General features: G+C 40.1%; 3 protein-coding genes across 3 annotated transcripts; 2 read left to right on the top strand and 1 right to left on the bottom strand.

Annotated features, from left to right (window-relative positions):
• The first annotated feature begins 29516 nt into the window (after positions 1-29516).
• Positions 29517-32338, top strand: hey1 (hes-related family bHLH transcription factor with YRPW motif 1). Its single transcript, XM_029443952.1, has 5 exons — positions 29517-29707; positions 29849-29924; positions 30042-30125; positions 30285-30366; positions 30662-32338. Exons 1-5 carry the CDS (start codon positions 29622-29624, stop codon positions 31315-31317), a joined length of 984 nt encoding a protein of 327 aa, XP_029299812.1. The 5' UTR covers positions 29517-29621; the 3' UTR covers positions 31318-32338.
• Positions 32339-33898: 1560 nt separating this feature from the next.
• On the bottom strand, positions 33899-43624 carry stmn2b (stathmin 2b). Its single transcript, XM_029443972.1, has 5 exons — positions 43460-43624; positions 37453-37548; positions 37165-37337; positions 36362-36553; positions 33899-35718 (listed from the first exon to the last, which is right to left on the bottom strand). The coding sequence occupies exons 1-5, from the start codon at positions 43476-43478 to the stop codon at positions 35659-35661; spliced, it is 540 nt and encodes a 179-aa protein (XP_029299832.1). The 5' UTR covers positions 43479-43624; the 3' UTR covers positions 33899-35658.
• Positions 43625-45451: 1827 nt separating this feature from the next.
• Positions 45452-60684, top strand: LOC115016227 (Y+L amino acid transporter 2). Its single transcript, XM_029443929.1, is given in 13 exon segments — positions 45452-45773; positions 49727-50102; positions 50317-50492; positions 51149-51291; positions 52582-52707; positions 53100-53244; positions 53563-53686; positions 54565-54668; positions 54794-54866; positions 54868-54891; positions 54993-55142; positions 56079-56262; positions 57975-60684. Coding segments are annotated over 12 exon segments (1473 nt in total). The 5' UTR covers positions 45452-45773; positions 49727-49973; the 3' UTR covers positions 58070-60684.
• Positions 60685-61218: the final 534 nt, after the last annotated feature.

The following is a 61218-nucleotide window of genomic DNA, read 5'->3' as shown; positions in this document are numbered from 1 at the left end:
CTAACCCTCCCCACTCCCCCCCTTATAATCAGAGTGACAGTGTGTGTTGATTTGCTACCATTTAACCACCTGCTACGACCCCCAAGTCTCTCACACACACACACAACACACACACACACACACTCACACACACACACACTTTCACCCCAACGACCCTACACACCCTACGTGTACAAAAACACACATCATAGATGGATCATTTATTGTCCTCTGTTAGAGGAAATGTGTTTCCACAGCCTGTACACTAATAAGAACATCAATCTTCAACATCATGTACTGGAAGTGTACACCCTTTCTTTCAGATGCACAGTCTTTCACAAACAAACGGACAGACACAAAAACAACCACACACACAATTGGCACTTTTTCTTATCATGGCCGTTTCATCCCCTCCCTTTTATTATCACACAGCCCGAGGCTTGGCAGCATCCAGTCTGGCTTCCATGCAGCACTTCCTATCCCCCGATGAACATTTACCATTCAGCTCATCGTTATCAATTACCATCTTCACCATTATTACCACGACTCCTCCACTTCAAAGACTTCATCAAAGCTGATTTATCAGGGAGAACTTTCACATGGGATACAGATTTTATTTTGATGTTTTCACGTACAGAAAAACAACAAAGATAACTGTTTTAACTTTGGCATTCGTTCTCATTCCAAAATGAGTTATCTGCTGTTTGAAACATGTGACGCCCTCATTTTATCCAGAGATTACTTATTTGAGAAGAAAGAGACTTGAAAGTCCTCTGAGTTTGAATTTAAAAAGTCCCATTATATTAAGTTTATAGTGCTGTTGTGTTTAGTCCTGGGAATTAATCCAACTGAAATGTGACCATTGAGCAAAGAGGATTAAAAACGGTCACAAATGTTGGCACTGAATGTCCAGTCAGTTTTTACTCATTCTTAGATTCCACAGCTCTTTACTGTAAATTATAATAATTTACCTGCTGAACAAAACAACCTTTCAGAACCTTTGGTTTCTTTTGTTGTTTTGTAGTAATAAAAGTATAACAAAATAATGTTAACAAAGCCCTAATTCTGCCAATCATTTCTTCTAAACAAACACAAGTTATGTTTATATTCAGTGTGTCTCACCAACATGCATTGTCTGTATCCTCGAGCTTTAACACACGTGTTGAATGCATTTCCCTCTGAAAACATTTGCAAAATCGTATTTCTTTCCCCGTTAATTTTTACACCATCAATTAAATGTTTGTCATTTGTTACACAGTTAAGCTTACTGTAAAAGTTAAACTCACGTATTCATCCCAATTAGAGGCACTGTTACTGCACTATTTATTCATGCTCAGTGGCATTATGAAACAGTGGTCTGCGCGTGTGTGTGTGCGTGTGTGTGTGCGTGTGTGTGCTTGTGTCTGACAGGGTGTGTGTGATGTTTAGGGAGGGTGGGTAATTATGTCAATTATACTGCTGTCCTAGCAAGGTTACACACACACACACACACACACACACACACACACACACACACACACACACACACACACACACACACACACATACACACACACACACACACACACACACACACACTCAACCATTTGGGCTTGTCTGTGCTCTCCATTTGTTAGCTGTGAAATATTAATCACAGTCAGCTGCCAACCTGACAAGAAAAGGACATAGAGCACACACACGCACACACGTAAACCTGCATCGCACAGACATGTACACGTTCGCATGCATTTCAGTAACAGGTTCTTCACCAAACACACACACGGTCACACACACGCACACACACACCCTCTATTCCTTATCAGTCTCAGCTCCTCTCGCCTGGGCATCTGTGAGTCCCTGGGTCCCAGCTGTCTGAGGGATTATAACAATCGAAGGATGATTCTTGAGGGCAGTGTGCTCATTGACCCATTATAACCAGCCTGATGAGAGTAAAGATACATATTTCTTCACTGTAGCCGAACACCACTGCTCCTTGTCATATCTTAAATATATTGAAGGAAGGGGTCAATAGACCTCATGTTCCAATATCTTCCTAAATTTGTTCCTAAATTTGTTCTTTAGAAAGATCCTGAGAAAAGTCTACGATGAATTGCATTGTCCTCGTAAATTGAAAAAGACATGCCAGTTGATCATAATAAGCAAGTAAACCATCTGCCAATCACTATACAATGGCATGAGACTACAGGGCCGTGTGCACACGCAGAAATCTAAAAGAAAAGTTGGGAGAATTCAGTCATGAATGCCCAAACGAAAGTGTAAACAGGCCTTCTCTCTAATAGCCAGCAGGGGGCGACTCCCTATTTGTATAGACGTCTATGAGGAAATTACCCTACTTCTTACTCGATTCATTACCTCAGTAAACATTGTAAAAAATAGATTATGGTCTCAATCGATAGTTTCAAGTCTTTCTTCAATAAAGCATAGACGATGAAGCAGCGCATGTATTAGGGCGTAGCTACCTTGGGATTGACGGTGTTTTTGGGATTGGATGTTTTCCAGATTTTTGTTTTAGAACTTTACAATCTTTTTACAATGTGTTTTCAGTTTGTGTAAGTTATTTGTAATATTTTGGTTTGATCATATGAATTGAATATTGCTACTTGTCGTCATTTGCTGTGGAGCAGATTGTGGAGACTAGCTCCTGATTAATAATTGAGAGCAGCTTGGTGAACTTCCCCTCTGGGCCAATTAGGGCGTGACGACACCCTTTCTTTGGGGCTTAAGGAAATGTACATTCAATACATTTTGATCCTTCCTCAACTTCATGCAAACCTCATTTCAGCCGATATTGTCAGCCAGAAACTCTTTTGAGACTTCGTTGCTGTCTCGTTTTTATTTCTAATTGAGGGTGATTTTGTGCATTCCTAAACCTAGCTGGAGTAAATATAAAAGAACACCCGCAGGATTTATTTTGTCATTTTGTTTATTGGTTTATTTTTATCAAAACATTTTCATACATTTCCCTATTATTGAAGATGCGCTTGTTTATTATTAAAGAGGCATGCATTATAATCGAAGAGGTATTATTTTCTTTAATATTAAGGAGGCATGTCTTCACTGTGAAGGCACTTGTCTTGCATGTGGTTGGGAACTGGGTCTCAGGCTTATTCCCAATCATCTGAAATCTGGGAAATCAGAAAACTGAAGATACCCCGTGCACAGCAGCGCTTCTTTTCTCTCCAGTAATGCTACGTGAAGTTCGCTCTTTCTTGTTTTTAATGTAATTTCTTAATAAATTGGTATCTATATCAGTATCTTGGTGTGTGCTAGACTTTAGATTTCTTTATCAAGCTTGACACTTCTGCAAGTTGGCTTTAAATAGTGCTGACATCGACTAAAATCTGCAGCTGACTGGAAAGTTGGAAAAGCGCATTTGTCACTGCGCTGTGTTTGGGAAAATGCTTTGAAGTAATGTTCACAATTTGTAGTTAATAGCTAAAACATAAAACACACTGCTGTGGTCCCTTGAAGTGGTTTGGAGCTACCAAAGGTGACCCGCTCTTCTCCACCCAAAAAAGATACTAAAAGTATGTGAAGCTAACGGCTGAGGGCTGTGGCATATATTGTACCTACACATGCCCCCTTTCTCAGCGTGTGACATGGGAACAACCAGGGCTGTTTTAAATCATGGGCCTAACCACTGGCTGTTCAGCCGGGGGGGGTTCCTGGATACTTAGCATTCCTACAGTGACTGAGGACTGTGAGAACCAAAAGACACGGGCAGAAATATTTTTAGGTCTTAGAAGGCTGGAAGAACTGATGTGGTGTGTGTGTGTGTGTGTGTGTCTGGATGCATACAAATGTCCAACCCTGTCTAAACTGCATACTCAATTATGTTTCGAGGGAAATGTATTTTCTCCCGGTATTCAGGCCGCAGTTTTAAACACGTGGTTAAAGTTGTATTTGAAAGAAAACAGACGCAACACAACTGAGGGTTAGCAAAGCATCATGGTTTGGCTTAAAATAAATACGTTCGTTATGTCATTTAAGTTATGGACGTAAATTAAAAAAATTCAACTTTTAACTTAACGACACAAACAAAATATGTTTCCCTGGAAACATAATTCACAATGCAGTTTAGTTGTATGGGAATGTTTGGGGACACCAGACTGGAGTGAGTGTGTGTGATTTTTTGCGTGGTACTATGGCTACGTGTTGTCTGTACTTCTTCAAAAGTATTCACTGTGCATGTACATGTGTGCCGATGTGTGTTTGTGTGTTTGTTGCTACACCTGTCGTCAAACGTTCCATTCTCATATGACACACACAAAGTTTACATTGATACCAGTGGTAGATTTAACAAACAAAATACTTTCTGAAACAATGGGTCCTTGATGTCAGACAATGGTTGACAAAACCAGGTTTACCATTGCTAGCTGGCGACTGTTGACTTTGACAGCTGAAATGACATCAAGCTAACGTTTTGAACGTTTCTAGCCTTGTTTAAAAACAAAAATCCTCTAAAAGGGTCATAAATATGTAACCTCACGCGCCAGATGGTTTGTTTACACAGAACCATCTGAGAAGCCGTCATTGCAAACTGTAAAAGGCAGGCTCTTTCAAAAACAACTTTGAAAAATGTTTTGGCAGTGGAGAGGCAGACTGGGAATAGGGGGATAGAGTGGATGACATGAAACACAGGTCCCAAGGCTGGAATTAAACCCAGAACATTGTGGTCATTCTACTGTACTCGAAGGCACTCCATACATTATATTGTTCCAAAAGACTGAGGCTAGAAGGCCTGGAGATAAAAAATACAAATATTTGTTTCCTTACCCTGTTCAGCTGCTTAGCTGATACAGTTACTTTGAACATTAAAAGAAAAAGGCTTATAGGGTGACAATGTCCTTACACTTTTTGCTTTTGTGCTTTTGGAAAGGAGAAAGAAGGCACCACACTCTTACTTACGGTTACAGACCTAGTTACGGTCAGGGTTTAGAGCAAGATCAATTAGACTAATGAGTGGAGTCTTTTCCCCTTTTTGTCTCTTTGTGTTATTCAACACCAACTCATTATTACAGCAGAAGTCAGGACAATGATCTTATGAAGTGTGTGTGTTTGTGTCCACTTTTCCCATTTACGTTCATTTACGACATTCCTCGCTGAACGCTGTGGGTGTCTTCCCATTGATGTCCAATCATCATTTAACCATTACTGAGGGGGTTAACTGGCTCACTGGGGTCCTGACAGCTGAGTGCGCCCACTTTCCCATGCTGTCAGAGGTTAAAGGTCACTGTTCAGCTACTGCCGCAGTTGTTACGACCCCTCGCACACAAGGCCTCTCCTGTGTGGCTGTGCGCATTGCTGGTTGCATGCGACTGAAACAGGAGAGGCAACGAGGGGCCTTGTGTGTGTTTCAGTGAGTGTGAATGTAACACAACGATGAGTCACTCAAACCCTTGCAAAGATGGGAACATGTATGTGTGTGTGCGAGGCAGCTGGTAGCCTCAGTAACCATGAGCATGGCCTTGTGAGGGTCCATGAGGCCTCCTGTTTGTTTAAATTGAATGTCATACAAGTGTGTATGTATGCCTGTGTGTGTGTGTGTGTCTGTACCCTCCCCACCTTCCCTGGAGCTCTTTGAACTGTTGGCATTCGGTATTCAAAGCTTCCTGCTTTTCTTCCAGATGAAAATACACCGCCCTTCATTTGTTTTTCTTACCAGCCTTGTTTAGGTGACCACATCTCCACTCCTGGGGTGGAAAAAAAATATTTCTCACCCCAAATTTCAAAAACACAAGTCAAACTCAGACTTGACACGGCACACTTGAACTCTTTTCACTTCTCCTCCTGTTCCGTTGGGGAAGACTTTGAAAACAATTTGTTGGGGGCGGATAATCAATGCAGGTGCAGGTGAGGTTTGGTTATTGGCACTGTGTTTCCTGCCAGGTGGACGGCAGTATGATGGTGCTGTATGAGATGAGTTTTAAGCTCTCCTGTGTACTTTGTTAAGCTCTTTTGGCACCCAGGAAAGCAGTGTGTGTGGAGCTTTTTGATGTTTCCACTCCACCCAAAGGACAAACCTTCACGTTGACTCCACAGTGGCTGCAAGTAGGAGCTTGAATCATTTTTCTTTGGAGCTGCCAGTGTGTTAAAACTCAAGTGATTATGGGATGTAACACTGCGGGCTGCATTCGTATTATTTAACTAAATATTCTTTATTACCCTAGGATAAAAGACCCTTTGATAAAACATTAAATAAAAGCATATTGGTGTGAATGGTTAAATGGCTGCTTTATCACGTTATCAAAAGACTTTTCTGGGACAGGTGGCTTTTGGCAGTAGAGCCACACCGCACGTCAAACTGGACATGTGCAAAACGGGTTGATTGTTAACGTGTGCATGGGGAGGCAGCTTCAGGAAGTCTTTCAGGTTTCAATGCTTCAGTGTTAAACTGCGTGGTAATCCTCACAGTGTTAAACTCTGATCCAGCTGGGTTTAGTGTGCTAAAGCTGAGCAGCGGCGCAGGTGCCGGCAGATAAGACCTGGGATTCACACAGATAATGAAAACGTAGGAGCGGTGGGAGTAAAAGAACAGACTGGTCTTGGCGACTTGAGAAAAAGTAATATTATGTGAATATCTTTGTATTAGCTCACTTGGAGAGTCACACTCGTGTTTGTCAAACTACTAAAAATATGTCACTTGTATATGTACATTAAATAATAAAAGCTATTTATCAAGAAGTCAAAAACACAGGATGAGCACACAACCTCTGACACATGTTTTGGAGCGATTGTAAAATATTTATTTCAGTTGCTTGAACACATGTTGCTGCTCAAAACATACATTTGATTAAATATGTGATTACTTGAGAGTTTCTCTTCTCGTTCTCGTCCAATAGGTTTTACTTAACGTCCCTTAAATCATCTATAAAAATCACAAAGGTCACTGACATAACTGTAACACATCACACAATCATTGCAAAGAATTCCAGGAGGATATGATCTTGACTTTAAAAAGGACTTTTATATATATATATAGGATGTTATAATAAAAGCCTTCATTTATTCTGTGTAATTAAAAATATGAATGTAAATCCACGAAGCTCTGGAAGACAGGAGAGGATAGAGAAGGAAGAAAAGGAAAAGCGATAATGGCGGATAAACAAAAAGGGCAATCTGAGAGGACAAAGACAGAGGATAGAAACTCCAGGGCATCTTTCCCATCCCTTTGAGAGGGAAGTGTATTGTAGACAGTAATCCCATGTTATGACAGTAACATAGTCCATCTCTCCCTCCTTCCCACAGGTTGGAGGGATGAGTCAGACAGCGGGGAAAACAAAGCAGCAAGCAGGAACCTGCAAGGATTACACTCTCATCATGTGGAAACTAGACACCGCAACCGGAGCTACTGCAGCCTGCTCAGTGACACGATCCACTGTACTACTGTCAGACTGGTTGTGTGTGTGTGTGTGTGTGTGTGTGTGTGTGTGTGTGACAGTGAGAGAGAGAGAGAGAGAGAGAGAGAGTGAGAGAGAGAGAGAGAGAGAGAGAGAGAGAGAGAGAGAGAGAGAGAGTGAGAGAGAGAGAGAGAGAGAGAGAGAGAGAGAGTGAGAGAGAGAGAGAGAGAGAGAGAGAGAGAGAGAGTGAGAGAGAGAGAGAGAGAGAGAGAGAGAGAGAGAGAGAACTGCCAGTTGTCTGTGTGTTTTCTCTATATAAAAATGCTTAAAATCAAGACACCAAAGGCAAAAGCCATATTTGTCAGCAAACAGCAGTAGTGATACATCCTTCGTTGTCCAAGACCATTAAAAAACACATCAGTGTACTACGCTGTTGCACTGAGTGAGAGTCAATCCAACGTACCCCTTTAAACTGACATACATTCTCATGAGAGCAACAAATCTGTATTAATCCACAGCTGAAAATAGTCCCCAACAAATGCACCTTTTACTCATGCTGGAGTAATGTTCGCTAATGACTGCAGTGCTCACCTGTTTTAGGTCGTTTTTGTAATGAGAATATATATTTTAGACCTGTTTTTCAGTAGGAATCAATGAGCTTAGTTGGTTTTGGCCTTTTCAAGGACATTGTGGCAACCCTATTATTTAAACCTTACAGTATTACAAATGTAAAGTACTTTGTGGTTGATTTTCCAACATCGTAGAGCACTGTGGTAAAAAAAGGCTTTCTACTAAAAACCAAACCAAAATCATTTTTAATGTGTGTGTATCCATTATTGACATTTTTTATTATTAAATATTAACGCTTTACATTTTTCAAATGAATTTATATTGTTGTGAAGCATATGTTGTGCTCACAGATCATGCAGCACTATCTACTTGTCATGGTCGAACCAGACACCCCAGCTCGCTCACTTTGCTCTGCATCGACCAATCGGCTCGCCACTCCCTGACTACGAGTGGGACCCAGATTCCCCTCAAACAAAACCCGCCTGTTTGCTATCCTGGCTCCAAAATGGTGGAATGACCTCCCCATTGATGTCAGGACAGCAGACAGTCTTCACACCTCAAACTCACCTGTTTCGACTGCACCTCGGCGAATGAAAAAAACAAAAACAAAAAAAACAAACTGTTTTTTATATGTTGCACTTACATTGGTTTGGCTTATTTGAAGCTAATGTACTTGCAATATTCTTGCTGTTCGGAGTTGTATCTTCATGATTGTTTGCACTTTTTGCTTTGGACAAAAGCGTCAGCTAAATGAACTGTAATGTAATAAAGTATACGTTTCTGTGACTATTTGAACAAAACATTTTATGAACATATTGTTATATGGCTTAACTTTTTATAAAGAAAAATAAATATTACTGCGATTCCATCTCACAAAATGCTCATATTTTTGGAATATGAATGATGGATGAAGTACTGCAGTGGAAAGTGCTGCGATGTGTGTGAATACCTCATATGAGTAAAAGAGATAATTGATTTTTCTCTCTTAAACTCTGGGATGCATGAGCCTCGTCACTGGAAACATTGCAAAAATAAAATACTAAAAACACAACTAAAACATTACATTTTCTTCAACTTCCCTGTGAGAAGCTAAATCTGAAAGGCTGAAATAAGCGGGCTCCCAAAAATAGCTGAATAAACTATGAGACAGCAGCGCTGCAGGGTTTGCCGACCCACATGGCTTTAAAGGAGCGGGGCTTTCCAGGGTGGTTTGCAAAGTGCACATACACATACACATACACACACTCGCACACACACACACACACACACACACACACACACACACACACACACACACACACACACACATTCTCCATGGTGCATTAGGGTCACGCTTGTCTTATGTAAAACACAGCTACCCACAGAGAACTTCAGGGCCTGGGGCCAACCTGCTCTGATGTTCACATGTGCTGAAGTACAATGTTGTGTGTGTGTGTTTTCAGAAGTTTTTATAACAGCTTGGTGTGCAGTGTGAGTGATAATGTTTTTTTGTTTTGGTGTAATGTGCTTGACCATTAAAAGAGCTGTGGCGACAGTAATTAGACGGTGACGGTTTGTCGAGGTTCCCACATCACCTCAGTCCGAAACTCTCCTAATACCTTCCTGGAGTCCTCTGCAGTTTGGACTGTGTGTGTGTGTGTGTGTGTGTGTGTGTGTGTGTGTGTGTGTGTGTGTGTGTGTGTGTGTGTGTGTGTGTGTGTGTGTGTGTGTGTGTGTTGGCGAGAGTCTACATGCACTCCTCTGTCCCCCTGTCTCCTCCTCTCAGCCAGCGAGTCTGGGACCCGAAGGAAAAGGCCAATTATAAAAAAAAAACCTCTCTCCATCTTTGTTCTGCGGGCATAAACCACTTCTTTGCTTTTTTGTTTTCATTCTGTCCCCTTCTTTGGCTTTCTGACATTCCTCATCCATTCCCACCGTCCCTTAACCCCCCCACCCCCCCCCCCCTCACTCCACCCCGTTACTCACGCTCACGCACACATGCAAGCTTCAATCTTTTGGCTCATGCCAACTTATTCTAACTTCGCAAGCGACAGTCCCCAAAGTCTTAAAATAGCCGCCATGTTTCCTGGTCCTTCATCAGCCCCATGTCTTATCATATTTGAAAGAAAAGCTGGGTGGAGCGGCTTGTTAGACTGTCTATTGCCATGGTAACAGCTTTAACCCAGGGATAATTTCACATTGTTGTTTTTCTTGAAACATTTCTATTACATCCATATTTCTCAAGTGACCACTTTTTAGTACCACTGCTGTAACGTTCATAAGGCAGTCACAGTATAAACTGTGATTCTTATAACATTTTCTTAGATGGCAGATTTAAGATTATTAAAAGTAACATTTAGGGCCATCAAGAAAATGAAGTTTTAATAATTACCTTTCTTGATCTTTAGCAGGACTTTTTCTTTACCTAATTTCCCAGCTGCCAAACATTTAGAAAAAATAAATGCTGTCCAGAAATACATTTATATTTCCCAACCTGGTCGCAAAATTGAGCCGCAATCAGTGTATTTTCTTGCAGGGCAAAGTTTCCAAATTCATCTTTGGCGTCAAGCTACTTTGAGGGAGTCCAAAATGGAGGCTAGCTATGGTAGCTCATCAGCTAATGTTCTATCTACTTTTATTGTTTGAGTTTGAACTGCTCCACAAAAACAGGTATGGTTTAGTTTGTTGGTGTTACAAACATGTCTTTTGAACAAACTGCATAAACCTTTTGTCCCATCAGCAACCAAGCTAATGTGCTAAGTTTGCTAGCTTAGACAACTTTTATCCTCCTTCAACAAAGTTATTAAAATAAATGTTTTACAATCCTGACAACAAAGTGACAGAATGGGGAGTTAACGGCTCAGTAGAAAGAAGGCGCAATTGTGACTCAGTTCTAGCATGTCCTCAGCTAGTTGGCATGCTGGCTGCAATTGTTCACCAATTAGTGAAGACACATGGATGAATTTCGCTGTGCCACTTTCTAGTGCGATCAGACCTCAATGCTGAGACCCAAAAGAGAAAAATAGACTTTGTCCTTCCAGCTGCTCGCTTACACAGATTTCACAAAACTTCACTGTACGTGTCTTAATCGTACACGGGGCAGTCTGTGGATCTCACACACACACACACACACACACACACACACACACACACACACACACACACACACACACACACTCACAGAGCTCGAATCGCTGCTCAGTGTCCAGCTCTGGGCGGTGTTCCCATCCCCATGGCCTTTCCCAGCACAGACAATGCTTTGTGTCCCACAAAGGAAGCTCTCATCCAGGCTCTGGGGCCCTGTTTGGCCCTCGGCAGCCCCCCCCCCCCCCCCAGATCCCAGAAAGGCCCCCTGAGCCGCACCACCACAACCTGCTGAGGTGCCAAGAGGAACATCTGTGTGCCTCGGGAGAAGACCTTACTGAAGTTCTCACACTGAATGTTGCTTATATTCCTCTGAGTGTGTGTCAGTGTTCATGTGAGCACAAGCTCCCGGGTCCTGGGAGTCTCCCAGTCCAGATAATAAATAGTGTGAGAGGAAAGGCAGAGTGTGTTGCCAGACCTTCCCAGTCAATGAACCACGTGTCCCAGCAGCCAGGCTTCTAACCATACACTCTGAAACAGGGTCACACTAACAAGAACAGAAAGAGGAGAGGAGAAGTGGAGGGAAGAGAAATGAGAGGCTTGAGGAATGGACAGATGGATGGGTGGGTGGATGGAAAAAATGCCTATAATGACCATTGTCTTGTTTTGTAGATGCATTTCTATAGTGTTCAGTGTCAAGTTCACTAACTAACACATTGCACAGACCTCATGCTTGTCCAATAATAACATTATCCTTTTCCAATAATGATATCCCTTCATTATTATCAGTTCTCGATCATCTCCTGCATGTGACTCGACTCTTTCCTCTGAAAGGAAACATTCCTCTTCCATCTGCATATTATACTGTATATCTATTTTTGATGTTTTTTTGCCGCTCAGTTATATATTCTTTAAGATGCACCACTCATGCTTGTCCAAATTCTTTTTATAATTAGCACATTTCAACACAACTTTCAAAACATATTCCTACATTTAGCACATTATGTAGATGACACAATATAAAGGTATAAGCGCACACATAAAGACACACAAAACCAAGTCATCGTCTGACAATGATCTCCAGCTTTTTTCACTTCAACACATTGTACTTCAATATATACTTTTTCTCTGAAACAAAGCTTTATTGAACATACATTCACTTTACCTGCAGACATTAGGGAGGCAAGCTCGCTCAATACCTTCAAAATTAAGTTAAAACACATCTCTTTACTTTAGCCTTTTAATAGTGATATTTTATATTTCTTTACTTTAGCCTTTTAATAGTGATATTTTATATCTCTTTACTTTAGCCTTTTAATGGTGATATTTTATATCTCTTTGCTTTAGCCTTTTAATGGTGATATTTTATATCTCTTTAGTTTAGCCTTTTAATGGTGATATTTTATATCTTTTTATCTTAGCCTTTTAATGGTGATATTTTATATCTCTTTGCTTTAGCCTTTTAATGGTGATATTTTATATCTTTTTATCTTAGCCTTTTAATGGTGATATTTTATATCTCTTTACTTTAGCCTTTTAATGGTGATATTTTATATATCTTTACTTTAGCCTTTTAATGGTGATATTTTATATCTCTTTACTTTAGCCTTTTAATGGTGATATTTTATATATCTTTACTTAAGCCTTTTAATGGTGATATTTTATATCTCTTTACTTTAGCCTTTTAATGGTGATATTTTATATCTTTTTATCTTAGCCTTTTAATGGTGCCACTTTAAACTAATTTAAATGATTTCATTAATATTTGCTGTACCTGGTTTAACATTGAATGTGTAAAGGTTACCGAGATACATTTCAGAGTGTGTATTTTTGAAAAACCTGAGATCAAATAGACTGTTTTACCACGGGAAAAAGAGGAAGTTTCTCTGATAAATGTGTATTGGAGAAAAACTAGCTTTAACTGAAGGGAGTAAACCAGTTGAATGGCCACAGGGCGCATTGTTGATCTCATGCTTTCAAAATATGGCTCTGATAGTTTAAAACATTTACAAGAATGGTGTGATGAATGTGATTTCCCGGCAGTAGGGTCGTTAAGTACTACACAGAAACTAGGCATGATTTCCAATGTTATTTTATACTATTTTAATTCTGCTATTTTATCTGCTATTTTAATTCTGCTATTTTATATTATTTTATCTGCTATTTTATCTGCTATTTTCATAATGGTACTTCAGACTCATTTACATCAACACTGTAATTATTGTACTGTAAATGCTCTTATTTTGTCTAATCTTGTACTAATTGTTGTGTTTTTGCTGTGAAGCACTTTGGGCTGCAATTCTTGTATGAAAGATGCTATACAAATAAAGCTTATTATTATTATTATTATTATTATTATTATTATTATTATTATAAATACGGATATACTCAACCCTGTCACAACCCTGTTAAATATGTCATTCTTAGTTCTTTGTTTAGGTCTTAACAGGTGTGTGGTAAATATTGGCTGATGTGTATTTAATCTCAAATTAGATTTTAATTGTACTCTAGGATACTTTATAAACTCTTGAGCTACACCTTTGAAAGCCAAGTTATTTCACCAGATTCAATTACATCAAAACAAAATCACAGATTAACGGAAAATCAACAAATCAGACACCTGGGTAAATCTAACATTTAGGATTACAAACATAAATACAACGCTGGTGAAACTATGCCTCAGTGTGTAAGAAATGTTTCTGCTGTTAAGATACTTTCCCATTCTTGTAATGATGTCTGTCCTTTGTTCTGTGAGTGTATTAGTTGCATTCATTTGGGACAGACTGTTGGGAGCCCTTTGCAGCTGGATCCCCCAGCAAGGTCCACACCCTAACAGACACACACCCTAACACACACACACACAGACACACATACACACAGACACACAGACACACAGACACACACACACACACACAAACTATCTAGCACAGGAAGTGACATCATGCACTACTGGCCAAAATACAGGAAGCATGACGACAAGCGGGACACATCAGTCCTGTGTAATCCACCAGCTGCTGCCACACCCATGAGCACACACACACGTGCACATTTAGAGGAATTACTGTAAATCAGTGACAAAATTGATCTTTATCAAAGTCCACTTTGTTAAAATAACAGTTATAAATCAAACATAATTCCTTTCAATGGTCCAAATGGTAATTTATGGTCAAATGTCAGTATGAGTACAAGATTGTTAGTTTTATATCATCTGCAATGTGGGAGAGTGTGCACATAATTGTGTGAGCAATTAAAAGATTCACTTTATTCTTTAAAACATAAAAAATAAGGTTTTGCATTAGTTCTCAAGTGAGCTCATAAATCCAGACTGGGGCCTCTGGAGTCTGCATAGCCTCGAGGTTTTATGTCTGTCACAAGAAATAAATGCATGTTAGGCTGAAATTGATTAGATTAGTTTTGTCTGTAAATGTCTGATTTTGCACTTTTCTCAAATCTTTTCTCTAATTTATTTTCCACCGTATACGCTGTTGCAAGATACGTTTAAATAAAGGTAATGTCTAGGAGACAGGGTTGATTATGTATAACACCAAGAAATGATCATGGTTTCTTGTTGTTATGTTTATGGCTCCGTGCGGCCCACGTTCACTCAACGTTCCCACTGGATCAGATTGCCACCAAATCACACACACACACACAAAAACTCCTTCTTTCCGACTCTCTTATTTGCCGTCTTAATCACACACATGCGATCGTTATGTTTTGGCATGAGTGTCTCTCTCTTTGTCTCTCTCTGCTAACCTTTAATTTTGCTCTGTGTGTTTCTCGCTTCCTTGTTTTCCCTCTGTCTCAGTGTCTTTGTCTCTCCGCTCTGTCTCGCTCCCACACTCTCAACACACACAACAAACACACCACCACCCTCTTAACTTCTGCCCAGCTTGTAATGCCGTGCCTCATAAAAAGTATGCATCAATAACCACAACAGTACTCACTCACCCACACCACCGCACTCACGCAAACATACACAGAGAGGAACCCGCTGTCGCCTAAACAATATGCTAGCAAATATTCATGAGAATCGCTAAAAAGCTACAAAGCAAATATGTGTGGTGAACACCAAGCATTAAATCTGGGGTCTGGAATCATGGCAGAGATGTCACAACTTTGATTTTCATGGAGCCTCTTGTCAAGTGACTTTAATTATTTCTCTCTGTCTCTTCTTGTTTTTTACAGTAGTCTCTCATTAAAACCCACTGAATACATCCAATACCTCTCGACTGAACCTGATCACCATGAAGCCTCAGGCTACAATATATATCAGTGCAGATTTCCAGATACTATTGCCTGCGCTGACAGCTCAGAGTGCCCTGGTTGCCAACAAAGCCTTTCCTGTGCCTGTGAAACTCCAGCCTCTGTCTATTTCCATCGGCAGGGATAACAAACACGGCGTAAAGTGCCCGATACAAACATAAACATGGGGAATAATCCTGAGTCCGCTGCATGTTTTCACATGGCACGTCCGAAATTCCATGAGGCCCTCAACAAATAACTATAATAGCACAGTTTCTGCAATCAAAACATCTCCATAAGAGAAAGCTACACAGGGATGTGACCATTTACATAACAAATCTGTTTGTCTTGTTAGGACAACACACACTAATGTTGCCATTTGACACATCTTTATATCTGTTGAAAAGAAGATGTGTTAAATGGAAACATGCTTCCTCAAGGTTTTACTACAGATTTGGCTTCTCATGTCTTCCTGTTGAGACTGTGGTCCTGTTTCCTGTTAACTCTGAACTATTTCCTGGTGACAGAGTGCTGGACAAACCTTGTTGGCTTCTTTATTTATTGTATTATTAAGTGTTACTGAAGTCTTATGGTATTACTTGGAACGGTTAATTCTAACAGCCGAGTCCAGCCGAGTCAAGGATTAGATTAGAGATTGCATTCCTGGTTCAATGTGTAATACCTGGCCACATGATCCAAACAAATAGGGGGAAGCATTTCACCTCTACTACTACTGGGTCCAAACGATTCAAATGTACAGTAATCAGCTAGAAAAATAAATGCATATGAAACCAAACTGCTGAAACTCTGATAGCCGGTCAAAAAAACACTGCTATCTTATCATCTTCAAGTGGGACGTCGACCTACAGTTTACATTATAGCTTAGCTCAGTTTTAGCAAGACCACAGTAGCAAAAAAACAACTACATCAAAAGCATATATATACATACTGTACGCCATTAGGAATGTTTTTCGGTGCAGTTTGTGTTGTCATTAGTTGCACTAAAGATCGTTCCGCTAAATAGCCAACGATAAACGTTACTTTCCAGTCTAAAAGAAACGTTGCGAGTTCAGAATCATACCTTATGTATTTACTCGCCATGAGCTGTCACCAGTGGTGGAAAGCTATGCCAATGTTTACCCTTGTTTTGCTTCTTTTTATATCACTTCTTTTATTTGCAGCTAATGTAGTTTCCTGCCAGAAACGGGTGGTTGGGATGGTGATAAAGGTAGCTTGCCAAGAGCTTCAGCCATCTTTGTGTTTACTGTGACACTAACCGGGGGCTGTTCCTTCAATGTGATTGACAAGCCGTAGGTGCCGCTCTACGTCTTGTTCCTCTCATGTTGGACCGAGCAAACTGGACACGACAGTGACTCACCATCGCCTCTGGAGAAACAAGACAGGAGGGCCGGGGCTAGTCAGTTAGCATGCTAATTTCAGTAGATATCTCTGCAACACAATACTTAGGCGTCTTTTCAGGCACAATAAATACAAAACACACAAAAAAAGAAAACTTTAATAAATCTGACTTTCCTTCACAAGCTCATACAGGAACAGGTGGAGTACAACGTTAATCTGGTTTTCAGAAAGCATTGCAAGATACCGTGTGTGTCTATGTATGCATAATGTTTCACGTGTGGTTGTTGCTGTGTAAGTGTGTGTGTGTGTGTGTGTGTGTTTGTGTGTATGTAATCCTTTCCAGCCGTTTCCCCTTCTTTCCTTTCTCCTCGTCACAGGCCTGGGAAGCAGTCGTGGGGGGGATCTCTCACAGTCGCTCAGTGTGTGTGTATGAGTGTGTCTCACAGACAGCTGTGTGGACGGCCATGAGCAGCCGTTACTGCAGGGACACGCACACACACCCACAGCCGTCCCATCTCGGCATCCCACCCCCTCCTCCCCCAATAATCTCCTCAGTAAAGGGAGATGTCAGCTGTGTGTGTGTGTGTGTGTGTGTGTGTGTGTGTGTGTGTGTGTGTGTGTGTGTGTGTGTGTAATAGTGTGTAACAGGGTCAGTGGTTAGGTTGGGTGAGGAGACAGACATGGTAGTCCAATGCGTAGGACAGTAAAGGTTATTATATCATTAGGTGTGACTGTGTGTGTGTGTGTGTGTGTTAGTGTGGTGGGGGTCTGACCACCAGATGGTAAAGCGGTGACCTCTTTACCGGCGTGTGTGTGTGTGTGTGTGTGTGTGTGTGTGTGTGTGTGTGTGTGTGTGTGTGTGTGTGTGTGTTGCCTGAGACAGGGTCACATTACATGGTTGACTGAGGGTTCATGTACCATATACCGTATTGAGCATGTCAGCATGTGTGTGTGCAAGTGTGTGTCTGTGTTTAAGTGTTATTTTATCTTACATCAGTGTGTGCAGGGGCTGACAAGTCATGAGTGGAGATGGTACAATGATCAATTCAACACTTGTAGACTGTGAAAAAAAGAAAATGTTAAAGAAAATGTATTTATTTATCAACCTGGTTTTTGTTTTCATAGTTTTTGCCATTATTCCTGTTAGTTATGATACCACGTATCAATATTAATGTTACATTTTACTTTCAAATAATTGGTTGAGATTTGTTTTGTTCTCAACGTGTCTGACCGCTTGTGTTGCTGACAACACTTTTTTATTTGATATCTTTTTTGTATCTTATCATTTATTTGTCATCTTGTTGCTGTAATGTTGTTTTATTTTTTTAATTTAATGTTTAGCTGCAATACTGTGTTGTATCATGTAACTTGTTGCACTTGTCTGCAAAAGAGAGCTTGTTTCTTTCCTCGGTATGAAGAGAGGTTTCAGAGTCCCCATGCTAAATCTAACATGTGGAATGGAATGATGCCCAAATCGAGGTTTAAAAACAACAACATTGTGTTTGAATCATGATAGCCCAGTGGTGGTTCTGGCCCATTTAAACCACAGGGGCCAATCAGATGCCATCTGTTCTTTTCAAGGGGCCAGTTAAATTAAAGCAATACTGTCCAACTTTTACTGAGTTGTGGCTACAAGTGGAGCGTTGCAGGATAATGATGAATGTGTAACATTAACCACTACAGGTTATACACGGGGCCGGGTGGGTGCGACTGACCCGCGACGTGCGTCACTAATGAGCACAGTTAGGAGGAGTCGGTGCAGCAAAGCCAATTATTCAATCTGTGTTATTCATCAGATAATGATCAAATCTTATGTGAAATAAGATTGACTAAAATGACAAAATGATTGGTTTTGGTTCTAGATTGACTGAAATTTTCAATTTAATCAGATGACTACAAAGAAATGCAGTTTTCATTCCAAATAGTTATGGTTTTACTGATTGACTTAGATAAGAAAAAAATCTCCAGACTTTTAGTCAACTAAGACTTGACTTAATAAAAACAGGATAAGGTTGACAAAACTTGATAAAAACAAGGACATTTGACTGAGACTAAATTAAAACTAGTGTTAATTGTTGAGCTTTAGATCTGCTGGTAGGCAGATTTATACTCCAGGTTAGCTGTTTCCCCCAGTCTCCATGGTGGCTCTAGCTTGATACTTAGTTTACAGACATCAGAGTGGCATCAATCGTCTAACTCTCTGCAAGAATAAGTGTAAACTGTCAAACTATTCCTTTAAAAGAGTTGTACGCTCTGTTAGATCTGATTAAAAATCAGCTCTACATTTTGTCTCAATAATACTCTGATTCAGTTTAATGTCGACTTGAAACAAAACATTTTCTCAGTATTTTTCTCTACAATTAGGAAAATATCTTGTTGTAATCATAATGATTTACTGTATGTTATTTCGAAGCGCAGACAGGAAGCTTGGTGTGGGAGTCTCAGAGTGCAGGGGACAGAGGGAAGAACGCGAACCGAGTGTTAGTGTTGGTACGGCCACAGGGACCCAATAAAAACAGCTGTCAGTAGCGCTCCTGACTGTTAGGCTCTATGTCAACCCACAGACCAAATAAACAGCAATCAGCGCTGCGCTAACCACTCTGTGACAAAACATACCCACACGCACACACACACACACACACACACACAGTGAAGCCAAAACTTGTTGAGAGAACCCAAACTCGAATCATAGCAACCACACACAAAGCACAGAAGAGCATGCACAAATACACACGTGCATGCATGCACACATATGCATACACACGTCACTCACAAGTCCAAAAGCAAACAAGCCGGGGAAGTCTGTCTAATTAATGTTTTGAGTCTGGCCTCTGAGTGATGTAATGACAACACATAAGTCAGACTCTCTCAGCCCGGTGAGTGTGTGACTTCCCACAAACCTGGATCTGACTTGTGTGTGGCACAAAGATCTGCAAACTAAGCTTTTCATACATCACATTTTTGTCATATCATCAGCTATTTTACATTATGTTTCATGAAGCAATACTTTTCATTAATTGAAGATCCACTGATTATATTTTTATGACAGAAAAACGATCCATAAAATCATGGAAATGATGAATCAACCATTGCTGATTACCAAACTTAAGAGATAAATGCACATAAAATATAACCATAGATACAAACATTATAATATATGATTAATTGATAATCAATTAAACAACCTGGAAAGACAAGATTAGTATTATTTAGATCAACAGTTCACCATATGTGTAGCTTGTGATTACACCAGGCAACGCTTCAATATGTAAATTGTTCTAGTGAGATAAAAGGTATAGGAACAGCAGTACAAAATGTTTTACTGCATACTGTAATATGATACAGTTGAAATCAATATCACAAAATAAAAAGATATTTTAAAAGACTTGTTTCTGTTATTAATCCCAATATAATCAAGTGATGGTTGCTAAACAATGATATTGAATTCTTGCTTGTTGTTACACTGGGAGGTGGTATACAGTATATTGCATCATATTGTGCACAAGCAAAACATATTTCTGCATTTTTACTTTTTTTTCTCCTCCATTGCGTTGTTTCTTTATAAAAAGCAACGTGCAAATATTTCCCAGTTGGTCTGTTTGATGTGACACCTTCCATTACCATCACCACCCTTCACATAACAACACAAGGGACATCAATTCTGAAAGACATCCATGGCATTGCTTCAAAGGTATGGTAAATTCTTGACAAATTTTCTCTCTTTCTTTTTAGCAAACCTCAAGGAATTTCTCGACGGGGTGCGCCACATTTCCACGCCGGCCCCATGTGCAGTGGAGGGATCAGACATCACAAGTCCCGACTAATAGATGTGATTGTTTCGAAATGTCTGTACAAAGCCTCCGGGAGGGAGCAGACAGACAAAAAAAAAAAAGCTCATAAGATCCCTCTGTGATTGAATAAGCACGAGGAGGGATTGGTTTTGTAGCTGCCATAACGTGCCTGCAGATATGACTGAAGTGGTTGCATCTAAATAGGCAGAGCAGACAGACAGTGGAGGTTTGGCCTGAGAGCTCTATAAGAAGAATAGCAGATGCTGAAGATGAAAGAGCAGCCAGGCCTCCTTCACTGGAGGGGTCTGTCTCTCAGATACTGACACACACACCACACACAAAACAACCTCTTCCCATGTGTCTTATGCTCTCTTTAATGTGCAACTCTTGTTGATCTAAATTCATTGTAAAGGTGCTTTAATGGGGTTAGAAGATACATCTACACTGCTAAAGCACATCACCAATATGCAAATGAGCGTAATACAACATGTGGCGACCTTTGAAGCTGGTGCTAGCTGCTTTCATTGGAAAACAGTTATCAACACTGCACAGGACACACCACATTTCTTGTTTTCCACGATTTTGTGCCATGAATGAAGCTTCATATTCCCGTGAGATCGGTATTGCGTAGTGGAAGTGAGGCATATAGGAAACCAATCCGCACACAGATGGTCATTATTCTACAGTCATTACATTGTGCCATTACAACATTTACTTCATAATGATAAGGAAAAGTAAAAAACTAAAGAGTCATTATAAGTATTTTGTAACAGCAATACAAGCACAATACACTTATTCCCTTTCTTGCTGAGAGCTAAATATAAGATCGACACCACTCCTATTTGTGCTTTGTATATAAAGCTACAGCCGGTTAGCTTAGCTTAGCATAAAGACTTGAAACAAGGGGCAAACAGCTAGCCTGTTTCTGTTCAATAATTAAGTCCACCAATAAAATTCCAGCACATTAAAACCTGTAAAACCCACAACTTGAAGTTTTTTGTTTAGATTAAACAAACAGGATGTAACTTGTTAAATAGTGAGCTTTAGAGGAGCTTGTTGGTGGATTTTGTTACATGGAGAGACTACCTGTTTCCCACTGCTTCCAGTCTTTATGCTAAGCTAACCTAAATAGCTGCTGGCTCCAGCTTCATATTTACCTCCCAAACAAAGATCACCCTGGTCACGGCAAGACAGGCCAACCACTGGGATCTACCATTTCCACTGATGTGTCTCCTGTCGCGGTCGCTTCCATCCTAGACACACATACACACACACACACAACACACACACACACACACACACACACACACACACACACACACACACACACACACACACACACACACACACACACACACAACCACCACACTTAAAAATAAATACACACCACTGGTCCCCTCTGGAGAGATCAATTTCACGGGATCACACGGCGAGCTCTGGTTCCCAGGCGCTCCTCACGCGCTCTGCAGACGTAGACGGTTCCTTCACACAACCTGACTCCTGACCCTCCATCATTACCGGGGTCAGAGGACCAGCAACCCCTCACTGCAGCAGGAGTGTGGGGGGGGGCTGCTCTCTCCCAAGTCTGCAAAGATGCTGAAGGGAGGCTAGTTTTGTTCTCTCTTTCCTTTTTTTCTTGAGGCCAAATGTCAAACGTTGAAACATGTTTTCACTGTTCAGGCTCATTATCGAATTAGTGAGTAAAGATGAGTGATTAGAAGTTTGTGTGCCATTGGAAGTGTGTGTGAGTGTGTGCGTGTGCATGGGTGTGTGTGTAGTGTGTGTGTGTGTGTGTGCACATTTGACAAATGAGTGAAACGAATGTTGCTTTTCACTCTTTGGACATATCATGTCAGACGCAGAGATCACGCTGCAGCCATATCAAAGGATCAAATTTGGAGCAATCTGAGTCGGTCTGCAGACACAAACCATGAACTTTTTTCGCTACTCATGACTTCTGTTGCATGCCAGGAGGTTATCCTTGTCCTATATGCTCTTCATATAAAATGTCAAAAGAGAAAAAGATTCCCAGTTCTCTAAGCGAACAAGGCCAGTTTGAAAGTGTGACTGGGTCAAACTCAAAGCGAATAATTACCTCAATCTGAGATGAAAGTTAAATAACTGCCTTTGTTCTCTATGACTTTCTCTCACTCTCCTCGCAGTGACCACCCACCGGGAGTTTCATCGACTCCAGACATGAATCACACCCAAACCCCCTTCAAAACCAGCCGCTCCGCTTCCCACTTTACCTCCAGATTAAAGTCAGACAGTGTTGATTAAGACTTCCTGTGAATATTCAGCAGCAGGTTCTTCAGTCTTTATAATACGACTTGACTGGATGCAACAAATGGGAGTCAAAAGTTCTGCCTCCCATCCACCTGTTGAATTTAGATATCAAGTGTACCAGACTGAGGATTAGCAGACCATAAAGAAGATCAGAGAAGGGGGTGTGTTCAGGTCATCTGAGTTTCCTGTAGCCAAAAAAAAATCACAGCCATGATCCCTGCAACATATGTCCATCAACTCGGCTGTCTGGGAAATGCTACACGTGCCCTGACGTCCAGACTCAAGAACATTTTTTCCTGAAGTTGTCGATACTAATATTAACTGCATAGATTATATGTGCAGTATTCTAGCTATTCTACAGTTTTAAAATATTATTCTGCTTTAAATTATATATATAATATTCTCCTACTTTCCTATTCCTTATTATGAGTCTTTTCATTTTACATTATAGTTTTTCTAACTTTTAGCATGTGCATTACAGTATCTACAATTCTACAGTCAGCAAGATTATGTTTTGTCATGTGCAAGTATAATGAGCATAAAGTTGAGCTGAATCAAATGGAGTTGTCAGTGTGTCCTGTGCAATATTACAAGAGTGGATATTGTAGGTGAAAGGAAACAATATGGAATCTGTTATTTCTTTACATTACAGCTCAAACATTAAAGTGGAACAAGACCAAACTTCCAGTCAAGTTTGGGCCATGAGAAGAAAATCATATCTATCTATTTAGAACAGAGGAGTCAAACTCATTTTAGTTCAGGGGTCAATTTGATCTCAAGTGGAGATCACAGCATAATAACCTATAAATAACTCCAAATGTTTCCCTTCATTTTAGTGCAAAAAAGTACAAGAACATTCTGAAAATGTTCAAATGTAAAGAACTATCTTTTTACAAAACATTATGAACAACCTTAAATTTCTTAAGTAAAAAAGGTGCAATTTCAACAATAGTATTAGTTTATAATTTACACATGTGCATTTACTGATCACAGTGTATCTACAAAGGCACAACCATTTTGTCCCAGGTATCTGGAACAGTATTTTACTTTATGATCAAAACAACCAATTTTTACACTTTGCAAAGTCATCCTGCGGGCCGGATTGGACCCTCTGATGGGCCGGTTTTGGCCCACGGGCCGCATTTTTGACACCCCTGATCTGGAAAATGGCCTTTGAATTACACCCCCCCCCCCCATTACAAATATATTTAGCAAAAAAAAATGTAAAAATGTAGATGTTTGTAAAATAATCATGCAGAGCACAAAAGGAGAAAAAAGACATTTGCCCTGTGTCATCGAGACGGTTTCTCTCTCTGTGTTTGTGTCTCTGTATGTGACAGAGAGAGGCCGTCGAACAATTCCCATGGGGAGAGAAGACAGAGATGAGTGTCAGTGGGTCAATTTTGACACATCCTTCACTTCCTCAATACACACTCACACACGCACACTCACACACGCACACACACATACACACACGCACACACACTGAGAAAGATGTTCTGTATAGAACTAATGTGAAGGCGAGGACCCTGTTAACAAAACTCACAGGGGAACTGTCAGCGATAGACAAGAGCAAACAATGAAACGCTCAAACCAACCCTCCTGAAGGCCAATACTAAGGTGTCTCTCTCACACACACAGCCCTCACCCCTGCCTCACAAACAACCCACCCTCCTAAAGACACACATTTGTAAACAATGTCTCTCTCCCCCCTCTCTCTCTCAGGCACAATGGTCGGGTGTCACACACGTCTGGAGCAGAATTAGCCGTCGCTTCCTCTCCCTGTCAGGGGAAACAAAGTTAGCCTCCCTCAGTGGTCCACACAGCTCTATTTATAAACAATAACAAGGCTCGCCCTCCGCAGGGTTTCACCAGAGAGCGGCTGGGCGTATTGTTTTAGAGAGGACAAACATCTGTCTGTGTCTGACCTGCAGACGCCGCAGCTCTCTTAGGTTCACTGTGACTCACACTTTCAAAAGCTGTAGTATTTGTTTTTTAGCAAAGCCAAAGATACACATGTAACAAAAATATTTAAAAATGTCTCCCTTCTCACAAAATGTGTTTTGCATATTGTTTCTTCCCTTGAATGTTTGAGCTTCACTGTGCACTGTGATGCATGTGCAGAGTGGGACACTAGAAGGCTGTGTATTTATCGATTATGGCATTTTCAATGAGGGATTAAATATGCTTTTAAGTAACTTTAACATGTTTAGAGTATTAATTCATGTGTTCAAAAAATTCTGGAGGAAATCTTTAAAAGCGTGGGTGGTGTGGGTGGTGTGAGACGCGAGGTTGGAACATGCCGGGATGATGTGGAGGAGAGAAACCTAAAAAGAATCATCACCTGAGTCTGATGAATCTGATTCATTTGTCCAAAGAGGAGGAAGTGGTGAGCATGTTTAACTGATACTTTACTTTATTATTATACAGAACTGGTTCACATGTTTCTTGGTTCTGTTTATTTCCTCCACACTAAAATTACAGTTTACTCTTAATTTGATCCAGACAAGAAGTACAACTGTCGTCTCATACTGTACGTTGTATAATCAACTTTATTAATTAGCATTTTGTGTCTATTAATATCATTTTTTACGACAAAGTCACAAGACAGAAAACCACCGAGAATATCTTAAGCAGTTAACAGTAAGCATGAATTTGTTTGGTTAAGGAGTAACTGAGAGTTCCTGAACATGATATCAACATCATTCATCATTGTCACTCCGTCCACACTGCAGCCGAGCTTAATTTGCACTCACTGAAGTCATGTAGATCCACACATGCTCTTTGCAGGAAATCAAATCTAAACAAACTTAAACAACTAAACACCTGATGACGTGTCGACCATCGTGTAAATATACAGAAGAGGTAATGACACCTAATGCAGAAAATATGGACTGAGTACAGCTCTGACGTAACTTTAATGCTGAAATCCGCCTTTAAAACTACTTCAAAGCCCAAGAGTGCATTAAAAACTCCAACCATTCCCTTTTGGTAAGACAGTCTAGACTCAATTTATGTCTGCACTGATGATATGTTATTGCTGTGGCGTACAAATAAAATGAAATTCAAATTCCTTTTAGTGAAGTGCGAGACATGGAAACGTAATATTTTCAGGGCAAAATGTCAGGACGATCCAACATTTAACACTCAAATAATTGTGATAATGTCTCTCCTTTGGACTGACCATATGTATCAATATTCTGTGTTTGAGAGGATTTGGCAGCTAAAGAGTGGGTTTGGAGAGACACAATTTGGGTTCAATCTCAGCACCAAAGCACTGAGGAAAGACAGAGCGAGGATACGATTTAAGAAAAGAAGACAGTGGAAAATATGCGAAAACAGGAAATTAGATATTGAAGAAGATAAATGAACACATGAGTAGAGAGAGCAACGGAGGTGAACCGTCACTGCAACCCTGATTATTTTGGCCCTGAGTTTGAATCGGTTTGGTGGCCTGATTTGCAGCGGGAGAACAGGGGAGGACGGGTGGGAGGAGGAGGCGGGTGGGGATTTGATGATGTCGTGTAGCGGGCCCTCACCTTCAAAGGGCGGCCCCTGAAAGGCCCTACTAATCACAACATGTGATGAGACCGGTAGAACAAAGACAGCCGTGCAGAAAATAACAGCGTGGGAACTCTGGGTGAACTTGAAATACAACAAGAGGGCTCACCCCCACCTCCTCCCCCCCTCCCACTCCTCCTAGTTACACACAGACACACACACAAACACACAGACACACACACACACAAACACACACACAAACACACAGTCAGAAACTAAAGTGGACGCACACCTATGTTTATTGTGACAAAGGCTTCAGGTTGCATGAACTCAGACAAATGTGAAAGCAACTCCCACTCCACAACACACACACACACACACACACACACACACACACACACACACACACACACACACACACACACACACACACACACACACACACACACACACACACACACCAATAATCAGTTTGATGAACGTTGGAGTGCATCTGTGTGTCATCCTGTACAACAACAATAAGATGAAAAAAGCCCTAAGTGCTTCCTCTCATTCAAATAAACCAAACAAGGCAGCCTTCTCTCTGTGATGACTGTTATACGCCTTTGGTTGCTTTTGGCTCCCACTGATAAGGATCACCATATCACTGTGTGTGTGTGTGTGTGTGTGTGTGTGTGTGTGTGTGTGTGTGTGTGTGTGTGTGTGTGTGTGTGTGTGTTTTCATGTGTTTGGAGGTAATGACGGATCCATAATTCAGTGTTGATCTTTATAAGCATAAAATGATAAATCAGAAACAATACATTCCCCCCCCACCCCCCACCCCCCCAGAATGAATGGTGGTGTATTTCATTGAAATTGCAATATTATTTTCATGCAGTAGTGAATATTATCCTGCCTCATACAAAGCCTTTCAGGTTTGTTGCCAGAAGGGGGGGTATTTCACAGGATGTAACACAGGTTTTCTTTTCAGACGGTTGGATGAAATGTCAGTGTACTGCCGGTACCAAGTGTTTTGGATTGATGTGGATTGCAAACAAGGTTACCAATCCGATGTTTGTGAAACTGAGAAGGTGTCATTATTCAGTTTTGGTCTTGTTAAGTGCATTCAAAATCATGTGTTTCAATTAAAGTTTTAATTTGATGACTATATAAATGTATTTTCTGTTTGTAGTTTCTCTCCCTGTAGGAATTTCCTACATACATTATTCTATGATAACCATTAATATGTGACGCAATATGATTGTTTTTAATTAAGGTAATGTTTTACTGTGATCAGCGAGGTAAAATTACTGTTTGTTGTATGTTTTGTACGTTAATAAATTATACTAATTGTCCAAATCCCTCTTAGTTTTATTTATTAGCCTATATATTAACTTCAACACTCGTCACATAGCATCGCGCTGGAGAAGGGCAAAAATGAGCACGTCCACCCTGGTGTCATGTTTCCATCACTGCAGATCATAGCTGTAGCTTGAACAGCAGGCTAGCTGTTTCCCCCTGTTTCCAGTCTTTATGCTAAGCTAACCTGCCCCTGCTCCAGCTACATATTCACCAATAATAACATCCATCCATCCATCCATCCATCCATCCATCCATCGTCCACCGCTTATCCGGGATCGGGTCGTGGGGGCAGCAGCTCCAGTAAGGAACCCCAATCTTCCCTTCTCCGGGCCACATCCTCCAGCTCCGACTGGGGGATCCCCAGGCCAGTGAGGAGATATAATCTCTCCACCGAGTCCTGGGTCTTCCCCGGGGTCTCCTCCCAGCTGGACGTGCCTGGAACAACCTCCCTAGGGAGGCGCCCAGGCAGCATCCTTACTAGATGCCCGAACCACCTCAACTGGCTCCTTTCAACGTAATACCAATAATGACAATAATACAAAAACAAATGACAAGGTGTTTTAAAGTAAAACAAATGCTTTGACATGTGGAAGTTATGTAATAGCATATCATACGTGCTATTATCCTGTTATCTGTTCTTTAAGTATGCCACAGTGCAGTCCCTGCAGGAGGCCCTCCACTGAAGAGCACCAGCTCCACATGCAGAAACATGAGCCCTCCATGTATACAAACACACACCAGCAGATCTGTCAAATTATTTGGGGAGTGTGACCATTATAGGAGCCACCAGTCTCGTGGTGGTGATGATGTGGAAACTCCAGGGGAAAGGGGACGAGTACTGCTTTCATTGCATTATGGTCTTTTGTTGGAAGTCCTTGATGTCCCCACAGCGTCTTTACCGTGCATGAGGTCTCTCTGTGGGGTAAGATTAGACTTGGTGGCTTCCTCTGGTTGCGGCAGTGCTCCCAGTCTCTCCTCCCGGGCTGAGTTAGTATTGGATTACAGGTTCACACGCTCGCTCGCAGACCGCCCGTCGCCCCGACCAATTGCTCCATTCATTCCAGCGCCGGAGACGGCCGTCGGCCTCTGATTGGTTATCAGCGCCGGTTAGGGAACTTTCCCACGGCTAGCGCGTGCTGACAGCCGGCCAGCCACTCCTCATCACCACCAGGACACACACGGGGGAGGAGGGGGCGGGCATGGGTGGGGGCAGTCACGGGCCGCTTTCAAAGTTTCTCCAAAGATCATCTACGTTTCAGATGATTGATCACGCCAATGTCACAGAAACCCTTTAAGCTTCACTTTTCAGGAAAAGGGCAAAGCTCATGGCAGGAGGAAATTATATAATGAGCTAATGATTTTAAAAACGTCATGGAAATAATTACACGACATTTTGGAACCAGCATTTAAGGACAGAGTGTGTATACAAATACATTGACTTGACTTGACTTAATACATGGCTTCCATCGGCAGTAGGCTAGCTATATGTGCAGGAAGCCTTCCTGCTCAATACCTCAACATATAATGGGAAAATAAGAACAAAAACACAACATTTGAAGGGTTCATTTGCAAAAGGTTATATTCTATTTGAGCAACTCTTTCTGTGGGGAATAACATACGTCTCTAGTTCAGATCATTTCTGAAAATTGAGAATGGAGCTATCTGGTCAATATGGGAATTAATAAGATGCATTAATAACCGAAGTACTTAACTTCAAAAAAGCAAAAGTTTTACATACAAACTTCTCAAAAGGTTCTGGATGGCAGGAATAGTTTTGGTGTAAAATAAAGGTGTTTTCATAACAAGACACCTGAGGCAGCTATCACTGACAGGTAGGCTACACTTTTAAATAACTTCTATAATTCCCACAGAGCGAGATGTCTTCACTTTTTTCCTCCTCTCTGACTTGTCAAAGCGCACTTGGATCTGCTTGGGCCAACTGCGCTGTCACTCAAACCCACGACCGCTTTGTGATTGGCTACTTTGGCCTGAGTCCCCGCCCCTGTTGGCCGGCACCAGCGTTGAAATGACACCGTGGGAAAGCTGAGCGCTTCAAACGGAGACTCTCCGAGCAAACGTGGGCAGACTCACTACTGGAAGACACAACAAGTAGTACTCACTGAAGGACTATTGTGGACGAATCAAAATGAAAAGGAATCACGATTTTAGCTCCTCGGACAGCGAGCTGGATGAGACTATTGAGGTGGAGAAGGAGAGCGCGGATGAGAATGGGTAAGTGTGTGGGCTAGTTTCTCTTATAAAGTGGGTTAGACGAAAAAGGACAAAAAAAAAACTGAAACAGTAGCTTTCATATTTATGAATCATGTCGAAAAACATAAATTAATTGGGCCACTCTGTTTCGCATTTTTTAAGGAACATGAGCTCTCCTCTCGGCTCCATGTCACCCGCAACATCCACTCAGGTGCAGGCGAGAAAAAGGCGTCGAGGAGTAAGTACATTTATTTGTTTTTATGGAAAAATAAGTCTGTGCAGTCTTAAATCTTGTGCATGAGCACATATTCTGAAAATAAGTAATAATTAGTTTTTTGTTGTTGTCTTTCCTCAGATAATTGAGAAGCGGCGCCGTGACAGGATCAACAACAGCCTCAGCGAGCTCCGCAGGCTGGTACCCAGCGCCTTTGAGAAACAGGTAAGCAACAGGCAACACGACTTTAACATCAATTAGACAATCAACAAATGTACTTTACATTTTTAAATCCAAAAAAATATGAAACCACTCCGTTCGTTTATGCTTATGTGGATTCTTAGTTAAATCTAATTGGCTCCTTTTTGTCTACCTTTTTTTAAGGGCTCAGCCAAACTGGAGAAAGCAGAGATCTTGCAGATGACTGTTGACCATCTGAAAATGCTTCATGCTGCTGGAGGCAAAGGTATGTCTGCGATCCATTATTGTTACAGAAAAACACCTTTCACTTGTTGAAGAATCATATTCATATGCATAACATTGAATAATTGTGTGCTCACTGAAATTATAAAATATAAACATGTAGAAATGGTCTAGTTTATGAACTTAAACTGGTCTCTCTTGTTTTTATTGATTATTTACTCTTTCATACTCAAAGCCAGGGGCATATTGATTCATGTAAGACAAAGATCCTTCAGTTCTCGACAAACTTGTTTTGTGGCAGCTCAGGTTCTTAACTAATCTTCTTCCTCTCCCCTCAGGTTATTTTGATGCCCATGCCCTGGCGATGGACTACCGTGGTTTGGGTTTCAGGGAGTGCCTGGCTGAGACAGCCCGCTATCTGAGCATAATTGAAGGCTTGGACGGCGCAGACCCTCTGCGGATCCGTCTGGTGTCCCACCTTAACAACTATGCCAGTCAGAGAGAGGCTCACTCTGGCCTGAGTCACCTGGCGTGGGGCTCTGCGTTCGGATCCCCTCCTGCCCACCTCACGCACCCACTCCTCCTCCAACACCAACAGCCTTTGGCACCTTTACCCCGCAGCGCCACCAGCAGCCCACAAACTCCTCTATCATCTACATCCACCTCTTCCCCCTCCTCCTCTTCTTCATCCTCGTCCGTTGCAGAGACTCACGTCCCAGGCAGGCGCAGCGGCAGCGCCACCCCTCACTCAGATCAAGGCCCGATGCGGGTTCCCTCCACTACTGCGGTTCCCACCACCGTCCCACACCCCGCCTTGGTCTCCTCATCAGTGTCCAAGCTCTCCAATCCTCTCCTCTCCTCCCTCTCGGCGTTCCCATTCCCCTTCAGTGCCTTCCCCATCATCTCCCCCACCACCGCCATCAGCGCCCCAATCCCGACATCCAGTGTGGGCAAACCCTACAGACCCTGGGGTATGGAGATAGGAGCTTTCTGACTGAGATGAAAACCTTAACACAATCTACATAAAGACTCAACTCACTTCCCAGCTGAGCTGGACTTTCACGGACAAGACTTTATATTTTCCCAGCTAAGAAAGTACTATTTTTTCCAGGATTTTTATTTTCTTGCTAATGTATTGTGTTTTGTATAGAAGAGAAAAACAGTGAGGAGGGGGACCACGACTAAAAAGCAACAAGAGTGATTTATTGTGATTGATCTCTGTTCCTGCCCACCCCTTTTAGAAGTTTCACCCACTGTTGTCAGCCTATCAGGAATGGCTTTTCCAGATGGTCAAGCAGTCGCCGCCCGTCAAGTTCCTGGGCGAAACTGTCCCCCTTTTGTTTTCCCTCTGCGCTGAAACACCCAGTGTTGGTGCCCTGGTTACGTACAGAGAGGGGTGTGTGAAAGGAGGGCTCGAGGTGGTTGAGAGTCACCCCCTTTTTACAGCATTTTATGGGGTGGAATAACCGAAACCAGGTGTTTGTTTGACTAAATACTGGGAACAGAAGTTAGCTACCAGCTTGGTTGAGACAAACATGATTTATCCACAACCTCTGATGTTCATATGGTGCCTTATTGTTTAGGCTTTCTTCCCTAAGTTATGTTTCCTCTCTACAGTAAATCGTGTTCTTAACAACTGAGGCTTCACATATGTTTTTACCAGCTGCTCCACATTTTTTGTAATTTGTCCTAATGTTTGGGTGATTTTTATGACCTTGTCTACAAGTTATGTTCTTCTTCCTGTTCAAAGCAGCAGCATTATCGACCTGTTTTATCAACAGAGCCCGTTTGTATCTGTCACAGTAGTTGAAGCAAAACAAGGCAATACAATTCAGTTTCCTGCTTTCTATCTGATATTTAGTTGTGTCCTGGTAAACCTCACTGTGAGTTTGTATATTTTATGGTTGTACAAAGCAGAAGCAAGCACTGATGAATCAGATATTTTTGCAGCTTTTCAAAGTTGTTGCTGGTGGTAATGACAACTTCCCTGTAATAAAAAAAGTTCTGTTAAATCACCTGTGGCTTTATCAGCGTCTCTTTATGTGTGTGTTCATTTTCACGTCTGTTTGTCCAAGTGTGAGTTTTGTGTGCATGTGTTTGCTTATTGATGAATGCATTTGTGTGTGTGTGTGTGTGTGTGTGTGTGTGTGTGTGTGCGTTCAGTACGTGGCGACGCCTGGTATCAGATGAGGCTGCTTGTTTCTCTCAGCAGCCCTCCGTGTGTGCACAGGAAACCATTAACAAGGAGGGGATATCCTGGACAATGTGCTGCGTGGGAACTAGAGGAGGAGGAAAGAAGGAGGGAGGGAAGGTTGGAAGAGAATGAAGAACGAAAGGAAGGAGGGATGGAGCATAGAGTGGGATAAGGAGGGAAAAGGGGAAGTAAGAAACGGGACAGAGGGATCAAAGGAGAGAGAAGAAGAGAGGGACTGAGAAACTGTGAGAAAGGAAGTGTGCAGACAGTTTTGTCCCTTTGCCATCGTTTCAGTTCGCACCAGCTGCACCTTCTGTTCTCAGCTCCTTCATGACGTCACCTCAAAAGTTTACTCACTCGCCAAAATATCCCTCGCTCTTTCATGTGTTTCTTCAAAATGTAGACTCTCTCTTTTCCCTTTGATCTCTCCCGTCCTTCTCCTTCACTTGTTTTATTTTATTACTGACGATGATGCAGAGCCAGGTGGTGATGTAAGCTTCACCACAGCCAAACTCACAAGGTCGATGAGATAGTTGGTTCAGATCATTTGTCGTTTGTCTCCCCCTGCTGGAGATAACTGGGAATCCATCAACTGAGGCCATGGACCAGCGAGAGGACAGTGGGGGAGGAAGCACAGACATTCCTTACTTATGTAAAAGTAGAAATAACACAATGTAACAATATATTACAAGTAAAAGTCCTGCATTGTAAATTATAGTTAAATACATTTACTTAAAGTAACAAAAGTAAATGTAATTATTATGCAGAACAATGCCTTTAAACTAGAGCTGCAAACATTTATCGATTAGTTGTCAACTATTCAATAATCAAAAGTCTAAATGCTCTCATTTCTGGCTTCTTCACTACTTAATCATTAATATACTATTAAAATAGTTGTTAGTTGATACCCAACTTTAAACCTTTGGGAGTGTTATATTATATTATGTATATTGAGTTATTATTGATGCATGTACTTTAAACTGTTTAACATTTTTGTAAACAGTTGTAAATAGTTTTTGTATGTAACAGTATTTCTTTATATTTTGATTGTAATTTTCTTCTATATTTATGTTGTTTGTTTTACTTAAAAAGAAAAAATCATTTAATTTTCTATTATTATGTTTATGTTATGCATCAATAAACCAAAGCAAATTCATTGTAGGTGTAAACCTACTAGGCAATAAACCTGATTTTGATTCTGATATACAGACCAAATGTTTAATTACATGTAAACATGTTAATATACGATGGAAATCCAGATGGAAATTTGTGTCTCAACTCATTCTCCGAATCTTATATAGATATATATAGAGTGGCACTACCTGAATGCTAACCTGGAAACATGTTCACAGTTTCTGAAAGAAGTCACTCTCAAAGCCAGTTTCATTCACTGAACCCCAAATCTTTATTTACCACTGCTTGCTCACAAAGATATACGTGGAGAGGGGGAGAGGGGGGGAAACACACAAATGGACAGAGGAGAGAAAGAGAGAGAGAGAGAGAGAGAGAGGCAGGCAGGTCTGTCTGTGATGTACTCGTTGTTACACACTGTAACGGTGTTGGTTTATACTTCACCAGATCAATATTACATGGCACAAACAATCTGTTATCCACCCGCTCTTTCTGCATTACACACACACACACACTCACACACATCTATGGGCCTACCGTGCGTGTGTGACCGTCATTCCAATACTTCATTATACACTCATGTACACCTTTACAGATGGCAATACTGTGTTCACTTATCATTGTTGCAGCTATACCTCTTATGGCTTACATATCTTTCTTGTGCCGACCCTTCGGTGGCGTTTACAGTGTCTTGGAGTGAAGTGCAATGATTCCAGTAGGCGCGGATGATGTTGGGCACTACTCTAGCCTCTAAGAAAAGGAGAAAGGTGGAATTATTTGTATTTTCTCCCATTTAAGATTCACAGTAACAAGTCTGGTGAAGGGTTATTTTTGCACTCCAGCTGTCTTGAGATGCACTTGTGTGACTGTGCACACGGGTGTGTTGTATAGTACAGTAACACATGATTGAAATGTGATTGCAAGCTTGTTTCTGAGGAATATAAGAGGCCCACCATTGGTCAGGGAGGTTACGTGAGCTTTCCGGTGCCAGATGGACAGAATTTAGCGAGCTCCTCCTGAGCTCTGTGCTATGATTGGCTAAATGCCTGCCCATATGGAGAGCGTGTGAGTGAGTGCTTCTACAGTATGTATGTGGGGAGATGAAGAGGTTGCAGACGGAGGGAAGGAAGATGAGGATGGGCTCATTAAATGCTATAGTGTTCTCCTGTGGTACAGTCACCATCTACCTCACAGGAGAGGATGTGCAGCGACGGCTTGCAGTCCCCGCAGAAAGCCAACTGTCCCCTTTCCTTCTGCCAACTTTCCTGCACATGTCCCTCGCTAATTGGGACATTGGCATAAACTTGGTGGAAAATCACTCCGACCAAACACAGATCCAATTTGGTTTCCAAATCTGCAGGGTCAAATGAATAAATGGCCACTTGAAAGACGAGGGAACGGAGCCATGATACAGCCTTGTGAGGACGCAACCAGTCGCAGCAAACATCAGCTAGCTGGCAAACTCACAACAAACACCTACGCCTGAAACGATTTTCAGGCTGAAATGAACAAAAAAAATACACAACATGAAAATGAACAAATTATCACATCCATATTTAAGCAGGGAGAGGAAACTTATATAGAAAAAATGGCACACTGCAATCAATACTTTTGCTGCTTGTATCGTACTGTATATAACAAAAAAAGAAGTATTTACAAAAACCAATACCCACTGTCACTTGTCAATTAGATTTTTTTCATTGATTCTCATTTGTAACGGAGCAAAAACATTCTTTTTTTTGGGAAGAGTGAGTGGGAGACATTAATTTTTCTTGTTTTTCCGAAATTCATTTGTTCTTTTACCCCCAACCCCATTTGAACTTCCCACTGTCTCGGGGTGGCGTCTCAGGCTGTGGTAATTTCATAGTAGTATGGGCGGGGGGTATGGCGGAGGGGTGGAGAAGGTGGGGACATGTGGGACAAGGTTGGAAGAGGGGTGTTCCTCAGGGTTAGGGGTGGTGCTGGGGGGAGGGGTGTTTGGAGGTGGGACGTAGAACCCGTTGGGGCTTCTCACGCTGTCACTTCTTCTCTCAACTCCTTGTTCCTGCGCACCTCCTGAGCATGCTTCTCCTAGAAAAAAAAACACAGATTGAGGATGTCATGTTTGTCTCTGCTGCGAGGCCTATCCTGAGATTTGCTTCCTGCTCACTTCAACATTTCTCTTCGACCTTTGTTCGATCCATTCATGGAGGTCAAGCAGGTGTAGCAGCCCTCCTTACCCTTTTCTTCCTCATGTCTCCACCTGCAGGTCTTTCTTTTCTTTCTTTCTTTCTTGTAACATTTTATACTTTATACAATTTCTTCACTCTTTCCTCCCCCTCCTCACCAGGCGGCAGTCATGCCACGGCCTTGGTTCAGACTTAGCTTTAACGTAAGTAGAGATGTACGCACACAAACTAGCTGCTTCTTGACCCGTTCATAGTGAAGTGACTAATGGAATAGGGCTGACATCTCTGACCTGACACTTACTCAAAATGCTGTTCAATAATGATGTAAACTGGGAAAATTTTAAATAATATTGCACAATTAAAATAATATACCTCAAATTAAATGAGCGTCAGTGACGTTAGCATAATCAGATATTTCCCTCTCATTTTTGACTGCATGAATACTAAACCTGAAACTCATTTATCCATGTGTCCATATATAAGTAAAACAGTTATAATGAGTAGCACAGCTACTCTAAAATGATGGCTACGCCCTTGCTTCTTACCTTCTCCTGCAGGCGATCCATTATGGCAGCCAGGTAAGCCTGCCGGTTCTCCTCGTTTTGCTCCATCTTCACCTGGAGCTTCTCCTCGGCCATGCGGCTGAAGTTGCTGTTCTCCTCCATGGCCTTGAGCAGCACGTTACGCTCATGGTCCCGCTTCTCAGCCAGGGCCCGGAGGACCTGCGCCTCCTGGGACTAAAAGGGAAAAAGAGTTGACGAGCAGCAGAGGGAATGGGTCAGAGAGCAAGGGTCGATAGAGAGACAATGATTTACTGTATACCACGCATCAATCTTTCTTCAAATTTAAGCATGAGTCAAATAATCAAACTCACACATTAATGTTAAGCATGAAAATGTCTAGAGGTAAGATAATGTCTCGCCTTCATCCACTCTTGGCATGTACTATAACTTAAAAAATGTACTCTATGTTTGATCCACAGTATCTGGCGGTAAATAAATCATCAAATTGTGTTATTGATTCGATGATTGATTTGTTGGTGGGCTGCTGGATTTGTCAGCTGCTTGTATTGACTGTTTTGACATTCAAATCAATCAGATGCAGAAATTAGCCAGTGTCAGATTAAAGTTCTTATGATTGACCAAACATCCAAATTGGATGTCAAGGGAAGTCAAGTATTTGTTATGCATAGCAGTAGTATTGTGGTTGAATATCTCCTTTGTTTTGGTTCAGAAATGGATTAATTTGAGTATCACAAAAAGATTTATTACAGCTTTCTGTGGCTCTTATTGAAGCAAAGTGATACGTGGCAACTGGGTGCAATAAAAATGATTGGGAACATCCTTACTCTCCTCCGATCGTCAGCTGCCTCCAGTTTCTTCTGGATGTCCTCCAGGGAAAGGTCCCTCTTTGGGGGGTTGGTGACGCAGTGGGCAGAATCAGACACAGGGGAGGTCGGCTTAAGGATGACCTCAAAGGCCTGGCCTGAGGCTCGCTTGTTAATGGGCTTGATGTCCATGTCTGCATGTGTAAGCATAAACAAGACAAGAAAAACCTTTGTTACCTATGTATGACTTTTAAATGAAGCATGTTTTATGAAGAAGATTAAAATATATATATATATATATCCACGTACCTTGAAAGTCACCCATGATGTTTTTGCGTGTCTCGGGGTACAGACAAGAGCAGATGAGTGAGAGAACTGAAATCTCCTTCATCTTCTCTTTGTAAGCTGTGGAGGAAAATTGAAACATGACTGAGTGTATGTAAACTGAGTGCACTGCTGAAACACACATACAAAAAATATCATTAACCTACAAACATACAAAAAGATGAAACATCATTAACCCACTTCTACCTCCACAGGAGGTTCCGGATGTAAATATCCAGATTTTAAGGGGGAATAATTATTCATCAAGTCTTCCAAAAAGAAAATCATCAAAGGGAGTCTTGTGGAGCTGAGCTGCCCTGGGTTTTGAAGGCATTTTGCGGCCTTTGTTTTCTCTGCGAGGGGAGCAGGATGGATGTGTCCTTACTTGGCCTAATTTCCCCAAAAGCCAAGATGCTGCTGTCCCCAAAGGATTCTCCACACATCATTAGCTATGCAATTCATTTTGGTCTATTATTTATTAACATTGTCAGACCAACGCCCTATTGCCTCCCTGTTTTGTGGCTAACGGAACAGAAAACATCATGCTTTTTAGGTAATTTAGAGGGCAAAGAAACCCGGATTTACGATACATAATGTTTAGGTTGTTTCTTATCTTCTTTGTCTGTGGCTTGTCGATGGACGCTAATAGCTGAGGGTTAAGCTTATCAGCATAGCACAGCAACATGACTCTCCACCTCTGGTCCTTTTATGGTCCAAAAGGTTAATAAGACTGAAGCAAAGCTGGCATCAAATCAAATTGTTGAATTTGGCAACCAGCGCCCTGCACAATAGGGAGGGGTAAAGTGCTCCAAAGAGCAGACAGTGAAAAAACAGAAAATAAAAGAACAGCCAACCTTGTCTAACCTTGATTTTTTACCTTTGTTCTGCATTTTTGGCATCTACTACTTTGTAATATGATCCCAGAGTTCAGCAGCAGTCCCTGCAGGGAGAACGGCAAGAATATCTGCAATGCACTGCAGCTTGTGAAATATTCTTCTTTTGCACATGGCTGCTGTGTTCTGTCAAGGTGCATTGCCTCATGGTGGAAATTTGCATGCCGACTGTCATATTATGGCATAATCCATCACCCAGAGCACAAGGCCTGCAGGGCTGAAGTGGGCCACGTTGATTCATGATTTTCAGTTGCAAAGCCAGAAATTAGATTTACTGTAAAAGGGGTCTCCATTGAGGGGGTTCGGTGTACAGTATGATTAATCCAAATCCTCTTCCTCACTCATATTCCCTGCTCACGCTCTCCTTCTCTTCTCTCTGTGTCTCACTTTCTGCCCTGCAGACAGGCAGACGCCACAGTAATGTGATCAACTCTCAGATGTAGTTCTCAGTACTCTCTGATGGCCTTGTTAACCCCTTCCCTGAGGAGGAAGTGTGAGAGGGTGGGAGCATGGGATGGGTTGAAAAAAAACCCAGAGAAGTAGAGGGAGGGGTTGAGTGGGAATGGAGATAAAGGTGGAGTTTGGAAGTGAAACAGAAAATAGTGAGATTGCTGTCAGATGAAGATGGAAGAAAATGTTTGGCTTTTGGGTTGTGGCTTTACCGCCATGGCAACACCTTTCTGATTCAAACAGAAATCCCAGACGGGAGGATTAAAATCCAGTAAAAAAAAAATAACAGTGGGACTTGCAGGCGCCATCAACTGCCCCTAGGACAGCCTAATGGGAGCAGCCACCTCAGGTGGATGGCACTTTAATTTGTAATTAGAGGACTGCACCATTTCTGCTGACAAGAGGGGGGGAACAGAGCTTATGGAGGGTTGTCACAGGCTCATTAAAGACCCCAGCAGCCATTTTCTCCCACACAACCCCACTTGGCAGCTGGAGGCTCAAACAGTTAACAATCCAGTGGAGCAGGTAATTTGTGTTTAGTGCTTATGGAGCAGATCAGCAGAGATTCTTGTTCAGTGGTTACTAAGTTCTGGGTGAGGCCTTTTCTGTGTTTTCTAGTCTAGAGCTGAAACTAATAAAAATTACTTTTTTATTTTTCTTAATTAATGGGTTAATTGTTTGGTCAATAAAACATTTAAAATTTCTCTGAACAATCCCCTTCATGGTTTCCTAGCGCTCATACGAATGCCATGAAATGTCTTGTTTTGTCTGACTAATGGTCCAAAACCCAGAGATATTTCATTTACAATGCTATGAGAGAAAAGCAGCAAATCCCTACATTGTAGGAGCTGGAATGATCAAATGTTTACTTAAGAACTGACTATGGATTCATTGATTATCAAAATAGTTGCTATTGATTTTCTGCCAATAGTTGCAGCTGTATTCTGGTTTGTTTAGTTCAATTTGTGGTGATTAAGCTTGGTTTTTATTATGTGTGACATGTGTGGCAAATTTAATTTCATGGAAGATAAGCATGCACTGTAAACTGCATCAGCTCTCTGACTCAGAGTTCTCAGATTTTTCTTTTATATCCCTAATCAAATATTTATGAGATTCTCTATTGTGCGAAAATATGAAATTGCCTCTCTATTTCTCCTGAGAGAAAGGATATTTTCTTTCTGTAACTGCTGTAGTAATAAGCTCATTCCCAGCGGATCAGCCACATAAAAATGACAAATGATCCATAATGACGTTTCACAGCAGGAAGTGTCCAAACAAGGGCGTCTGTTCAAAGATACCGGCTGAGTTTCAGACACGCTAGGTCATGTATGTCAGTCTGAGATGTGACAAAATAATTTCAGACAGACATGACACCACTTTTTTGCTCCCACTCCTCTCCGGCAGGCTGGTTTCAACCAGTCAGCTCTGCATCCTCTCAGAGAGCTGCTCCTCCTGACTCGACCACAGACACACAGCCAGCAAACCGCACTTCCTCTTCCAATCCATCAGCCAAAGAGCGCAGATCATCAATATCTAACTGTACCTCCTCCCCCGCAAGCATCCCTCTTCCCCAGCACCTTCTGCATCCCAAAGCCTCCGTTTCATCTGTTGCTGATGTATTCTCCCTCTCAATCCCAATGTTCTCCTCCTGACTCTCTTTACCCTTCCACTCTCTGCATCTCCTGGGAGCTTCAAAACTGCGTAGCACAAACCACCACATCTCTGTTTGGTACCTTTATTTCCCTCAACCATACTCTTCCTCCCCGCCTTTTTCTTCTCCTAAAAGCCCTACCCCCACTATAAAAATGAAAACAGGCATAAGAATCACTTTGAGCAAAAAGGCACAAAGTAAAAAGCATCGGAAAGATACTGTTGACAAGGCTATGAGCAGCAAACCGGACCCTGTGTATCATAGCGTTTACTGCTTTCCTGGGTCCTATTATAACCTGGCATCAGTATGGGCTTGGTATCTGTGTTGGGCACGTCCAGGCCCTTTACAGCTGTGCCACCCGGCAACAATATAATCACAAAATGATGAAGGTATTACAATGGCTAAATTGGCTATTAAATGAAACAATATGGCACCCAGATGATCATGGTCTGGTCCAGTCATTTGATGTCGGAGAGATGGGCTGGCGTCAGGTTTTTCCTAAACCACACCCTGTATCCTTCCAAGGAGATCAGTGTTACATAGGGCTGCAACAAAGGATCATCTTCATTTAATCTATAATCTTTTGGTTTAGAAAATGTCCGATAATTGCGAGAATACCCATCTTAGTTTCCTAAAGAGTGATGTCTTCAAATATCTTGTTTTGTCTGACAATCAGGCCAAAACCCAAATATAATTATTATCACACAAAACCAAGAAAAGCAGCAAAACCTCACAATTTAGAAGCTGCAACAAGAGAATTATTTGGGCATTTTAGCATAAATAATTACTTAGATGATGACTGATCATATGTCATAATAGCTGCCTATACACTAATTGATTAATGAACCAATTGTTACAGCTCCATATCAGTGCATTAAAAGTGCAGATCAAAGAGGCTGCAGTGTGAACAGTCAAGAAACTTCTGTTTAAAACACCTGAAGCATCAAATTTGCCAAACTAGGAATCCAGATGTTGATTTTCACAAGTGATGAACAGATCATGAGCATATGGCATACCATCGCCGCTGGATTGATGTCACCTCTTCCTCTCAGCCTCGTTTTAAAGAGCAATGGTCATCTGAACCAGTAATGAGAGTCAGTGTGCTGCATTGATCGATGAGTCTCCGCAATAAATCAGCATGAATTATGAGTCCAGGAGCCTTTAGAGCTACATGCACATTACGACAGTCGTGATGCAGATGATAAGTAGAGAAATGCTGCTGGATTTGGACGTGACTAGTTACTTGAAATTGATGGTACAAATGTCTGAGGAGCTTAGGTCTCTGTACACAAAGGAATTGATTTTTAGGGATCAGCTGAATGACCACACCTTATTGGATATGACAAGTGTATGTGATAAGAATCAGGAAAAGTGCTTAGAGGCCTTAATGCACATGGGAGTGGTTCTGAGCCCGAGTTTGTCTTTGGGATAGTTGATAAATGTAGTTATATAGAAGCTTTATAATCAATCAAGGGATAAAAAACATACAAATTCACATCCATACAGGTGTATTTATCCTGCGTTATAGTCCTTAAATACATTACGTTTATTGCCTCATGAAGGTGTTTTTACTATTCTGTATCAGAAGTATGACAAAGCAGAACTAAATTAAACGAGTGATTCTTAAAATATTAAGAGCACCGCTGTGTTTCTGTAAATAAAATAGAGCCGACATGAACTCCACGACCTGCTGGGTGCTGACTGGCATGTTGACTGCTTTCTATCAGAGTGTCTGTGCTCCCTGCCCAACCCCTTCTGCATGTCCACAGCTCATGGAGGAAAGAAGGGGAGGCGGAGGAGAAGGAGGAGGAGAGGGGAATAAATATAACAGTCAGGGTTTAGTTGCCCCTCAGCGCAGACACCATGCAGGACCCCTTACCGCTGTCTGTCTGCATGCCCCTCCATCCATCAAGTGCCTAGTCAACCAGAAAACAAACTATCCCCTAGACTGGCCAGCACGTTACACTTTTCAGCCTTTAAAAACACACCCCTAAAAGCAACCTCACTTTCCTTAATGTCTGATGTTATTATAGGCTTCTTTTGGATGAAGCGGGCAGGTCACATCCAGGGTTTATAGGCCTGGTGAAATGATGTGTTCATATAATCTAATGTACATAAATAAAAAATATATCAAGCCTTGATATGGAAATTCAAATACAAGGCCTAGCACCTGCCATAACATGCAATCTAATTGTATTTCTACCAAATACTGTCGCAGCATACTGAAGCCTCAATAATAATTCAGTTATCGAACATAATAGGTCATAATATAACCTTCATAATAGGATTGGTGTCTGGTATTCCTGAGACGACATTCATTTTCATCGCCAGTCGTAAATTCTTCCCCCGACTGCAAAGCAATTCTGGAAAAGGATGCTCTTTTCTCTCTCTCTCTCTGTGTCATTCATGCCTTTAGCGGTCACCCACAAAAATTGGTTGAGCAGGCTTTATACTACAGAACATAGGATGGCCCAGTTTTAATAAGGATATTTGTCACGGTGAAATATTTCACACCCTGAGCTTTGAAGGGACCGGAGATGTTGGGTGGGGTCGCTGCATTATGCTGCTGCGCGGCTCTGAGTCAGGTGCGGCAGGCGGGCATCGACAAAATACTGCTGTGTGAGAAAATATAATCACCTTTCTTGTGTTGATATAGATTGTTCTTTGTAATTCGCTTGATTTAAAGTGAATTAAAAAAAAAATGCGTCATTGATATTTAAAGCAGAATCCCAAACTATCTCACATTGATCGGCACTCATTTGATATTAGGATCAAGTAATAAGCACAAAAATGACTCTTAATACAAAGATTGAAAAACAGAAAAATGATACTTCAATTTTGCAACTTCATTTTTGAAGGAGTGACTTGCAGAGGAGTTTGGCCGCTCCCTCTTGTCATCCCTCAGCATCCTTTTGTGCCATGGGTGTCGCCACAGCCTCTCAGCATCCACAAACCTGCGAAACCGCTTGAATCTTACGAAAAAATGTCGAAAACTTACCGATTGCAGTCTTAGCCATTTCTGTACGGTGGTGGAGCCGGGGCGTGTTGACCAGAGGAGTGTGCGTCGGTTGCTGGATGCGGTATCTCGGGATGAAGGGACTGCTGGTAAGGCACTGAGTCAGCAGAGAGGGGGACTGCCGGTGCGCCTGGTGGTCTGTTATGAGCTGCGTCAAGTCAGCGGGCAATAACTACAACAAAACCGGAAATGAGTCGACTAAGGCTTCAGAATAAAGTATATAAGCCTGCCCCTTTATGAACATGAATTGACAGTTTCATGTCGATAGCACGATTTATAATATGAGCTGCAACGAGTGGTCAATTAATCAAATGACAGAAAATTCATCTGCAACTATTTTTATAATTAATTTTTTAAGAAAAAAAGAAAAAAGCTTTTAAAAAAAAAAACATTATGTAGTTCTATGTTTTATTGATCCAAAGGCTTTCTCCGTAGTGAATTTGTTGGAGTGCACCATCATCGTTATCACTCAAAATGTCTATGTATTTATCACTTTGTTTAAACATTCCTAAAGTTCTATTTAAATGTAGTTTTATTTTGCGTAGGTATAATACCATGCCCAACAAGCTATATCCAGCTGGGCATCCTTGCACTTGTGCATGTTGAGCTACATTTGCTTACATTTAAATAGCTCTTTTCTGTTCAATAAATCTGTCCAACAAATGTTGTCACGCAAACATTAAGTCTACTTAAGATGCGCCACATGTGGAAAGCCTTTATTGTGAAGTTAATGATAGGAAGTCTCAACATGTAATCTGATTGGCTTGACACTGTATCAGTAATGAGCGCTTATGTGCCTCCTAGAGCATATTAGCTACCACACTCCCTTGGCGCGCCTCTCCTAACCAAAGGCCTGACAAATCCAATGTCCCCTTGAAAGGGAGAGTTCAGGTCCTCAGCAGTGTGGGTGTTTCCCTCTTTGTTTCTGTGGTGATGAGAAGAACAGCTACACTCTCTGTCCATGGGGCTGAAAGAGGAAGAATGACTCGTAGCAGGATCACATTTAGATTAAGCACATTTTATTTATTTTGAAAACATTTTCATACTAATTTGATTTGAGACTTTGCAAACCTAAACATGCAAAGTGATGCAATTCCGAGAGAATATGAAACAGGGTTACATTTTTCTTATTTAATGACACCTGCAGCCCTAATTATCTTAAATAATCCATGCAAACAGTCAAAAGGCCTAATCATACCAGTAATCACTTCACCTCAAAAAATACTGATGGTCAAATCATAACCTACCAAATAAGTAGGTGGAATAATTAAAACAACAGTCACTAGGTGGCAGCAAATTTAAAGTTATCTGAGCTTTAGGGATGCATGGACCATGGGAAATTATTTTACAACTCATAGCCTCCAGTATACAATCTTCACTGTATAATCTGCAGAACAAGCTCCGTTCAGACATGTCCACTTTAGGGCTGTTAATTCAAAGTTATTTTTTCAATTATCGGCATGTTGTGCTAGTTTTCAAACAAAGCACCACCACAGTTCATACCAACTCCAACTTTTTGTTCCTTATCAAACGGTGGGTTTGCATAGATAACAAGGAAGTTCGTACAAGCTACTGTTGATTTAAAACGATAACCTACACAACTATCAAGATGACCTTTTGAATAGTCACTGATTAACAAGAACAGAGTTGTTTGGTTGTTATTTGAAATAGCATAATGCTGTATATATGGTATGGACATTTAAAGAACAGGCACATGACATAAATCAAGTTGGGGAACAAGACAAACAATTATGTAGAAGCTTTCAAAAACACAATTTGCTTTAGAAAAGACAACCAAGAACCATATTAGGCTGTAAAATATAAATAAACACTATTAAAACAAAGTGCAGTTTAACAAATGATAGTCAAATAATAATTGCAGTATAAGCACAGGATATAAACGACTCGAGAAAATGCTAATAATGTAGAGCGTCTGTCCTCAAACAGTGACAAACTTGCGTGACCACATCACTGCTCACACATAGATCAATGCGCGGACACGCTGGTATTTATTTGTGTGTCTCTCGTGGGGTCTCTTCTGTCTGTTAGTGATAGAAAAAACCTCACATTCGTGTTTTCTACGGGTTGATTAAGTGTATGTCAGAGCTGGTCCCCCTCGGTCTGTCAGTGGGTGGTGACATCATTTGGATCCTTTTGGTTGATGATGATGATGAGGAGGAGGAGGAGGAGCTAGCTGGTAGCTGCAGATGTTGACTACTTGTGGACTAACTAACGAGCTGAAGTAGAAACACGGCACATGAGGTCCTGCTTGCTCCATTGAAAAGACATGACAAAGGTAACTAGTTTATCTTGTATATTTTATTTGTATGTATAGGTATTTTCTCTCCACTTTTAAATGATGTCCGGAGCTAACGTTAGTAAATGCAGGCAAAGCGTTTTGACTTGAACTAACGTTAACCATTGCCACCATATAGTTAGCTTACATTATATCACACTCTAACATTAGCATCTACAGCATCAAGCATGTTGCATCCGTAACTCCGCTAACTCTGGTAGCAACATATCACATTAGAGATTCCGCACAGAGACTTTAAGATGCATACTGTTTAGATTGATAAGTGTTCGCTATTAACGCTAATTAACGCTAATTAACGATAACGTAGTGAAAGTTTTTAATTGATCCGTCACTTTACTCTATGAGTGTGTACCAAGCTAGTGCTAACGAGGCTATATATCGATCTAGGGCTAATCATTGAAATAAAATATTGATTTTAGTGTCATAGAGCGGAATAACTGGAACATGTGTTTTGGTTACTGTGAACTAGAGCCATACAATTAGCTAGATTGATTACAGTTAACGTTGAGAGATTATGCGACCACAAAGTAGTCCGTGTCCACGTTTCAAATCCTCATGATGTCTGCGCTCTGACTTTATGTTCAGTTTTTAAACTTGGGTCTGACATGCGAGGGAAGGGGTTTCCTTTATGTGTGTAGAGTTAACAGTAAAGTAAAAAACTTAGTGATTTATATATATATATATATATATATATATATATATATATATATATATATATATTATATATATATATATATATATATTATATAATATAATATATAATATGAGAATATCTAGAGTATAGATATAGCCTCTTATATAAGTGCATATATATATATATATATATCTGGATGAGAGAGGAGATATTAGGGAGAGAGAAGGGAGCAGAGAGAGAGATCCGAGAGGGTATATCTCTTCTACTCTATGGTCTACTCTAGTAGTATATTATATAACCTCATCTATACACCTATATATAGTATCTATATAATATATATATACACATATATATATAATATATATATATAATATATATATATATAGATATATATATAGATATATAATATAATACCCTCTATATTCTTATATATATATATATATATATATATATAATATATATATATATATATATATATAATATATATATACACACACAGTATATATGTATGAGTGTAATATATATATATATATATATATATATATATAATATATATATATCTATACACATACAGATAGATATATATAATATATAATATATATATAGGATATATATAGATACACTATATATATATATATCTTATATATATATAGATAGAGAGATGCTAGATATATCACTCACATATAGAGAGATAGATAGAGATATAATTAGAGAGAGAAGATAGAGATAGAGATACTAAGAGATATAGAGAAGAGACAGTAGATGATGGAGAACAGAGATAGAGAGAGATAGCTAGGATAGATATATATATTTAGATAGATATATATATATATAGAGAGATATATATATAATATATATCTATCTCTGTGTGTGATCTATCTAGATACTGTATATATATATTATATAGATATATAGGTATGTATACTATCTATACTATATATTTATATATATATATATATATATATATATATATATTATATATATATATATATATATATATATATATATATATACATACACATGTATGTATATGTGTGTGTGTGTATATCTCTCTATCTCTATCTCTCTCTCTCGCTCGCGCTCGCTCGCTCGGTGGTCTTCATCGTCAGATGCATTCTCTATTTCACTGTCGTGAACATCACCTCCACTTTCTCGTGTGGGTGTGGTGTGTCTGGTACTGCCGGGTCAGATTGACCCGAATACAATCTCTGTGATATCAACATGCAGGGTGGGGTTTTAAATACATGAAATGAACCATTTTCATTGTACTAATTAAGGTAAGCAGAAGAAGTTTAATTAAAAATAATTACTTTAAAGTATTTCTCCTCGATTTTCAAACGGGTCAATTTGACCCTGAATGTAACAGGAGGGTAAGTACAAACATTTCTGCATTGATGCCCATCAAAAACGCGATGTATTTGTCCAACAGCCATCACACTGTAAACTCATGCATTCTGTTAAATCAGCCTTAAATCTAGAGCCATGGTTTCAAAATTGTAGTTTTTACTATTTTCCACCAGATTGATCCATTTTCTCACGCTTGCCCTTTGGGGTAAATACAATATGTTCCTGTTTTCATGCACAAAAAAATAAAAACTCCAAAAAGAATCCAACTGGTGTTAAGTATACATAAAATAATTTAATTTTAAGGTTTTGTTTTTTTTTTTAATACAGTGCCATTCTGTTGACAAATACGCATTTAAAGGTTTAATATTCTAAAATATATATATTTTGTAGATCAGGACTCATGTTGATTAAAAACATAACTCTTTTATGACATTTTTGCCATAAGGACATCAGAGCAACTTTAAGTGGGGCACAAGGGTTAAGGTCAATCACATTTCTACACTGGCAATTAATATTTCTTTAACCTTACACTTAAGAAACTGTTGTAACTTTGCAGTTTAGAAATAATTTATTTGTTTGGCCAGCAAAGAGGGGTGACAGTGTGCACCAACACATTATGTGGCTGTACAGACAGTTTAATTGGAAGCACAAGATTTAATGCACTGCTCTCCAAACTCAGTCAATATTGCAACTATTCAAACATAATAATTATACAAGACAGAACTGTGCAGCCCTATTCAGTAAAAGTTTAAGGGATTGTAAGCATTGTTTCCAGGGTATTTGGTCTATATGGTGGTAAAAGAGAGCTAATGTCAAACATAACTTTAGTCAGACCGGTTTGGATGTGATGATCCCATCTTCTAAATTCTATTTACAAAATATCAATTTTGTGAATTGAAGCCTACAGTTGCATCTTGTGCAGGCCTACATTTTCTTTATTTTACAGTGTGTAAACCTGCTAAAAAGCCAAACTTTTGTGGGGCAGTATTTAATCTAGTTATTATCCTGTTCATCAGGGGGTGTCAGTTTAGTTTTTCAAGTTTTGTTTTTCAAACATGGAAAGAGCATGCGTGAGGGTGTAACGGTGTAGGGTGAGGGTGTAACGGTGTAGGGTGAGGGTGTAACGGTGTAGGGTGAGGGTGTAACTGATTGAGCATGTATGCGTATTTAAAACATTTAATTGTATGAATACATGTGCAAGCCCCAGCAGACTGCATCTGGATCTCAGCCAGTTGTAAATCCAGTCTGTGCAGTTTGGCCGCATCCTTATGAAACAACATTCTTGATGAATTGAAATGCAACTTTTCCTCTTCATGCTATCTAGCTTCAGATCAGATTCAACTTTATTGTCTTTGCACAGAGTCAGACAACCCAATCATTGGTAAAGGACAGTACAGTCCGTACAACAAAATCATTGTCCTAGACCTTGGATTTGACCTTGTGTTTAATGGCAGCTATAAACCACATGATAACAGATTACATGTCATTTAGCAGACTCTCTGATCCAGAGCGACTTGCAGTGAACTAACTACAGGAGCAACTCGGGGTTAAGTACCTTGCTCAGGGGTACAATGGTGGCAGCCCTGGTATTGAACTCACAACCATCTGATGTTATATTTGGAAGCCGTACCACTAGGCATCACCACCATAACACCAGTTGTAAATTCTGTTGTCTGTCTTTGGATTAAAAGACAAAGCACAATCCGCTAACCTTTTCAACCACTTGTAACATGTAATCTATCAAACTCATGAAATCCACAAGAAAATCTCTGCCACTTGTGTCATAACATTCTGCAGACTTACAGAAGCATTTTATATTAATAATGGGTTTTATGTTAAGAATATTGTAAAAATGTATGCCAGTGTTTCCCCTAACGTTGTTTCAGGGGGGCATGTGTGGAAGATGTGGAAAGCACTTCTGTGACACTGCCTTTTCCTTTTTTCCGCACAGATCCCAGGAGAGAATCACTCTTTGGATTCTACAATGGAAACCAGCATAGTCTCAGCCTTCCAATGACACTCCCACCTCCCTTTTTCTTGTCTTGGTCTACACCCCTCTTTTAATTTTATTCAATATTTTATGGTACTGTACTTTCACTCGTCTCCGTTTCTGCTGCTGCCAGGAACCTCTTTATCACTGTTCTTCACTTCCCTGTTACCTCCACTGAGTTGAGGCTAAAGGCTGTAAATCCCGCACAATGGTTGCTGAGGTAGACTCAGCGTCTCAGGGCAGCGCTATGCGGCTGAAGCAGGAGATTTCCCTCCTCCATGGGGTCTGTCTCATCGTGGGAAATATGATAGGCTCCGGTATCTTCGTCTCGCCTAAGGTAAGAGTCTCTGCTTTGTTAGCCCAATGCATTTATTTGCCCTGAATTCAATTAAATTTTGTATGGACAACATTTTTTATATTTTCTTGCGCTTTGATTTTAAAAATGCATTCTGTTATTCAAACATTAAGTCTGAAATAAGTACTTATTTAATAATGTAAATGAAATGCAATGAATTATTCTTTTATGTACGCTGTTATTTGTTGTCCTACAGGGGGTTCTTAAGTACACAGGCTCATTTGGCCTGTCCCTGGTAGTGTGGGCCATTGGAGGGATATTTTCTGTATTTGGAGCGTTATGTTATGCTGAGCTGGGAACTACCATCCGTAAATCTGGAGCGTCCTACGCCTATATCCTGGAGGCCTTTGGCGGCTTCTTGGCTTTTATCCGGTACGTGGTTGTTTTACTGTTTCTGTCTGCACACATGGTTTTAAGTCATTGTCCTGTAAACAACACTCAATAGAGACTCAATATTTATTCTACATGTTCTTTCTTTAAAGTCTACCAAACATGTGGGTAAAATAAGTTTTGGTCCATATTGCTTGTATATATATGACATAATAAGTACAGGGTTCAGTGCACTGTTGTCCCTTTTACTCTCTGGTCCCTTTTTTAAGTACAGGTTTGATTATCTCATGTAAATTAATTATGTGCCCAGTTCTTACTTCCATGGTAATATTACTTGTGTGTTACTGCAAAAGCGCACACATTTAAAGTACAGTATCCCAGATACAGTTTCCCCCAGTAACGGGTCAGTCTCCCCTTTAGGGCTGCCCCACCCTAACAGCATGTCATCCTTTATATTGAGTAATGATTTAAACATTATATATATATATATATATATATATATATATATATATATATATATATATATATATATATATATATATATATATATATATATATATATATATATATATATATATATATATAAATAACTGACTAACTAACGGAGCCATTGATAATTGTTATTGCCGTGTTACTGAAGTTGAATAAAAGCTATGTTATATGCGTTTACAAATGAAGACTTATGAATTCTGTTGTAGACTGTGGACGTCGTTGTTGATAGTTGAGCCAGCTTGTCAGGCGGTGATTGCTCTGACCTTCTCCAACTACCTCGTCCAGCCCTTCTACCCCACCTGCCCATCCCCCTATTTCGCCGTCCGCCTCATCGCTGCTGTCATCATATGTAAGGCTCTCCCTGTACTAAACACACTTTCATGCTCTACTTAGCCTGTTGTATATGTTTTAACATTAGCGGTGAAAGCACACAGGTGACCTGGGTTTGTATGTTTGACACCTATATTGTTATGAACAGTATCCATAGTGAGAGGAGTGTCACTGGAGCTGCTGTGGTCGGAAGGTTTGACCAGAATTGTGTCGGCCTCTCTTCAAGCAACATGAGAAAAATACTGATCTTCAAATGTAATTTTAACCAACAGCATCACTTTAATAGGCTCAGTGCACCAAATAGTACAATATAAGTATTTTAATTGCACTGTTGACTGCCTTAAGTCCAGTACAGTCCGTGCTTTTAGATGTCATAAAAAACAGGTTCAAATAAAAGTCAATCTCAGTTAATTTGTTGCGACGTTGGACTGTATTCCACATGGGTTGAGCTGTTGCTTTATGTTAACCTCCTATGTGGCTCCTGTTAAGTCATTTGTAAACTGCGGCATGTTTGAGGAAGACTTTAGCAGAAGCTCTGACGGTAGCTGAGAGGCAAATCACTCAACTATGATATATTTTAAGTAAACACTGTTAAATGTAGTTATTGTTAGCAGCTCAACTGGTGCATGTTAAACCATGCATGCTCTATTTGATTAGATTGAATCCTCGGAGACTCCAAACATAACTGCTAGATTTTGTTTTTGTTTTCATAGCACTTAGAGATATGTGTGTTTAACTACACTTAATACCTGTCGCTTTTCCTCAGCCTTAAGTCTACCAAACACTAGATCCATCTACCATTATACTTCTTAAATGCCCTTTATCTAGAAGCATGGCAACCCTAAAGCGTTGCCATGCTTCTAGATAAAGGGCATTTAAGAAGAAGAATGGCAATGTGACTACAGCTGTTCAGCCTAAATCCTGTTGGTTTAAATAGGATTTATAGTTGTGTGCCAAGTCTGTTTGCAAACTGATCATTGAGGCAGAAAAGGGCCTCAAACTCTAATCAACTGGAAAGCTGCTAGCTTGAAGGAGGAAATCTTTTTGCAAGTTCCTGAAGGCCCAGATACAACACTTTGGATCAGTAGAGTTTGTGCTCTTCCTTCCACATATATACAGTACAAAACTGATTTTTGTATCTGTTCATTGAGTTCATTATGGAAATGAATTAGATTTCATTTTGCATATTTTATCCAGAAGTTCTTGACTTTTAATTAGAATCCCTGTTTATCTATGTGCTCGTCTCTGCTTGTGTCCACCTTCAATATACACTCTGGAGTTTATATTTATATTCCTCTTTCTCTACCAGGTCTGCTGACTTGTGTGAACTGTATGAAAGTGAAGTGGGGCGCTATTCTTCAGGTCATCTCCACCGTAGCAAAGGTCCTGGCTCTCATCGTCATCATCATTACTGGCCTGATAAAGCTGGGACAAGGTAGGATATCCTAGAATCTCCATTTCACTGACTTTATTTTACAAATGGGGTAAATGTGGCCATATAACAAGTTAACTCAAAGTCCATATTAAATGGCATGTATGTATGGAAATTCTCCTTTGATTGTTTTAGTTTCGTTGTGTATTGTGCTTTGCACTTGTTATTAATGAGTGGCATGTACTTTCTTTGTCCTTTTCTATTACTAAACTGCTTCAGGAATGTATCCTCTTATGCAAGGCATGCTAGTTATCTGAATAGTACAGTAAAAAGATTATATTTTTGGATTAAATATTCAGGAATTATTTAGCCCTTTTGATAATAAAAGCAAAGAATGTTAACACCTCCTTTATTTCCTGGGCTCATGTAACAACCCTGTGTTGGTGTACATGTAGGTTTTGACCAGAACTTTGAAGACTCATTCAAAGGCTCCAAACTGGACCCTGGTGACATGGCCCTGGCCCTGTATTCAGCACTTTATTCCTACTCTGGTTGGGACACGCTTAACTTCATCACAGAGGAGATCAAAAACCCTGAGAGGTACGAGGTCAGCTTATTCAGAAAGAATGAGCGTGATTGAGTTTCATTCCTGATGGATTTGCTTTTAATTAACCACATGACTTTACCAACTGTGAATCTAGTGTTTCGTGAATCTGATTTAAAGCCTTTCAAGTTCATTTCACCCAGTAGGAACGGTATGCATCACAGCTGCAAATGAACTCTGAGAATGTGTAATCCCCCCCCCCCCCCCCCCCTGAAGCTTTTAGTACTTGTGTGTTTCTGAAACAATAGTTTTTCTCCGGCTCTCTTCAATAAATATCAGCTTCGAGTCAATGATGCCACTTTTCTCATTTTCAGGAATCTGCCTTTGTCCATCGCTATTTCCATGCCCATTGTCACCGTGATCTACATCATGACCAACATAGCTTACTACGTCGTCATGGATGCAGACCAAGTGCTCAGCAGTGACGCTGTTGCTGTGGTGAGTAACTTTGCTTCTTGTGCACTAAAGAAACTGTACATGAGCAGTAACCAAGTCTGACCGTGTGCATGCTAATGTCCACCTATAAACTCTATTGGTACATCACGGGACCACATTGACAGCATCTGCTCAGCATCGTAGGGGCAGCAGGTTTTGATCTTTCCTTCCTGTCTGTTGCTGTCATCTCTTTCAGTCTGCCTGGCAGCCACGGGCACTAGTGTCTGGTTCGGCACTCCCTTTTGGTTATCTGTGACTGTATGAGTCGAGATGATGGAAGGAACCTCATTTAGCTAAAGAGGTTAGATCCCCACACAGGAACATAGGGACGTTGATTATGTGATTGGAGGAGGAAGAGTTGTACTGGTATTTGATAATCTAAGCGTTCGTTCTAATGGTTTACTAATGTTCCAACAAGCCATGGACTGTGTACTCTCTTGAATTGTTGCAGCGGTAATTCCTGTTGTTGGTATTTTTCCCAAAGAATTAATCAGAAGAAGCCCACTCTCTCACATACATGCAGACCTCCCCTCTTATCTTACAGCTGCTATAATTTAAAGGATCACATTTGGCTGCTGCACCTCTTTTATACTGAGTTGATTTTATTTGTTTCCTTTATTCACAACAATAGGAAATTTGAAAGCAGAAGTTTCTGTAGCTTTGTAGGAACTCCACTGAACGACACGTGGGGGTGTTAAAGTTATAACTCCATATTAATGTGTGCAAATAATTAAAAGATATTTTAAGTGACATTATTACAAAAGTAATCCACAGTTTTTACTGTTACTTGCAAACAATCTAGTCCTGCGTTTTAACGCTGAGGGCCACTAAACCAATAAATTCATGAGAGCAGTAAGAAACTTTATTGAATGTCTCCTCAGACGTTTGCAGATGAGGTGCTGGGCTGGGGTCGATGGCTGATCCCGCTGTCTGTGGCCATTTCCTGCTACGGAGGCCTCAACTCCTCCATCATTGCTGCCTCCAGGTCGGTACATACAAACGCACCTAATTTCAGATTCTACAAAATCCTATTTCTGCCTTTAATGTGTTGAATTTTAAAATGTCAGCAAACCTGGTGACGTGTTTTCTACATTTTGTTCTCTCCGGCAGGTTGTTTTTTGTTGGTTCCAGAGAAGGCCATCTGCCTAATGTGCTGTGCATGATCCACATAAAGCGTTACACCCCCAATCCCTGCCTTGCTTTTCAATGTTAGTATCGCATATGTGTCGTGGTTTAAAAAAAAGAATTACATTGTGTATTTGGTTGTTTTGATCACCTCTGGATGTCTCTGATTTCTTCTTGTTTTCAGGGTGGCATGTCTCTGTTGTACCTCTCTGTGACTGACGTTTTCCAGTTGATCAACTACTTCAGTTTTAACTACTGGTTGTTCATCGGCCTGTCAATAGCCAGCCAGATCTACCTCCGTATCAAAGCTCCTGATATGCACAGGCCTGTTAAGGTAAAAATTAGATTGACTCTTCCTTCCAGGCACACGCAAAGAATGCAGACGTGAAATTTAATTTAAACCGGTAACCACAGGGACAAAGAAATGAATGTGTTTTAAAGGAAAGAGATTAAAGGCAATGCCGTTTTGTCAGTCCAAAACACAAACATTCAGTTTAATATGATATAAAACTGAAGTGACTGAAAACGTTCTGCTATTTTTGAATGATTAATTACTGAAGTGATTTTAATTGATTTTCAAAATAATTGCTGACTAAACGATTAGTTGACTGTTTGTTGCAGCACTGCTGTGGATAATTAGGACATCTTGAAACTTCTGAGTCAGATTCGCAAGCTGTGTTGTTAATCAACTGGCTCTGAGTTGCAATTTTAATGGAATACAACAGTCAGCAGAACATTCCCTCCTTACAAGCTCTCGGCACCTGGAAACATATAATGCAGTGTGTCTCTCCCCTTGCCTTCGCCCTTTTGGAAAGATGTATGCTGGGTAAACGGGGCAACCTTTGGCCAAATGTGTCATATCATGACATCTCTTAAAAATCCTATTGCGTCTCAATAAGATTGACAGTCCGTAACCTTTATTAGATGCTGCGGGTGAACAAAATTGCATCCATCCATTCATTGCAGGCCTGACCACCCTCGGCAATGGCTTTGCGCTATGACGATGTTAAAAGCCCATAATGTTTTGAATCCGATTACATAAGTTTATTTGATTGTCTTACTTAACATAAAAATGGCTGAGCATTATAAGGGTGATTATAGAGCCACAGTTAAATCATCAGAGGAATATGTGTTCAACTAATATTTGTTAATGTAATTGTTTTTAATCTTTCTACTTTTTTTCACCCCAACCTATCTCTACCCCCATTCCTCTTTTCTACTTCCACTTTCTCACTTTGCCCTTGTCATCCGCCTCTCCCCTTCCCTGCAGCTGCCTTTGTTCTTCCCGATCGTTTATTGCTTGTGCAGCATATTCCTGGTAGTGGTTCCCCTCTACAGCGACACCATGAACTCTCTGGTGGGAATTGCTGTGGCCTTGTCTGGTGTACCAGTCTACTACATTTGTATCCACCTGCCGCCCAGCTCCAGACCAGCCTTCCTCAGAAAGATACTCGGTAAGAAGCTTTGTGCATGTCATAGCAGTGATTATTATTAATATTGTTTATTAGTCTTTATTAAACGAGGACCATGCATTAAAATAAACTTTTATAGAATCTATGACTGTTCAACCATCAAACAGATACCCGTGGGTACCAACATGTTACAGGTTAATCCCCAGAGCAGCTGACTGGAGGGTCAGTGGACAAGCTGTGAGGGTGACACAGATTACAAATTACCTTAAACCTAATTTGATACACAGATACATCTGCAATAGGTCGGGCTGATTTCATAACATTCAGAGGGATGGAAGCTGTAAAATTTCTCTTCTTGAATGAATGTGGTTTTGTGAAGTTATTCTGGATAACCTCCTAAAGTAGCTTACTAGTCTTACTGTAAATTGCATGTAGACCAGCTACCATTGGCAAATAACTCCTAATACAAACTCCTCGTCTTAGCGTTAAGAGCTGCGGAGTGATTGAGATTAGTGTTTCAAAGTTCAGTGGACTATATAAAGCCCATATACTGAAAGGTTCTGTAGTGCAAGCATAAAACCACTGCGGTTGAAGAATATCCCTTAATACTATTATTTTATGATTTCAATATTTTAACTAGTAATAATAAAGATTTTATTTATTTTGTACCTTTTCATACAAGAATTGCAGCCCAAAGTGCTTCACAGCATAAACATAGTGCAAGATTTACAGTACAATAATCAGTGTTGATGTAAATGAGTGTGAAGTAGCATTAAAATGGTATAAAATAGCAGAATTAAAATAGTAATTAATATAATATAAAATAGCAGAATTAAAATAGTAATTAATATAAATAGCAGAATTAAAATAGTAATTAATATAAATAGCAGAATTATAATAGTAATTAATATAAAATAGCAGAATTATAATAGTAATTAATATAAAATAAGATAGCAGAATTAAAATAGTATAAAATAGCAGAATTAAAATAGCAGAATTATAATAGTAATTAATATAATATAAAATAGCAGAATTAAAATGGTAATTAATATAATATAAAATAGCAGAATTATAATGGTAATTAATATAATATAAAATAGCAGAATTATAATAGTAATTAATATAATATAAAATAGCAGAATTAAAATAGTATAAAATAGCAGAATTAAAATAGTAATTAATATAAAATAACAGAATTAAAATAGTATAAAATAGCAGAATTAAAATAGTAATTAATATAAAATAGCAGAATTATAATAGTAATTAATATAAAATAGCAGAATTATAATAGTAATTAATATAAAATAAGATAGCAGAATTAAAATAGCAGAATTAAAATAGTATAAAATAGCAGAATTATAATAGTAATTAATATAATATGAAATAGCAGAATTATAATAGTAATTAATATAATATAAAATAGCAGAATTAAAATAGTAATTTATATAATATAAAATAGTAATTAATATAATATAAAATAGTAATTAATATAATATAAAATAGCAGAATTAAAATAGTAATTAATATAATATAAAATAGCAGAATTAAAGAGATATGTTTTTAGCTCCCTAATGTCTACAGGTAAAGTGTTCCATAGTTTTGGTGCATAATTGCAAAAGGCTGCATCCCCAATTTTCTTTTGGATGTTTCTGGGTAGTAATGCTTTTGGGCTGTTTTTTTCTGAAAATTGTTGTATGATTTTATTTTCAAAGATGATCTATAGAGTGCAACTCTTTATTTTTCTGTCACTGCAGATGGGATCTCTCTGTACACCCAGAAACTGTGCCTGTGCTGTGTGACTTCGTCTGATATCGACCTGGACAATATAGACCCAGGGAAGATCGAATGATGGAGCTACAAAGGCCTTGTGTGAAATGGAAGAGTGAGAATGAACACAAAGGCAGATGTGATCTGCAGACAATGAGGATTTAGATGAGTATAACTTGATTTGAAGAAGAAACTGGAGAGGTGAGCTCAACACATCTCTTCTCTCACACGAGGAGCCGTAAGAATAAAAGAGCAGGATTTTCCTCAGAATGAATAAATATGTTGTACATGATAACCCTCCAACAAACAGCACTGTACAGATTAACTCAGTGGAACTTGAGCACATTCACATGCTTTTACACAATGCAGTGTTGGCATGTGCCCATACACTGCAACTCACACATGCACATGAGCTGACCGGAAGCCTTAGGGTGACACTGCGACAAATGGAAATTAACAACCTGATCTAGAAGGAGGTGACTCAGCAAAGATGCCTGAGGTGATATATTCACAAACAGGAGGTTGTTACAGAAAATGCACAGGTGGATTTGGAAACGTCTCGTGTTAACAAGAGTTACTGTTGCTGTAGCCGATGTGAATGGGAAAGATGAGTCTCAGTGGTTCAAATCTTGTTGCCCTTTAAAAGAATACTTTGTCACCAAAATGATAATTTGTATGTCAATTGCTGTTTCCTTGGATTCTTGAAGAAAACTTTGTTGCTTCTCTCATACCTCCACGGTGAATCAAAAAACGGAGATAATACTTGACGACTTTATCAATCTGTTTACAAAGTCTATCTCTTTCTCAGGCTTGGTGTCCACAGTGTTTTTAAATAGTACGGTTTTAGTAAAAGTGCATGCGTTTGGGAAGTGGTGAGCAGACGACTGCATAAATGAGACTTTGGAGTTTTTTTCAAGGTAACACTGGATGAGTAATTAATTTATTAATTATTAATTAATACAAATGCTCATTCTGTGGGTGGAGTCATAATAATCTGTTGCAAATATCACCGGATGCTGAACAATTGAACTTTTTCCTTATTTAATTTTTTTTAGGGCCTTTAAGATCATATGATGAACTAATCAATGCTTTTTGCTTTATTACAAGTCAGAAAAAGAAACTTGAAGCTCAACAGAGGGATCATTTGCCAGTGAGTTGTACTGACTATAATAATTATACAGTTCTGAGTTTCTTTCTCTTTTTTCTTCTTCTTCTTCTTGGACTTGTTGACAGACCTCTAAAAACTGCAGCAAATTTGCACATCACATCTGCGTTGTGTTGCACAATTACCTTGGTTATAAGAAAGCTTTTATTCTAATCTATTAGTGGAGGACCAGATGGAGATGGTTTGTAAGAGATTATTTACAAAATAGTTTTTATTCCTTGCAGTTGGAACACGCTTGTTATGGTGTGTCGGTTGACTTTCATAACTAATGTAACGTTTGCAAAATGTTTTCTTTTCTCGCCTGAATCCTCTGAATGCATCTTGATGGTTTTATTTGATGAGGTTGCCTCCTAGTGGTAGCTAATATTAAGTCCCAGGACCAAATTTAAGTCCATCTGTGTTTATGCTGTTACTGTCACCTTGTTCTCTCTTTTCAAACAAACTCAAACTAGTGAGAGGATTGTACTTGTAATGTTATGGATGTAAAAGAAAAGGTTTTTAAACGTGATTTTATGTTTGTGGATTAAGCAAATTTTCCTGCTGCACTCCTGGGTAATGTTTGTCTCCAGAAACAAGCCACGCTGATGTGCACACGGCGTCACTGATGTTTATGACCTTTCTCTTGTTGTAAGAGTTTGTATCCTAGATGGGATATTTAATGTAATGTTGCCTTGTGAATATATCACCAACGTGGACCATTTATTCACCGTGCAAAGCCAAAAGTCTCATAGTTGGGACATTGTTCTGCTCACAGAGCCCGTAGCAAAGTAGCTCTGCTTTCTAGTGAGAAGTATAGCTGTAGTGTTGAACTACGGGTAGAAACAAGTCAAACTTTGGCGTTTGTACTGTAGTACTTATGAACTATATGTGCCTTGCGTGAGTGTGGACCGCCAAAGGCCCTGTCTATTTTTGATATCGTTACGGAGCTCTTTTGTCTTGAGCACAATCCTATTGACACGCTGCTGTAGGGTTTGCCAAATGTTCTTCAGGTGGTAGAGCATCTTCAGATGTTGTAGTGGAGGTCAGTCAGAACAGTATGTAGTGTCTTCACTCCAGCACTTACACAACACCAGCCGACAGAAGCACACCGATATGTTTAATGTTGCTTTCTCTGGACTCAGTGTCATCATTTAAACCAAACTACTACTTGTGTGTGTTGTTGAGGAGAAAACCACCATATATCTGCAGTAAACACAGAATATTTTCCATGTATTTCCATATATATTGTCATGTTATCAACTTGTATACTCAGAAATCACATGACTTGAATGTTGCAGTATATTTGTTGTGTTTTCATTGAGTACCAAATAGCGACTGTTTTCTGGTTATGTTTGACAAAGTTGGAGTGTTTAGTGTTTGAGCAGAACTGGTTTAAGTGCTCACTTTGTTGACTGTTTTTATTTATTATATTTTGGACACATGCAAACCAAACGGCAAGAGGAGCTTTCCAGTTGAATTCTAGTTTTCCCAGTATGAGACAGGAAGGTGCTGTGTTTTTATTTGAATAAAGTACAGACTGTGCATTTCAGTGACTTTGACTGTTCTTATCCACTGTCCTCTACGTGTACTGGAAACATGCAGAGCAGCTCACAGCCACTAGAGGTCATGGTCTCGTAACGCTTCATGAAATCTTGTCGCGCTGCAGTTTAGTGATCTGTTACTGTTTTTAGCGCCAGGTACCTTTTTTTGTTTTGTAAATATGTTTCTATTAACTGCATTGAAGCGGTCAACCAAGTTATTTTTTATGTTTGACAACCTTTGTTTCAATAATCAATCAATAATAAATGAATACATTAATTATGACTGGCACGGTATGAATTAGTAAAAATGGAAGAATAACAGACAAACAATTCTGAGTTTTAAGGGAGATTTTGAAAGAAAATAATAAAACCCAACATACTGTAGCTGTAGGTTCAATAAACTGCCAAAGTTAGACTGATGTCATCTGTATTTCTTTATGTACACGCACAGAAACTGTCCCCATGTTGTCTTTGACTGCCCGGCTTCCTTGCAGCCTCCTCAGGTGGCTGGCCAAGCCCCACCTCCTGTCCATCCATCCGCCTTGC

This window comes from Cottoperca gobio, chromosome 11, assembly GCF_900634415.1.
Source record: "Cottoperca gobio chromosome 11, fCotGob3.1, whole genome shotgun sequence".
Taxonomy (NCBI): domain Eukaryota; kingdom Metazoa; phylum Chordata; class Actinopteri; order Perciformes; family Bovichtidae; genus Cottoperca; species Cottoperca gobio.
The sequence above is the reverse complement of the archived record's forward strand: the minus strand, read 5'-3'. Positions and strand labels throughout refer to the sequence as shown.

Excerpts from the sequence above, each read along its gene's own strand:
- stmn2b (XM_029443972.1), bottom strand. Across the intron at positions 36,554-37,164 it reads CAGCTGACGATCGGAGGAGA|TCCCAGGAGGCGCAGGTCCT; the intron begins GTAAGGATGTTC and ends TTTCCCTTTTAG. Across the intron at positions 35,719-36,361 it reads TGGATCGCCTGCAGGAGAAG|GAGAAGCATGCTCAGGAGGT; the intron begins GTAAGAAGCAAG and ends TTTTTTTTCTAG.
- hey1 (XM_029443952.1), top strand. The coding sequence starts at position 29,622 with ATGAAAAGGAATCACGATTTTAGCTCCTCGGACAGCGAGCTGGATGAG. Across the intron at positions 30,126-30,284 it reads CCAGCGCCTTTGAGAAACAG|GGCTCAGCCAAACTGGAGAA; the intron begins GTAAGCAACAGG and ends CCTTTTTTTAAG. Across the intron at positions 30,367-30,661 it reads TCATGCTGCTGGAGGCAAAG|GTTATTTTGATGCCCATGCC; the intron begins GTATGTCTGCGA and ends CTCTCCCCTCAG.